Source organism: Cygnus atratus, chromosome 3 (assembly GCF_013377495.2).
Source record: "Cygnus atratus isolate AKBS03 ecotype Queensland, Australia chromosome 3, CAtr_DNAZoo_HiC_assembly, whole genome shotgun sequence".
NCBI classification, from domain to species: Eukaryota; Metazoa; Chordata; class Aves; order Anseriformes; family Anatidae; genus Cygnus; species Cygnus atratus.
The window spans coordinates 71,575,547-71,647,635 of record NC_066364.1 but is presented as its reverse complement, the minus strand read 5'-3'; positions in this window follow the sequence as shown (position 1 = coordinate 71,647,635).

The window sequence follows — 72,089 nt, the reverse complement described above, 5'->3', positions numbered from 1 at the left end:
CAGGAGGTGTCTGCCACTGGGCCTTGTTTACATGCAAGTGCTGCCAGATTAATCCAAATGGCAGTGTGTGTGTACAGTTCTTGTATTGCTTCATCGCTAAAGCCTTGGCCTTAGGAAGCTATTGCTTGGGCTGGAACTGCTCTGAAAATTACCCACATGTGTTGTAGAGGGGAACTAATGGGCCCTCACTATCAATGTCACAAAAAATGAAGGCCAGTGGGTATATTACAGAGCAGGACAAGCAAGATCTCCATCCTCAACTTGAGGCATTTTCAGCTGGGACTCTGGCTATAAATGGTTTTCCTGTTAGCCACTGAACTGATTTCAGGAAAAAAAACAGTGTTTTGTTTTCCTCCTCCTCAGTGAAACGAGACTTTGTGCCTTCTCCCCATGAATTATTTTGGGATGAATGAAGAAGGGTGAGATGACAGCACCATTCATGCAAGAAGGGAGGAGGTGGGTGCTGCAGCTTCATCTCTGCTCTCTGGGTAGGCAGTTAGGATGGTCCTCAAAAATGTAGGAGAGCAGCACTGAATTCTTCCTCTGCTGAAGTGGGCCTGAATGTCCATCTCCCACCACAGTGCCTGGCCATTCCATTTTGGAGGTGATGAATTCTTAGTTCCTGCAGACAAAATTACTGCAATGTCCATTAGCAGAGACAGTCACACAGATATGACCCTCTCCAGCCCATGCCTGAGCTAGTCACCTAAAAAGGAGGCTCTGGATTTCCAAAAAACACTGCAGGCAGTATCCTGACTGCTTGAGGGGAGCCACCTGCCCACGCACACCATGGTTTCATTCCACTGATTTAGCTCCATATCTCCTTTCTATCTTCAATCGCTTGGTGACATTGGATGAATTGGCAAGACGTTTTGAATCAGTCAACACCCTGTATTCAGTAAATAAGTTATTTGCTTCCCCAAGTCTTGCCCAGAGCATTTTCCAGCTCCATGAAACTATTTTCTATTGGCTTGAAAGAGGAGCAGGAAACAAGTTCAGTTGTTGACTCAGTCAGAGAATGTTTAGCAGCAGCTAAACAAGAACTCTGGTTTACTGATTTTCATCATGATCAAATTTAGACTTCATCATCTACAGATATTTAGGCTGCAGAGTGGATTTTTTCTTCTCTCCCCCACCCCCCCAAATAATTTACAATGAATTAGTTCATCTCATGTCAGAATGGCTATCTTGGTGGCAGTTGGCAGTGACATTAGGTTTACGCTAACTTGAGCGCAAAGTTATATAAAGCACTGAGTAGGAATCAGCAATGTGAAAAAAACAAGGGAAAAAGGAAAAGAAACTCCCTGTAACACTACAGATCAAAAAGAAAGCACTATTGGAAGGTCACAGCATCCGTATTTGGTGTTAATTTTTGCAGGGAAAAACAGAGACTATAGGCCAAAATTGAAATAAGTTTTTGTTTATTTGTTTTTTAAAGTAACAACCTCATCTTCTCTTGGAGAGATGATTGGGGTTTGCCCTTCACCTTGACCAGGAAAGAAAATGCAATGGAAGAGGCAGAGAAAAGAGAGATCCTCTGTTTTGTTTTTTTGTACTAATTACCATGATATTCTTGACAGTGGTGAGAAACTTGTAGAAATTTACTGGAAAAAAAAAACAATGATTTAAGAAGTCAGATAAAAAGGATACTACTGGGAAACTACAAAAGAAAATAACAATATTCATAGAAAGGCAATTGTTTGGTCATCTATTACTAATAATTTTTGGTGGTAGATTCAAAGCTGCTCACGGAAGTTAGTATCACCATCATCCACCCAAAACAACCCATCCACCTCCACCATCAACCATCCCCTTGACACCATATCTGTCAAGTTTTCAGCTTACAGTTAAGAATTATCCAGAATGCCTCAGCCTTACTAACGTTAATCTCTAAGAAAGATACAGCAAATAAAAGGTCACACCAATGCCCAAACCAGTGCCTTTCCGTAGGAAGGGTGCAGGATGACTGCAACCATTTTGGTGAAGCTTTGCAGATACAGCAGAGCTGCCCTTCCATGGCAGCTTTCAGGGTTGAAGGGTTGAGTTTTGTTTAGTGCTGGAATTAAAGTAGAAATTTTAGCATGTTCTCTTTGAATTTAAATTGTGTCCAGATAACCATTTACATATCTCAGCCTCTTTGAAGATGTACAGGACTTCGGTATCCAGTTGGTTTTGTTGTCTGATGTACAGCAGTCCAGATTCAAAGAGCCACCTTTTTCTGTTTTACAGCTGTTTTGCATCTCACATCACCATGAATCAGGTGGAGCAAAGCAGTTGGATGAATCCACCAAGCAGATGGCTATTAAGAAATTATCTACATAGGGAGGAGCACTTGCAGCAGGAGATAGTATTTATTTCCATAAGAACAAAATCATCCTTTTTACGTCACTTTCTTTGCCATGTGCCAGAATAGAGAAGGGAATAGACAGTGGTAATCCCTGGCTGCTTCTTGCACTCTCTAGAACTGTGTGGATGATGCTGTGCAAGTTCAAAAATCAAGTTTTGAACAAAAAACTTTTTTCTTTTCCCCAGGAACTCATTATTATTGTTCATGGTGTGCTGTCAACTCAAATACATGGAAAAAACAAGTGCTGTCAAGCCTAGGGTTGCCCAGAAAGGTTGTATAGTCCTTGGAGATCTTCAGAAGCCGTCTGGACATGGTCCTGGGCAGCCTGCTCCAGGTGTCCCTGCTTGAGCAGGGGGTTGGACCAGATGACCTCCAGAGGTCCCTGCCAACCTCAGCCACTCTGTGATTTCACAATGCCATGCTTCATCCATCATTCAAGGTGGCCAAAAATAGAGACAAAGTTGTCTGTAGAAGTGTTCTTGTCAGCAGGACAAGGTCTGTCACTGCAAGTATCCCAACATGGTACAGAATGGAAGTGGTGCCTGATACAGGTGGCAAATAATCACGTGGTACAGATGAAAAAATAGTGTGATGTAGGAAACAATGAGAAGATTGCCTAAAATGTATATTCTGTTGTATGAAACCATTGCTTCATATATTGTCTTTGCAAAATGTTTTGGTTTGCTGAGGGCCACATGATTTTTTTTAATTCAAATTTGTCACGTCACCTTTGTTCTCTGAACTTGGTTTTGAGTTTCAAGCTTTGTGTGGATCCCATTTATAACAAACAATCAATAAACTTTGTTTGGTTTTGAACTAATCCAAGCAACACATTGCTAGTTTTGCTTGCTTGCAATTCAAAATTAAGGTGGCCAAGAAAATTTCCTCAAGCTAGAGGAATTTTTGATAAAACATGTTCAGGAAACAAGTGAATTTGGAATGTCAGTTTGTAGAGATCAAAATTCTGAATGAGTACTTTTGAAAAAACGTCTTATTTGTATATAGTTGGAGAAAGCATAAACATCTTGAGAAATGTTTTGTATTTTTGCATTGGGAACTGAAAGAGACCTTGGGGGCCCCAACCAACATGACTCCAGTCTGTGAACGTCTGATGGATAATGCTGGATTGCAACAGCTATGAGCAGATGGGCTGTGTGCTCTTCTTTCACTAGAATTTAACAGATAAACGTTAAGAAAGTTAATTTGGGAAAAAATAAAATCTGCCTAAACAAGTACCGCTGGGGCTATGGTAGTGTCTAGAAGGTCGCTGCCAGAACCTTTGGCCTAAGATGAAATTTATATCAAAATAAGACTCTGTGTAAGTAGGGCCCGGAGACCATTGGCTTTGCATAGGGCAGACGATTCTGTCTGCTTGTGTTCCCTAAGGCACAGCCATAAATATCACTGTAGTAATGAGAGCTCACAGAAAAATCTCAGACAGTTCTTGCTCTGAGGGATGTTGCTGCAGAAGAATTTTGAATAGCACTGTGTTCTCCGTTAATGAGATCTTGTGCATCTTACTCGTCTGAGATTGCCTAGCTAATATATTGGCTACGTCTGAGATATTTTTGCACATATGGACAAAAATTCAGATCCAGTGCCTAGACAGTTGTGTATGAATATATTCCCAAGAGGTGAATGGGTGATGCTGGCAAAATACTGCTACATTGCATGCAAGTAAATACTCTTATTCTGAAGATATCTGTAATTACAGCTATAGTAAAACTAACCGTGTGTTTGGATGTAATCAATCATGCCATGGCCAGGTTTATGCAGGAATTAATATGAAATGGATGATCATGGCGTCTCTTTGTGTTTTAAAACCAGTAAATTTCATATATTTTCATTTCCTTTCTCAATTCCCACTTCATTGGCTTTACACTTCTTGTCTTTTTTCCCTGATGAGAATTTGAGTCCTCTCTCCCTTCTGAAGCTGAGGGCTTTGATCCAGTCCTTGCCTCCCTCTTATTAATTTGCGTAATCCCGCAGAGTAGTAGGATGCCTGTGGCTCGTTGGAGCCTCTGTGCTGAGGTGGATGGAACAACTGGATTTTGCAAGATTGACTAATCCCATATGATACATGAGCTCCTCAGAGTAGACGCAAGCTCTGTTCTCAAAACAGCGAAAACTAATCTCCATTTAAATCACACTGATGTAATATATATTTTTTTCCAGTTGAATAAGGCATTTGGATATGAAACTCTCATGGGAAAATAAAAGAGCCATGCTATAATGTGGGCAGGGGATTCAGGTTGCCAAGAAGATGGTGTACATTTGGTGAGCAGTGATTTTTTCTGGGAAAAAAATGATTAAGGTGTTTCATGAGCCAGTTTCATGTTCCTATGCTTTGCTTTATTTAACTGAGCTGCCAAAGGCATGTCCTGTATGGTCTCTTACACATTGCATGGACACGAACACCCGCTAAGGATGAGATTTTTCTTGATGCTGATCTATGAACCTGCTCCAGTTTTCTGACATGTCTTTGTGGTCGTCAGCCCGGTACTTTGGGCTCTCCTTGTCCTGCCTTCCTCAGTACTCTGTGCGGAGGGTGAAAGCATCCACTAGTGTTGCTTCATACTCCCCTGTTTACCTACCACAGTGTCCCATCAGTTCTCCAGAGAATCTCAGGCTGTTGTTTTCTGGAGAAAGGACATTAAGAATAGGGAGAGCACAGAAGTAGTTCTTTGTGATCATGGCATAACTTCAGAAAAGGCTGCAATGAGAAGCCTGAAGTGAAAAGCGGACCCTTTGAAACTACAGACAATGCCAAGGAAAAAGCTCCATAGCAGCAGAGGGATGGGCGGCATGTTTTTTCTTCTCTATGGTGAGTTAAGTGTATTGCTACTTGGAGAGGAGGTGTATCCCATGAAAACATGGTCCTCCTTTCACTGCAGGGCATGGAGCCTGCTCTGCAAGGAGGCAGGACGGAGCTCTTGTCGTGTGCCGTACAGATTTTAAACCAAGCCTTTTCTTTGGGCCTATAGGGAAGTCAGAGGTGCTGCTGTTCCAGCTGATGACTGTATAGAAGTCCGCGGAGGAGAGGCGTCCTGCTCTCATGCAAGGCGGGCTCCATCCTGAGAGACGTCTTCTGCAGACCTGGGAGGGCGTCCTTGCAGCAGGTGACTTTTCTCACTGGTCCCTGGGAATAAATCTGCCCTCTTATGTGTGGCTGTGCCATCCATTTTGTAGCCTTTCAGGCTACTTTCTCCCCCAGCTTCTGTTGACGTGGTAATCATTAAATCAGGATAGCCCTGGCCAGCTGTGTCCTTTAAGAAAAATACTTGTTGTTAAATTATCTTTTTGGCCAACGTTTTCTCAGGGACTACACAGCTTTTCTTTGATAAACAGGAAAAAAAATGCAAAAACCAAAGAAATAAATCAAAGAAATGAATCAAAGTGGAAAGCTAGCAAGTGTAAACCTAAATCCCTGCAAAGACATGGTTTTCAGTAACAAGCATTGTGTGAAGAGCTGAAATTCCTTTTTTTTTTTTATATATATAGTAGCAAGAAAGTCAACTGACTAATCCAAACTGAAAAGGAAATAAAATCACACTCCCATCCGAATTGCCAAGTGAACGCACAATAGATGCATTTATTTTATTAGCCTTCTGACCTTTCCCTTCTCTGGTGAGGTTTCTTTTTCCTATTAGCATTATTAGTATGTCTACTGAGATGGCAACAAAACAAACACTGTTATTGTTGGCTAATTCCCCTTCTCTCGTTGCACAGGGAACGCAGACACAGCAGCCATGAGCAGACACTGGCCTTGCACCTCCAGCTCGCACCCCACGTCCGTGACACCAGGTACCAGGAGGAACACCACCACATGGAGGACACTGCATCTGTTCTCTCAAGGCACCTCAAGTCATGCTCGACTTGGAGCCTGAGACTTGACTTCTTTGCCTCCAGCAGAGGAGTGTTATTTGGTTTGATACCATTCGTGTATTTTTTTGCACAGATAAGGTCTTTTTTTGCAGCTGCCCCAAAACACCGCTTCCTCTGGAGATGATTAACTCTAGACCTTGTGGGGATGGCTTGATATTTCCTGTTCCCATTATTTCTGGTCTGCTACAAAGCACTGTGGCTACTGGAGAGATGGTGTGATGATTGTGGCAGCACTTGCCCAAAGTCCTATGTGGGTTTTGTGTCCTTAATTTACTGATCAGTGCGACCGACTGCTCGGCATCAGTGGAGCTGGGTGTTTCAAAACTCTTTACCAAGAAGTAGGGGCCGGCTGTCATGCTGCCATGGAGCAGGACTATGGAATTTTTGGACTTATATGGAAGTCTGAGGAAACTTCAGAAATAATTCTGGAATGTGCCCAGCAGACTGCATGGTAACAGAGGAGCTGGCTGAGGAATTTATAGCTGTGGAGAGAAAATAATCATCTTTTTTTCTAAAGAAATTTTGATCTAGGGAAGGGAAAAAACAACTCAGAAGGCTAGCAGAAAATCTGTTGATTATTTTTGCCTTGGTGGGTAACTTGTCTGGGACCTATATCCATAAATCACAGTAATAACACAGACACAGATGAAACTACCAGCAGCATTTAAGCTGAATTTGGGGTGAGGATCTCACCAGCTTTCCAGAATGCCAGGGCTGAAGTGCCATGTTGTTCTAATATCAGTCACTTCCAGCAGATAAGCTTGCATATAACTCACAATCTGCGGTTTCAGGAGGGCCAAGCCAACCCATTTAGGAATGGCTAAATTGCTAGTTCTCGAGCTTAAGTGGCAAGACGATAAATATGACCTGTTTGCTGTTAACTTTAGGAAAGTGCAGCCAATTTTTCTTTAGTTTAGACTAAGGGAAAAAACACATTAAATCTTTGCATGCTGGCATTCAGAGTCTGAAAAGAACAATGACACACCATTTTAGAATTTAAGGGGGATGGCTGAATCAGTTGCTCCTATACATTTACTCCATGTAATTACTTTGTTCTATTAATTAATTTCCCCATATTATTTTACCACTCGGAAACCTTAGTTACTTGCCATGATCCACAGTATTAGACAGTTTAAACACATACCACCCTCAAAGAAATACACCTTGCTCTCTTTCTGTGGCTATCTGGGTGCTGGGAAAAATGTTTGCAGCAGCTGTACATGTTGAGCACACGAGGTGCTTTTCAGGTGTTGTGTCTGCATGGCAAAGAGGCAGCTGGAAGCATCCACGACACCCAGACGTGTGCTGTACTTGTCTTTAGAAAGGGAGTGGGAAGTTACTGACTCTGGGGGGAGCAGATGCTCTGCCCATCTTCTGCTCGAGATGTGCAGAACTGCAGAGACCACACTGCTCCTCTGGGCCTGTGGCACAAAGGGTTAAGCCAGGGCTCAGGTGGAAATGGACTTCTTGGTGTTTGTGTTGAGAGGTGCTTTAGGATTGCCTCTCCAGAGCTATTGCTCAGAGGGACACAATAGTTAAGAAATGATGAAGAACATCTTCAGCTGTTTTTCCTTTCTTTTTCATACCCCTGAAGGAGGTGCTCAGTGCAGCATGCCAAGGGGGTGGTTTCCAGCTGTTGTATTTGTCCCATGTCTGTGTAGTGCCAGCCAGGCTGGAGTCCTGGCTCGTTATCAAGGCACACCTCGGTACAAAAATATAGGTGTATTATAAGTAAATATCATCATCTACTTTAAGCCTCCTAAGTGTTACTTCCACAATACTAGGAGCCATGCTTTTCTGTGCACAGATGTTCTTGCAACATCCCAGTTAAAAGACAGAGAAGATTAATGGAACAGATGTTGACCTGTTTCCAAAGCCTAGGTTAGACCCAAGCAATGTCTTTAGCTACATTGATTTGATCGATTTTATCCATGGAGCATGCCAAGAATGTATGTATCATTATGCACTGAGGAGATGTATGCTCCGTAAGCTCTGAAGCCTTGATTGGCTCCCCTAGAAATATTTCTAAATGAGTGTTGCAAAACATCATGTGATTTTTAAAGTGGTCATTGGCCTCTTACTGTTTTTTGAGCAGGAAGAGTCAGGAGAATAACAGAGTCAAAGAAATTCCAACCCGATGGATTCATGGTATCACATTTAATAACAGTGAAGGACGTAGTGCAAATTACTCTAATGATCCCTTCCAGTTTAATAGCTGGGCTACCTCCGTATTTTTCAAATAACTGAGGTTATAAAGTTTTCTGCTGCTTAACAAGATTGTTTTTTGTTGTCAGTTTATGTTACGTTTTATTGGGTCAATGTGGTGGTTTCCTGCCAGTTGCATTTCATGTTTTACAGACAAGTCATCTCTATAGGGTACTGTTATAAAATATTTTATAAAGTCTCATGTCTATTTGCAAACCACAAACAGTCTCTCTGGTAAAACAAAACACGTTCAATTATCTTAGCTTTTACTAATTTCACTTTCCCCTGAAAAACCCCTTCAGATGTGGAGAGCGCAGCTGCGGAGGAGGAAGCCAAGAGCAGCCCAGAGAGAAAACATCGGTGCTGGCAGGGGCCACTGGGGAGGGCCACGCTGGTCCCAAAAACCCTGCCCAAGGGGGGCTGGTGGTGGGGCAGGAGGAGAGCAGGACTCATGGCCCCGGGAGGGCTCTGGCTGTGGCCGAGACCCTCACAGCTCTGTCAGCTCCTGTCCCACAGCACCGAGGCCGCAGGGTGGGTGAAGCTGTCCCACTCGTATGTGACAAGGGCACGTGTGGAGGGTGACAGCAGTGCCCTGGCTGGTAGCTTTGGCACGGCTGATGTGAGTGCTCCCCACAGGCTGCCCGGAGCAGCTAGTACTGAGGGGCGAGTTAGGCAAAGCTGTGCCAACAACAACCCTGCTGCTGTTCCACTTCCCTGTCCTTAACAATGTGGACTGGCACAGCCTAGCTCTTTGGGATCTGCCCAGAAGGCTTTTAGTGCTCTCCTTTCTTGAGAACAAGGGTGGAAGGCAGGGTAGGCCTTGCCCTTGGGGTATGTACTGCTTGTAGGGTCAGGAGGCTGCTGAACATCAAACAACAGACCGAGTTGTTTTCAGTCTGGAGCTCCATTTGGGATACCATTGGTCTTTACCAGCTTCTGCACTCTCCTTTAATAGAAGCCAGCTGCTCTAATAATGTGTTTTGAAGGTTCGAAATTCCCAGTATGTTCTTTGCAATATATTTTCCATATGATTTTGTTTTAAATCCTGACTACGGCCTTGTGGCCAAAAGGCTTTCTCATCTCTGCAAGCATGTGGATGTAAAATAAACCCTGCAAGGTAAAAGCTTTGAGTTGTGCGCAAGGTTGAATCATTATGTTGGAAGCAGGGACAGACAAATGGAAAGAACAATTTTGAGCACATTCTGTCACTGCAAGGTGCAAAGTATGTGCTGGGTACAGTTCCTATTTATACTTGTATCCCAAAACGGTCCAAAATCCAAGCTGAAGCTCGCTCTTCTCAGTGCAGTGGAACAAAGTGGTCATCCCACACTGGGCCCCGATGCCTCGAGGGCTTCTTGTTACTCCAGCAGACTTTCCAAGGAAGAGATGACTCCCCCTTCTCGAAAGTGTGAATCCGAGGCATTGGTGCTGAGTGCCAGTGCTGCAGTATTTTGCCCCCAAAGACAAGAGAGGGGCTTGCTGTCACTCCGGTGGCACATAGGGTCTAGCAATACACCACCTGTGTATATCCTCTCAAAAAGTAATTGCAATTGCTGTCCACAGCAGCTGCAGTTTCGTGGTGACGAGTAAAACATCTCCAAGGAGCTGCATTAACACCCCATGTTAATGTTTAGCTGGTGTAACTGGACAGTGCAGATGTAGGCTGCTGTGGGTTGAGCACTGATTTTTTTAAATCTCTTGAAAAGAAAAAGTTTAAGCAAATCTAAAAGTATGACAATACTGGGTTTTGTGCATGAACTCCAGTTGGCTCCACTTTTTTTTTTTCCTCAGGGGCTGTACCACTCACTCCTTCATTCCCGACTCCTCTATGTCTGCTGCAGTGAACTGGGTCGTGTTTATTCTTTGGGCCCTGGCTGTGTTTAACACCGATGGCTGCTGATGCTGAACAAGCGGGCAGGGTGCTGGGAAGTCCTGGTAGGCTGGAGGCAGCCTGTGTGGTTGTCGCTCCTCCCTTCTCTCTCATTTCAGATGGTGGGGTGGCTTTGTGCAGCCTGAACTCCCTGTTAGCTTGGTTGGTGTGTTTTCCTTTGGGTGAGTGCTGCTTTATTTCAGAAAGACACACAAATGGAAAACAGAAAAGGCAGTGATTGGTAAGAGGATAGCAACAACAAATAGCCACATTGGCTGAACTTGCTACAAAACACACCTACAGGAATATAAGAGCCACCGAGTGGGGCAGGAGAGAGGTTCACCCAGCCCAGCTACCTGTGCCCTGCCATTACTGATACTGGAAGCTGAGGAATGGTGCAAGACTGGGGCAAATGTCAAGGGATGCTTCCACATCTTCCAGCAACTGTGTCTGAGCCAGAAAGGAGTGCCTTTGTATTTATTAGCTCTTGATGTGTTTCTGGTTCGTGAACTGTAGAGTTGTCCCTCAAACCCAGGTAAAATTTTACACCTGCAGCATCTAGTGCCAAGCATATTTGGGGTGTAAAGATAGTAATGCTGGGTTCCTCATGACATGAACAGAAATAAAGCAGTGAGACCCTAAGAGCTATTCAGTCTTCTTGCAGAGCTTTTTTATAACCAGATGTTCCAAATGACCTGAGATGAAATATTTAGTAATTGCAGATAAAATATATGCCAGGCTTCTGATACACAGTGTCTGCAGCTATGTCTGCCTCCTAAGGTCCAAGTATACCCAAAGAGCCATAATTCCTGTTGTAGTGATTCACAGCGTATTTCTGTGTGGTGATTTTCCCATCTGGCCTCCTTTATTCACAGCAGCAGCTCCTCTCTTCCAAGATCCTGTTTCTTTTTGCTTTGTTCTTTTTCCTTTGAGGTTTCTCACCACTTTGGGGAAGATAAATGGACACGGAGATGGTGTTGCACAGCGTGAGAGAGCGCACACCTTCAGAGCAAGCAATCCCTGTCATCAGCTTTTCTGATTTCACTGGGGCTACAGTACGTGTCCTCAGCTGCCTTCAGGCAGTAAAAACCCCGAGAAAGGGCAGGTCCCAGTGCTCACCACTCACAGGGCAGGTGCCATGCCAGCAGCGATGCTGGGCCATGCTCTGTCATCCTGTTACTCAGAATGGGAAGTATCCAGGCACCGGGGGCAAAAAACTTCTTCTTTTTAAATAGACTTTAGCTAGCTGCTGCCACTGTCTGCCTACAGCTCATAAATTAAGGACAATTAAATGCACACGACACTGTGAATCATTGCTTCTTGCTGGCCTGCCTTTTCCCTCTTGCCTTGTGCACTGGAGTTGTGAGCTAGCAGTTCCTATGGGGGGAAAAAAATAATAAAAAAATAAAAGGACACAAACCTAAACCCCAGCTCCCCAAAAGAGAAAGAACAAAACAAAGAAGAAGGGAAGGAAACTGAAACACAGGAAGACAGGTCTTGTGACGCATTAGGTCTTTTGTTTGCAATACAAATCACTCTTATAAATTGAGGATATGATTGGACTCTGCTGAGGAGAGGAGAGGAGATGCAAAAACAATGAAGATGCTCATAATGAGATGAAGGAGAGAGAGACAAGGTGGAGGATGTTGTTGGACTTAAGAATCTTGGAAATAAAAATGCCACCACCATTTTTTGAAGGGAGCTTTTGAAAAATTATGACTAATTTCACAGCAGGTGTAAGAATGTGCAAACAAAAATAGAGCATTAAAAGCCGAAATGGAGCATGTGCCAGCACGTGGGGCACAACTGATGTCTCTCAAAAGGGAGGCTCTCTCCTGACTCCCGTCATCACTCGAGGAGCATGCCGTAAGTCCTGTCTGGGTAGGGCGGACAGAACCACCCACCGAGAATTCACTGCTGGTGAGGGTGTCATGATATCTCCAGACCCAGGTTGGACGGGACCTTTGAAGGTCACCTATTCCAGCCCCACTCTTAATGCAGTGCTAACATTAAGTGAAATCTCCCAAGTCACTGTGTGCAGTTGTCCACTTTTACATCACCTGGCACCAGTGGATCAGCATCACCATCTTCATAGCTCCTTGCTTCTTAGCCCTCAGCTTTCTGCTGATGCTTTCTGTGGTTTAGGCCAGCACCCAGGATCAGCCGGTGGTCAGAGAGGTAATGTTGGAGGGCTGGTGGGGCCACACAGCCACCTGGATTTGTCATTCTCCCCACTGCTGAGCCAGGTGACCTGCTTGAACTAGATGTCTAAGTTACAGGCAGTAAAACTGGATGAAATAGCACCCATGACTTGCCAGGCTTTTATAACCACATGGGTTAGAATCACAAGGCTTTTATATGAAATGAAAGTTGAGATTTTCATCTAATCCAGATGCTTTCAGGAGAGGGGACTTCGTTAAAAACTTTAGTATCAGCAACTCATGATATAATTGCAAAATTTGGCAGCGCTAAATTTCTGTTTGCCAGCATTTTTAGAAGCCAGATTGTACAGTGAACAGTGGCAACAATTGCAAAATTTTCCCCATTTTAGAAATGGTTGTAACTCCCTGTAATATCCATGGGACCCACCTGCTGACATCCTTTGGTAACATTTTCTGATGGATTATTTTATACAAGCACTTAACAGCTCTCTCTGGGTGAGTTCTGTTTTACTAATGACAAATTCAGAGCAGAAAACAGATACCAGTGCCCACAGAAGAAAAACAAAAGCCAGATTGTATGCAATTTACAATAAGATTATATATTTAGCTCTGTTTAACATATGTTAGTGATGAGGGCAGCGGTGCTGTATTTAGTTGGATCCAGAAAAACGATGAGTATTAGTCCCTCTGGAGTTATTCGTGGTGAATCTCCAGGAAGATTCACAAATGTTTTAATAAATTAAAGACAAATGGGGGGGGGGGGGGATGAAGGAAAAAAATAATCAAATTTCTTCTTTTTATCATGCAGATTCCAGTTTCAGCCCCTACAGCCCCACAGGCCCTACAGCCCCACACTCTCTGATGCTGCATTCAAACAGCATCTCCTCTGCACCACCCCAGCTCTGCCCAGCCCACAGCCTCCTTCTGAGGCTGGTGAAGGAAGGCAAGGCACCCTGTTCCTAATTCAAAGCCAAAAAGCTGCTCAAAGCCAGAGGCTGGGGGGGGGGGGACGACAGCCATGGCTCTGGGGCTGGGGGGAGCAGGTTGGAAGGGCTGTGTGCAGGGAGCTAGAGGTGGGCCTGGGAGAGATGCTCTGGCATGGCAAGACCAGCTTCCACACAGACCTTTGGAAAAAGAGGTTGAGTTTCTACACATTAGCAGCCTGCAGCCAGAATATTAACATAGCAGTGGCATATGCAGAGGGTCTGGTGGACATGGCAGTTCAGGGATGCTGGGTCACCACCTGCAAAGTGCCCTGAGAGTGTCAAGTGCTAGAAACAAACTATCTCCTGTGCTTACCTTTAATAGTTAAAGTACCTGCACAGATGGTGCCTGCTTTGTTCAGCTATCAGCTGAGGATCCTAGAGGCTGGAACTTGTACTAAGGTCTCATAAGCTGGCTTCTCTCAAGGATCCCCCAGCAGAGGTGGGTACAGACTTATCTTCTGGTGGGGATGAGGCTGCAGTTACACTGTCTTTGCTGCTGTGAGCTGCTGTGAGCTGCCAGAACCAACAGTAGTACAAAGCAGATTGTCATCCAGAGCATGTATGTGGTCTTGCCTCTGTTGAATTATTAGCCAAACTCCCAGCGCAATGGTTACAGCAGCTCTGTGATTTATGCAAAGTCAAACTGATGCTCCCTGCCCCAAAAGCTCAGGCAGCACAAAATCTAGCACAGGTGAGAGCCGCACAACCAGATGCTACGTGCTTGCATAGGAGTCTATCACTAACTAGGAAGGAGACAGTTAGAAAGGGATTTGAGGATAAGAAACCTCTTTGGACCAGACAAATGCTAAGCACAGCCATAGGAGAGCACCGTCTCCAGAGTGAGGTCCTACCAGGGTCCTGTTGGGGTCCCAGACCCATGTCAGAGATTCTCGGTGTGTTCAAAGCCATTTTTGGCAATCAGGAGAAAGCTGCTTAGCCTGGAGGAAAGCAAAGAAGTAAAATCCATTTCAATGTAACTCTGGAGGCATATACTACATCATCCACACGCTGGCTTTAAACATGACCACTGTGCCATGTACCAGACAGCTGACCTCCACTTACAACTGTTTCACTTCTGCCTTCCAGTCAAATGGATCTGACAAAAGACAAATTTTGTCTGAAAATGTGTCATACAGAAGGAGAAAGAAATCTCCATACAAGAATTTCATGAAGGTTTTAGAGAGCAGAGGTGCATTGGGAGTCTAACTGGAATAGGCAGTAGGGAAAGAAGAGCTTCTTGTAGATCCCGCTCTTGGTGAAAAGAGGCACTTTTGGCTTGAACTGATTGAGCCAAAGGATGTTGAAAAGAGGCAAAATAAGTGGAGACAGCACATGGGGAGGTGTCACTCAAAAGGATCAGCAAAATAGTCTGGCATATACCAACTGGAAAAGGAGTTAAAGAAAGGTGACAAAAGGGAGGAGCGACCAGTGAAGGTTCAAGAGGGGTTATTTCTGGCTGTTTGGTGCAGGTGGGCTTTGGGGCAGAGGAGAAAATGGCTTGTTAGGATGCAAGAACCTAAAGACCATAAGTTTGGAAATGGGCTGGTGAAGGCAGAGATGGGGTGGGGGTCTGCTTTCGGACACTGTACAAATGCCAAGAAGCAGAGTGCCTTCAGCATCCCAGGGAAGAGGCATTTCTCTGCTAAAGCAGAGGTGTTTCTCTGCTATAGACTGAATAACCACTGGATCAAAACATGATACACAATACTGTGTTATGAGAAGCAAAGGAACAAACATCCCTTCTCAAGCTCCTTGCTAAGAAAGGGGAGGTCACTGGGGGGCCAGGCAGTGATGATGGGATCATGGAAGAGGCTTTAAGAAGGAGCAGATGGTGACATATTTTAAAGAGGTTATAAAAGGGGGAATCCTTGGGGCAGATGTTTTCTCAAAGACACCGGAACAAAGCACTGGCAATGACAAGAAAATATGCAGAAAATGTGCGTCTGTTAGGAGATGGCAGCAGCCACATGGTTCAGATTAACTTGGCAATGTCTGCAAGACGAAGTGCAGCAGCAGGTGGGTCAGGCCTCAGCAGAGCTGCAGCTGTGCAGCAAGCCCTGGGCCCTCCATCCTCTTTACAACCGTGGAAACATCTGGAAAGGGAAGGTCAGACCTCACACTCTTCACCTTATGTGTTAAATTCTACAATAAGCTCTGCTTTGATCCCTTAAGATAAACTCAAGCCTGTCTGCAAGAGAACCTGGCTCTGGCTGCATGAGAAAGAGAAGAGAAACTTGCAGTTTGATTTGGCTCGTGGCAGCAGATGCACCTCGGCAGCTTTGACATTTGCCACCCCGTAGAAAGAGCAGGAAGATGTAAGCTTGCCAGAGGCCAGACGAGGGCTGGGACTACACAATGAAGTGTTTCAGTGGAGCATCTGAGACCAGGGCAGATGTCTGAGATCATCCAGCCACCAGGAGAGCAGACGTGGGTTCTGTGGAGGAAGCCAGGAGGAAAGGAGCAGACTCACTGGAGGGGTTGGGAAGAGGCTAAGCTTGAGGATATATTTTTTTGTTTGAAGGGATATGAAGACCAGGAAAAACAATAGACAAGGGAAGAAACTGACCAGAGAATGTACATTAGCAATTTTATAAACAAAGGATATTGGCCTGTAGATGTGGTGTTCTGCAGACAAAGCTATGCAATGGGGACAGCCCCTGGCCCCGTCACAGAAAAGGCAGTGGTGCTGGCTACCAAGAATTTCTGAAGAGATGCAGCCCCTGGGATTACCAGGCTGTCCGTGTAAGCATTCGGGTTTTGCTGAGCCCAGCACCGCCCTGTGGTTTGGGCAGCAGGAGAAGAGTGTTAGACACGTTTAGCTTGGCTCTTCCCAGCAAAATCTGTTTTGTTAGTTTTCCTCTTGGTACAGTACAATTTTATGGTTCATTTTTACTGTATAGGAACTATCTGCACATTTTGGAGAGAATGCTTGCCAAGAAAAATTATTTCTGTTACTTAAGAACATAAGAGTCTTAAAAGAGCCTAAGAGGTTTCTTAGCTCTAATGCTGAAAACGTGGCACTTCCGAACAGATGATGTCCTCTCCAGAAACACGGTGGTGTGGGGATATGAACACTTCGACAAGCAACTTTCAGGGCTTTCTCATTGCAATGCAGTGAACAGGTCCTGCTTTGTCTGGAACATTCTCTATTAACAGAATATGATTCATCATTAACATTTGGCCAGTAACTTTTTTTATAGGGTTGTCAGAAGCCTGGCTAAAAGTTCAGGCAGGCACTGGACTTATGAATGTGTTTCTAGGAAAAAAAAATATTACAGATCTTTAAAAGTGGTCACACTTCAACCTTGGTTTGAAGGTTTAAAAAAAAAAAAAGAATGGTAAATAAGACATTTGAAAACAAATGTATGTCAGTTGCACAACAAACTTGTTTATAACTTAGTGCCAAAATGTTGGGATGAGACATATTTTTTGACTTACCTCAGTGGCTGAAGTGGGAAATCAAAAGCATCAGCACGAACACCAAGAAATCCTGACACAGAAACTCTGAGGACCTGTTATGAGCCTGTTCCACCTGCCTTCCCTCAGAAAAAAGTGCCCATGTGGCTCTTCAAAGTGTAGGCTTTTCAACCACTGCCCACCCTGCAATTTTACTGTATTCAACACGTGCCTTTATTGTACATCTGCTGCCTCTAAAGTATGTTCTCTATATTCCTCTGTATTTATGGCCATGCCTACTAGTGCTTTATAAGGCCCTTTCTGGTAAAATCTCACAGGGTGTTCGTTGGTTCCCAGCAAGGTTTTTCAACTTATTTTTCCTCCACCTCCTTAGCTGCTTAGAGATTTATGCTGCAGCGACCACCAGGGCATTTTCATGTCTCCATCCAGCATCTGCAGGTACCATGTTGATAAATGTTTTCTAGAGGGAATTTTGTTCCCACCTTTTAACAGAGTGATGTCTGAAGATTGGGAACATAAGTATGGAACAGGTTAAAACCATTGCTGATGAACTGGTCTGTACCTTCACCAATTACCTAAGACAGAATGTGAGTTTGTTATGTTTCACTGTTACCAACAACAACCCCTTCCCTGGCTCGCAGAGCAAGCACAAAAGGAGAGAAAGCATTCTGCTGGTTGGTTAGCTGCAGGGAATGGATAACTTAATCAGAAAAACTGAGGTCAGTGCACGGCAATTGGGGCATTTGGGACCATGGCTGGAAGTCTCTGCTGGTTGTATAGTTCAAAGAGTTGGCTGTCATCTAATACCCACTGGGTGTATGGCAGCTTGCAAGAAGAGGCAAAAGCTCTGTTAGTGTGACATACGGGAGCCCAGACCATGGGGAAGGGAAAACGTGAACTCAAAGTAATGGCTTCCAAAATGTTTCTCCATTTTTACCTCTGGCAGGTTTGTGCTCGCTGAAAGTAAACCAGAACAGCTATCAGCTTTTGGCTGGGTCTTGCGCTTGTCACTTGGGCTCCTTTGAGGACACATCAAACTTCTGCCCTCCAAGCAGCCCTTCCACAGGAGGAGGTAGAAGCACGACACCTCTTACGGATATTTCTGTTTATTCCATTAGGGAAAAATTCACCTCTAGACAAATGTATTTTCAGGCTGAAGCTATGGTAATGACTAAGGAAGTTAATGGAATTGGCATATTTATACTGCATGTGGGACCTCTGGATAGTTCAGTATTCTTCCACTGAAGGAGGGAAACCCAGCCAGTCACCTCAATCTACAGGCTGGAAAAATAATGTTCAACATCTTTATAGATAATGTGAACTGAGCCAAGGTCTTTGCATGCTCATCCTTAAACAGCACCCCATGGGAGGCAGCAAGTGCTTTAAGAATAAGGACTGCTCAGTGATGGATTTGCCATACAGAGAGATGTTGTGTATATACACATGTATATGGTTCTGTTTATATGTATTTTTATATAAGTATATAATTCCTGTATAACGAAAGGTATCTGCCCATTTTTATAGCTCTGCACCTGACTAGTTAGTCCTAAAGGGAACTCACTTCAACCCAGCAATATGTCATCCCATCCTGCTCACTGTCATCTCCTGCCCCAAAAACAGGTCTTGGCAAGGACTAATATAAGGTGGAGAGCCAGGAACAAGGCCTTTGGACTCGGGTATCTAGCTTTGTTGCCTGAGTTTGCCACTTGCTCTACAGCTGTGGGACAAGCGTTGTCTGCTGCCTGTCCCCAGGTGCTGCCTTACTGCAGAGCCAGTGAGGAGAAGGAGAGGCGGGTGCTGAAATCACCACCAGGGTACACCAGAGTGAATTTGGAACAAGGAGCTGAGGGCATGGCAAGGCTGACAGCTGCGTCCCTGGGCAGGACGGTGCTGTGTGGTGAGTGCACGGGAGGACACATTGCTGACCCTTGAAGGAAACCAGCTCCTTTTCTGGGCTGTTGGGACAGCATTAGCCTCTTAATGACAGAGGTTTGTATAATGATTTGTGATTGCCTCAGCCAAGCCATTTGCCCCCCTAAACACAAGTATCAGAGCCACTGGTCATTTTGCTCTTAGCAATTGCATGGCCTCCACCACATCCACAAGCACTTCAACCCTGGGTCACGCTTTTCTGAGGGGGCATTTCTTGGCTAACCAGGTGCTCAGGCCCAGAGAGAGAGGAGGCCGGATACAGCCATGGGAATTGCTATTGCCATTCGTGAGCTGCCTGCGTTTGTGCACAAGCTACAGGGTCCCTCACCCATGGATGGGTCCTGCAGACACGCACCTCATCCACTCCCCTTGAGAGAATCATAGCAAAAGCAGAATCACTACAGAGAAAATGTCTGAAAATACCATTTTAGGACACTGTCAGGAGGTGCTACAACTAAGGATATGCTTCCTACTGCAAGTGAAACTATTTAGTCCATCTTGACAGTATCACTTGAAAAGGGATGTTCCTAGCAGCCTCATGCCACACAGTGTGTTTTTCAGATGGACATCTTATAGCACCACCAGCAAACTCTTATTGCTTTACAGGATTTAACAAGAGGTTTTACCTTGTACCAAAATTTGACCCGATAGTGTATTAATTGAATTACCACCTAGAAATTCCCTCCAGAAATTGAAAGCAGTCTTCTAGGTTAGTGGGAGGTAAAGCTGGAAGAGACATTATGACTTGAACTGCAGAACAATGACCATTAATGTTAAATGTTAAACAGCTCTAGGCACCACTGCTTGAATAAAGCTAGTTAGTTCAGGGAATGGTATTTCCTCATGCTAGTATCCAACACTCACATCCTCAGAGCATGGTGGCAAAGGTTTGTTTAGGGGGACCTGCAAAGGGGACAAGACTAGGTTCAGAAGGAAGAAAAGAGCATTTACAGCCATCAAATGTCTGGAAGGATGCTGGCCATTAGAAAAGCAGTTTTCCTGAGCAAGCAGTCTGGAACAAGCCAAGAAGAAAGAAATGAACACACTACCCCAGCCTCTTTCCAAATGCCTGAAGGAATGGACAGGTTTTTCCTCTGTCCGGAGACCACAAACCAAGAGGTAGGAGCTTTTCCTCAGTAATTTTGATGATTGCAAAGATGACAGAGTTGCCCAGGAGGTCTTTGTAGTAACCTTAGTGCAAAACTTGGTAGATCTCAACCAATGCCCTGAACAGCACCCAAAATCTGCCAGGCAGCCAGTCCAGGCCAGCAGGAGAAGCTGCTCTCAGCAGCCTCATCCTCACATTCTGCACTTCTATTTTATGACCATGTTTTTTTCTGAGGCTCAGTCGTGTTTTGGGGAACCTGTAGCAGCCAATAGCCAAGGCCCACCAGCCTCAAGTCAATCCTTGAAGACCAGAACAGTAGAGACAGGTCATTCATCTTGGCATCTCTAAACCTCCCAGTATCTGTAATCTAACCAGCTGAGGAATACTTCCACCTAGCCCAGATATGCTTGAAAGCAGTCCAGAAGAGGTAATGGGAATTCCAGTTTCAGTAGCTTAAATTCCAAATTGGCCTGCCTTTTTTTTTTTTCCTTTGGGTGCTATAGCGCTGTCGTGTTCAGCTTGTAACATCCAGGGTTAGTTAGTTATTTGATTGGTGGGTTGGTCAGTTATTTGTTTGTTTGTTTGTTGGCTTTGGGGCTTTTGTTTTGTTGGTTGATTTTTGCACAGCTTGTTTATTTAGCTTGTTTAATGAAAACTGGTCCCAGATGTATAAGGCACAGGAGATCATAAGGAGTTTGGGACACATATGCCGAAATAACAGTGCTGGGTATTCCTGTGAGATGTAGTCCCTTCCCTCACCACTGCATCAGGCAAACATCCTTTTAGTTAGAGATTTAGTTAGAAGATTGCTATCTTTCAACTGCATGAGGAAAAGCAGTCTGTTGATGAGGTTAAATGCCAAGCTCTGAGGTGAATAAACCTTAGAAGCAGGGCATCTATTGAGATGTAAGAAACTTAACTACTAGCAGGGTCTTCCTTATTTTAGGCAGCAGATCAGTTCTGTCTTGATCTGTGGCACATCTGGAAAGAGACTGTCTTGCAAGTTGTTCCTACAGATCTGTTTCCTCCTCATTGTCTCATCCCAGGTACCCTTAAAATGGCTGACACCATGCAAACTTTTGTCCTTGAATTAAAGATAAGAATCCCATCTAGATCAAGACAAGGAGCATTTGGAACGGCACCTGACATAGGTATGGGCACCAGAACAGACCAAGTCCAATCTTGTCAACTGGGCACCAGCGGTGGTGCCTCAGCTGCTGCTGGCTGGCTGTGCTTCATGTGGTTCTTCATATGGCTGTGTCAAGTCTTATTTAAACAGCTAGGTGAGGGGAAAAAATGGTTGGCTTTGGATTGAATTAGAGTAAAAAGGAAAAGGTTTCACTTCTCTTTCAGTGAAGAAGAACCACTCACGAAGCATTCTTTCTGACTCCAGATTAAATGTTTCATTTCAGGCACTTAGAAGAACAGCGAAGGAAACGAGCAGCAGAAAACAAAACACTGTGGAAGGCAATGAACACCCACTTTTTCCCAGTCTTCAGGATGTGAGAGTTCCAGATTCGTGACCATGTCTGTCCCCAGAGCCATCCAGGTTCATCTTCTGAAAGAGCGCCCAGGTGAGAGACATTTTGCACCTGGAATGCTGCTACACTCTTCTCTGGCAGTGTTCAGTCTATATAAATGTCTTTGTTAAACCCCATCAGCTCCAGCTGCCTCCAAAAATACTGCAGAAAGAAGAATTTGGCCTCAGATGTCCGGACTGATGATCTTACAGTATGTTTAAGTATTACTCATAGCTGTAGGTAAGTGGAAAGATTTTTCAAATAAATCATTACTGTATCATTTTTTCCTGATATTTAGGAAGAGGGAATAATGTCATCATTTTGAAGAAGCTCTATTAACTTTTGAGACCCTTTGGGAGGGGAAGCAATAATAATGGAAAACTAAGACAGAATAAAAGTTAGATTTTTACTCTGAAAGAACAGCTAATGTGTACACATGGACAGAAATGCACACTTTCATCTCTGTACTCATGGATGAGGGTTTTTTTTTTTTTTTTTTTTTTTAGTGAAGAAGTGTTACAGGAGTTGTGTTCCCTCTAGTAAATTTAGCTTTCCTGATTAAAATGAATGAGCTGAAAGGTGGTGGGAAATGTCTTACTGATTCCAGCTTGAAGGAAGGAAGGAAGGAAGGAAGGAAGGGAAGGAAGGAGGGAAGGAAGGAAGGAAGGCAGGCAGGCTACATTTTTCCAAGCATCTATATTAATAAGTAACAGGACTACATTCCTCTGAGAGTTCTGTATGCCGCAGTCATCCCAGTGTGACATGCTGCATATATAAAATATGCTAGGTCAAACTCTGTCTCTGGTGCAGGCCAGGAGCAATTCCCAAGTGCTGGGGTTGGGATCTGTGTGTGGATCTGAGCTTTCCCTGGTGTTGGTGTCTGAGACATGGTGCACTTTTTCTGAACATGGAGTGCTAGCCAGGAAAGAAAGATGAGAATGTGCTGTCACTCTTGCATAGGCAGAAATTGCCACACAGATGTCCAGCAAAGTCATCCAAGTGGGCATTCACCCTGGACCCGGAAAAGAGAGGAGATTGTTTATGATGGTGAGGAGGGAACCAGGGACAAGTTTAGCAGCCTGTTCTGACCCAACACAACCATTCTTTGGTTTAACTCTGCTGTTACTTCATTCAAAATTATCCTCACAACCTCTAGTGAATCAAACCCAGCAACTCTCACAGCAAAACTTTGTGATACAGAGATGTTGTTTTGTTATGTGCCTGTTCTTTCTTCTCTTTTGCTTTGATCATGGACTTGAAAGGGGATGGAGAATCATTCTGTTATGTGTTTGTATAACACCTTACTAAGCTGAGCATTGGTCTGTGCCTAGAATTTCTAGGCACTTCCTTAATATAAATAAATACTAGTAATCTATATTTCTGAGAAAAGCCACAAGCCAGTAAGTTTGACACTCATATAAACAACCTAAGTAAGAAACAACAAAGCTCCAGTCCTCACATCTGTGGGAATATCAGATGTACTATTCAAGAATCACCAACAATAACAGCAAAAACAGTTACAGATTCTGTGATCCAGATTTTAAACACCTCACTGCTTGCTAAGAACATGGCTTTGGAAATCCACTGGCACCAGGTGGGATAAGGGGTGAGATACAGGGGAAGAGGCTGCTGGAACAAAACGTGGACAGCTAAGCAACATCAGCATCTTGCTCTGCACTGACTCATGCTCACATGCAACCCTTACATTGGTGCTGCGTTTACTCCAGCATAACCTGGTGGTGGCTCCTCAGCACAAGGAGAGGCTTTCTCTTATTCCACATCCACAAGACCTTTGTATCATACTCCCTGAGCTCTGAACAGTTTCACTGTATCTCCATGGTGGCACAGTGTTGTGGCCCTTCCTCCACAAAACAGCCTCCTTTAAAAACACTTTACACATACTGGAGGCCAAAATCTCTGCAGGTTCCACTTTTTTTCTTAGAAATGGGCACTCTGGGATGCGGATGACTAAATAAGTGTGTTGAGCTACATAATGCAAGCTGAGATCCACATAAGGTAAATTCCACCCAAGTCAGCAGAAAGGCTCAGGAGTCTCTGAGAAGGCTCAGAGGGGACCTTGAGCTCGGAGGGGAGCTCGGAGGGGACCTTGAGCAGGAACTTGCCAAGGACTGTGTGCTGTCAGAATACACAAGGCAAGAAGATTCTGGTCAATCACAGGATGCCTGGATTTGGTCTTCAGTGTTTTCCCTGTAGCAGAAAGCTAGAGTGTGTCTTATCACAGGATACAGGCAGCTCCTGCTCCATCCTTGCTACCAGAGAAGAAAGGTTGATACCCATTTGATGTTGAAGATTCAGTTGTCTGTGCTATGTTGCCTTCCAAAGACAAGCCTACTTTTAGTGTTCAGGAGACAGAACTGCCACGATCACATGGGGAACTGGAGAATGATCTTTTCCTTCACTATACTGAAAAAAATGTTCAGCGGCTTTCCAGAAAACAAACAAACAAACAGAAACCCCAAATTCCTTTCCTGCAAAACCCAGATGTGCACTACAGATTTTCATCCTTATTTTAAAAATAATGGATGGGAGGGAAGACCCCTTTCCTAAGCAGAACTGAGGAGACGAAGGAAATGTAGTTTTGCTAATGCACTTCACATCTTGTTGCTAGCCTATACCAACATACAGATCTCTTTGTTCAAGGCACAGCCTCTCACATGTGTTAGAGTCCAGTTCAGCATGGATGTGTGCAAGCCAGCAAAAGCAAAATGATATATCTGTTCTTTCTTTTTGTCTCTCCAGTGCTCCTGTCACTTTGCCAGTTTCGCATGAGATGGAAAACAGGTTATCTACTGTGCCTGGTGAGCGTAACAGGCCAGGATGAAGCTACAGAATGAGGCAGACAATGCTTAGAGGATTTAGCTCTGGCAGCCAGTCCTGCAGCAAAGTCACCTTTCTTTCATGCAAGTGCAATTTATCTTGTTGGTAATCACATAAGCCATAACTTTGGCAGCACCTTAGAAGTAATAGTTTTGTAAGTATGAGAAGTTATTCAACAACTTCTTAAACACAAGTACATCTTCAGGCTCAGGTGCTTTGTATGGCACCTTTATCCATGGCTGAGTTAGCACATACTGTGAATAAGTAAACAGTAAAACAGAATTTCTTTTGCTGGAGAGTGCAGGCATGGAAGTGATGGGGTGATCTCAGTCCCACATGGCCAGCAGCAGGGACTGGGCTTAAGTCCAGAAAGGGCCGCGGGACACTTGTTCCTCCTGCCCCACACTTGACATTCATTGACACTACATTGGCCTCACACCCACAACTGTCTCCTGAACTCCCCAGTATTAGCAAACTCCAGACATGTAGTAGATGTCCAGAAGTCACCACAACAAGGTACCAAGGCAGGGAGGTAGGGCACTGGCAGTGGGTCCCCAAGGTGGGGGGTGGCTCCAGTTACAAGTCCCACATTGTGCTATGTGATTTTTCTTTCAGACTCTCTTGTTGCTGGTCCTGAAGCGTACCTGTCTCAAAAGGTGTTTGAAAGATGGCTTCTCCTCATGTTGATATATGTTTCCCTCAAACCATCCCCATAAATGTCACAGCCTGAGTCTCGCCAGGGCCAAAACTGTGACCCAGTGGGAGCTCCTGTCCTCTTAAGTTAAATGCCGGTTGCATTTTTTGGTTTTATCTAAGTATAGATGCACACTCAACAGCACACACAACAAAAAGCCACGCTTCCTTCCCTGGGAATTCATTATCTCTTAAGCTCACACAAAGTCTGTAAGGCTTCTTGGGATTTCATTCTTGGCTGAGCATACTGTCCATATTTTAATATATGGTGATCTCAGGACATTTTGAGATGTTTACATGGAAGGTCGATTTATACATTAACCTCTCCAAGACTGTTACAGTTCTCTGCCAAATTAGAGAAATGGCTGTTGCATGAAGTCCACGCTGTCGGTCACAGAAGAGAGTAACAGTGTGCACCACATGCATGCAGACTCCAAGTGAAGGTCTGACCTTGAACACACACAAGGCTGGAGAAAAAATTAGTGGTTCACTTCATTTAATACCTCTATGAGCTCCAACAAGCATGGATCTCTAGCTGTAGTTACTGACTACAGACTCGTCTCTCACACCCCACTGGTACCCTCTCAAAATCCTACTACCACCATTGCTTTCCAGTGCAGGATTACGAGGCACTTGGCTCCTCTGTGCTTTTTCATGTTGAAAATCCTGAAGCTTCCAGAAGGCACAGGACCAGGCCAGTCCTTCCTGATTAAAACACAGCTGTGCTTCTGACTGTACTTCTCACCCTGGGCTCCCTTTCCACTGCATTTTCCCTGGGGGAGACAGATGCCGCGTGTCCCTGCCCCAGTGCCTGTGCTCCTGGCTGCACTGCAGCGTGGGGAGGCTTCTGCCTGCTGTCACACAGCTTGTGTGCTGCCTTGCACACCAGAGCCTGGGGAGCTAGAAATGAAATTGCCTCTGGACAGGCGTTTCTCTAGCATGGACCGAGTATACCAGGAAGGATTTGTCAATTTAGCTGAGGTTCGGGCTGACAAAGCAGCTTTTGGGACTGCTTAATGAAGACTTGTGACACTGAGGACAGTGAGCAGTGTTAGCAGCTCTGCCTTGCAGACACCTTTATCTCTTCCTAAGCTGACAAAGACCCACAGGAGGTATCATATCAGGGGGGAGGGAACGATAGAGGGCCATCCTCTTCATCACTTTAAAATTACCATAAGCCAGGATCTATGTATCCTGGGCCACTTCCAAATCATATGGAGGCTGGAATCTTGTAATATCTTGTATCAGAGAACCTGAGAGCAAGCCAAGAAGTACCTCAGCAAGCTATGAGGAGCTGTGCGCACACTGGAAGGCTTGGGAGCCCTGGCATTTCCTGGAGAAGTTTTCTGTGATGAGTACATTAGGCAGGAGATTAAGCAGGGCTCCTTGGCTGGTTTCCTTCAGACCCTCCAGAGACTCCTCGTTGGCACTTGGCAGGGATCCACAGACAGTAGAGGTGGATTTGGGCATGGCTCTGATATCAATTCCAAGTCTGAAATCACCCATTGATTTTTTTTTCCTGCGGAAAGGTATTTGTGGAATGCTAGAGCCTGTAGGTCTGGGTCATGCTTCAGATAAATGCCTGCCTCTCCCCAGGACAGTGCCTGTGACAGGGTGGGTGGTTCATGACAGGAACTTTCAGGCCTCCCAACTCACCATTTTTGCAGTTACATTAAAAGTAACAGATTTAATATAACTCTCCAGTCAAAGTGAGTTAATACATTGCAAGAGAGAAGAATGTGGTTTTGAGTATATTTTGGGTATTTTTTAATGTAATGGTCGACTGGTCTTTGACTTTGGCCAGACTTGTATTTTGCTATGTCCTGTGCAATTTAAGAACTTAAACACAAGCTAACTTTTAGACACATCTTATCTTTCTTGTCCTACATGTCACCTGCATCATTCTATCCTGATCTGTTCTGTAGTGCTGTATTTACATGAAACCAGCCCTAAAATTCAAGGCTGGCACTTCCATTTCTATCACACTTAAACGGACACAGTGGATGCTTGCTTGCCTGCTGATTTTAGCAGAGCTAAAGGCTCAGTTCTTTAGTGACCTTATATGAAGGAAAAGAGATGTTCTGCGGCACTGGTTTCTCAAAACTTGCTATTGCTGTCCCTTCAGGGCAAAGTTATTTTTCTTACAGCAAATGTAATGGAGCTGCAGGGGAGGTGTATTCCAACCCCCATGTTAAGTCTTATGAGTTTTATAGATTTAGATAAGCAATGTTTAATATCCTTTATGGTGACCTGCAGGTTACTTCATATGAAATAACAGGGGGCTCCCATTCTTTCTCTAGCAAAATTTGATCCAGCATATCATAGAATTGGCTGGGAGTACGGAAAGCTGGAGATTTATGGATGATAAAAAAATGACATCATGTATCTGGCCTAATCTCTATCTTGTTGCTGCCTGCAAAAAAGTGTGTTTTAGGCAGGGCTGAGATTCTTCACATTTCAGTGCTCTTGCCTGCATGCAAGGAGAGGCTGGATCATGACCAAGCCCAAGCCCTGGGCCACCCCATTCCCCTTGTGTGTGACTCTTCCCTCTGTGCCGGCAGGGGAAGATCACAGAGAAGATCCTTGGGATGCCCCCTCCTCCAGCTGTAAGGTAGCACTGTGTTTGGGTAGGGCATCGGATGTCAAGGCTTACCTGAGACACCTGCTGCAGAGCACTTGAGAAGTTCAGGTGAACCTTCCTACAGCTGGGCATTGCCTTCCTGCTTTGCTGGTGTGATCAATGAGATCAGGAAGGGTATTTTTGGGTGTGGTGGGTGGCACTAGTCTCGTATGCAGGACATGTCTGAATGGATATTTTGGGATGGCGTGTTTGCCTTTGTCCAGCTGAGGGCTCTGAGGTGACTGAGGTGGAAGTAGAAGACACTTCTGCTTTTCTTGGACCACACAGAAATCCTTCCACCAAGCTTCATAGGCAGAATCTCCACCGCAATGCAAGCAAGGTAGGATCAGGCCCAGTGTCCCCAGGGGGAGCACCAGCTTAGTGGCCCACATTGTGCAGGAAACAAGACACTGACTTACACTGTTATGTTCATTTAGCAGTTTTTTTGCTGGTAAATCTCACTAACACTTCCATTAACCACAGGTACCTGGGTAGGGTAGTAGGTTTTAAAAAATGACCAGAGATTCAGGAGCACAAGTCAAGCAAAAAGTCACTTCAGAGACCCACTGGTCAGTACCAGCCCCACCGGTATGTAGGAGAAGGGGGTCCAAGAGCTGTATTTGCTCTAAATAACTCCAAGTGCTGGACTTACAACAGGGGGCACTCGCTGTTTTTGGTCATGGGAAACTCCTCCTGTGGTTGTTGGTATTGTCAGAAATTCTCAGAATTGTCAGTACTGTCAGAAACACCATGTCTGTTCCTCTGACACAGAGGGTTTTTCTGGTGTAAGTAGGAGTGTCATGCCTTATGAAGCCTTGAAGTCAAGGTTAGCTGACGGTCTCTAGGGTTTTCAGGTTCCAGCAAAAAATTGGCACTTCATTCCCATGAACCTTCTTTTCTAAATGAATGACTTATTTGTGTAGACTTCTTGAGTATCTCAGCTTTAGGGAAATTATGACACCATTACCTCACCCTTCTATAGTCCATTCTGATACTTCTCCTCTCCTAGTGTTTTTTTCCTACTGTAATGCTTGCTTTAAAAAATTTATGGTAGCAAAAAAATAAATCTCTCATGGGAAACGCATTTAGAAGCTGGGATTTCACATATATCAAATTCAGACAATTAAACCCTTGGAATGCAGGGCTCCCTAGGAAAAAATGTAGCCTGAGCTATGGAAAATGAGTTTTCTTCCAGCTTTCATAAGGTCTGCAGCAACCTCTGGAAGTCTGCAGGCTGCTCAGTGGATGACCAGCTAACTGCAGAAAGTCCCAAGAAGACTTGCAGTAGAAATTCCAGGCATTTCTGAAAGAACTGAATAAAAAGCATCTGTCTGAGCTAGTGCATAATCTCTTTTGATCTGAGTTCAGATATGAGGTTTTATAGCAGTTTATGTCAATTGGGGTATGAGACTATCATAAAATGTGACAGCAGATAATACTAAATTTATTACATCAAAGTCAATAGCACATAATGACTTTACTCCATGGGACTGCATCAAGAGCTACCCAAATATTTTTAGCACATATTAGGGAAACAGACTTCAGGGTGGATCCTTCCTTTGCTATGTATTTATGTCTGCTTTTATATTTTTGAGGCAAAAGTGATGAACTTTGTCCTCTTGCAGAATAATTATAATACCAATAGGACTATACAAGAAGGCTTAAGTTGGATATCATTGTAACAGAGTGAGATAAATAGCCTCAAATATCAACACCGATCTCAAAAAGCACATACAGAGTTTGTCTTGTAAAATTTTTGATCTCTCTGCATCTGAGCTGCTCTCGAGATGACACAAAGGTGCCAGTCTCTCAGGAGCTATAAATCAGCATTGCTCTATCAGTGTCCCTGGTGCCCTAGAGGGATATCAGGTACCATAGCTCTAGTAGCAGTTGGTCAGCTGTTTCTCCTGGAGATGAGCTATGTTGTATTAACATTTCTTGCCGAGCCTTGGCTGTGGTACATAAATTCTTCCTCGGTTTCTGTCTCCGTCCCTGTGGTGGTGCTGCCTGCGCAGACCTCCCCACAGGGTGGCCCTGCTCCCACTCCCATGTCTGCAGCCAGCATCCCAGGAAATGGTCTGAGTGTGTTAGAGATGAAGTCAGTTGAAATTAGCGTGAGAGGGGAAGACCAGGACAAAACACCTCCCGTTCCACCCGTGTTACAGCCTTCTCTGCAGAGGAAGGCTGGCTTGGGCTGGCTGCAAGCCTCAGTGAGTTCAGACTTGCTGAGAAATGAGGCATAATGAGTGGAGAGCAGCCCCATCCAAACGGTGTCACCCACCTCGATGTGCAGGCTTGGTCACAGGCAAGTGCAAAAGAAAATAGCAACTGATAGATGTCTAAAGGATCAGTGGCTTCATCCCCCATATGAATTTTGTCCACAGAACAGAAGCTGCTGTGCAGTGTGGTATCCTTCCTTTAGGCAGACCCAAAGCAGAACAGGCAATGATGTTTATTGATGTGTCTGTCTGTAAAGTGGGTTATGTTTAAACTGTGCTGATGCACATTGCAGAAGGGCCTTGAAACAGCTTACACTGCTGCAGCTCCTTTCCATAGCATTAGCTCAGAGCAAGACTTGAAGAGTCAATGCTATCAATTGTATTTCAGGGTAAACAACTTACAACATTTCCTTCAGGAGGTACAAATTTTTAGCCTAATTTATCTGGTACTTGTAAAAATTTAATTTGTTTTTCTATTGTTTGCAAGATTTCTTGTTAAGAAGGAAAAGATTGTTATACACACATTCACTTAATTGATTGAAAGCCAAGGGAAGGCACAAGGAATTTACAAGCAACTGTGATACAGTATAATTTTAACGAGCTGCAGGTCTTCCCAGCAGACAATAAAGACCTTTGTGCAGACCAGCAAATTAAATAGATACTGGATGCAAAGCCATATGCTTCAGAGGGTTAGGAAAAGAAGCAAGTTGTACTATAGAAAGTTAATTTTCTGATTGGTCCTGAAGTCAGCTTACCTTTTAGGAAAGGGCATGTAATTATCCATTTCCAAAGATTATATAAAATTCAGGTTTTCAAATGATGCAGCACGTGGGCTGGGAAATACACTTTCTGGGAAAACTGCTTTGTGCATGACTCCTTTGGTAGCTGAATGCCTTTCTTTCTCCAGCAGGAGCCTCCCTCCCAGGTGACCGTAACAGCAATGCTTTCTGACTGCAAATATGCATGAAAGGTATTGTACTTGGCTAGATATGATCGTAGCACATTTATGGTGGTAGATTCAGAGGTGCAAGTCTGCATCAGACTTGCAACAGAGACTGCCCTTTATTGACCTGGCTGCAAATGAATATCTGATCACTTGAGCAGAGGGCTGATTGAGATAGGTACACAGATTTTGTTTGATTGGTTGATTGCTTTTTCTCTCTCTGTCTCTCTGCATACACACTACGTATTATTTGCAGATACTTCTGTAAGTTTATTTTGAAAGAGATGTCCCGGGGCTTTGAACCAATTCCCTCTGCTTAAAATCCTGTTCTGGCTGGTATGGAGAACGTAACAAGACTGGATGTGAAGCTCAGGCTTCTTTGACACTGAGGACCTTTGCCAACACAGCCACACTGGGGGATTTTGACGAAGGAGCACACCCTGTAGCAATATTTTTAGGCAGGCAGAGCCCCATTGCAGACTGCACCAGCAGAGCACCCACCTGGCAGCACAGCGCTCCATCCTAGGAACAAGGTCCTGCTGTCCCAGCAACACGGCTCCTTTGCTGTGTCTCTGTGGAAGGACCTGCTGGGACTGCTCAGCCCCAGTGGGGAAGTCTTTGAGACCAAGAGTTGGCTCCACTACCTCTTGTCTGTATTTGGGGGCCAAAGTCTGATGAAGCTGGTAAGGGTGGGATTCCCCTCCACCTAGTGTTGGCCTTTCAAAATATGTATACTTTAACTGAGCGATTTATGACTCAGGTTTTTCTGTTCTCCAGGCTCTCTTGTCTCAGCCAAGTGAGCTCCAGCTACCAGAGCAAAAGCCAGTTTCCACACAGACCACTGCTCACCCTCACCCCAGGGCTGCCACCCTCCGAGGCCGTGCGGCCACTGAGGGGGCGGTCACACTGCTAAGGGCACTCGGAAGATGTGTCATGGTCCTTGTGACTGGTCGCTGATCTCCTTCATTGCTTCTGAGGAGGAGGTGTGGCACACCTGGCAGCCGATGGCCAGGCCTTCATTTGCCCATGCGCTGAGAGAATCTAAAATGGCTGCATCGATGTGGCAGCTTTGGCCAGCTTTGGAGGATCTGTAGAGTGCAGCGTTTTTTGTGTATTACTTGTGGGTGTGCCAGTTTTATTGGTATGGCTATGTTTGTACCAAAATCACTTCATATCCTTATGTTGGTGAGCATTCCCAGAGGAGGCCTGTTCTGAAATGGCGTTTCTTCATGCTGCTGGAATCATCTGGGACTGGATGGCTGATGAACTCTGATGAGGATGAGTACATGCCTCCTCTGCATGTTCTCCTCTTTCCATTTGCTGTATTTTCTACTACAGCTTCCATTACTGGATAAGACCTAGACAAACTAGAAGAAATACACCTCTGTGATGATGACACCAACAAAATTCAGAGGGCAGCTCAAATAGAAATGCAGACAGCAGTGTCCAGGGAATGTCTGCTCTGGTGGACACAGCAGCAGATCCCTGCTGGTGTTGAGAAAATCTGCATGCTCAGATTTTCTGCATGGTCTGCATGACCATGGCTAGTGTGAACAGAGGCCCACTTAGAGACTAACATGTCCAGGAGCTGCTTCCATTATCAATGTGTACAGCTCATGCTGGTGTTACATAAAATCTAGAACTTCTCCCATACATAGTGTTTATTTTACATTCTTCTTCCTCTGCAACACTGTGGGGAATAGGTTATTCCTGTTTTGATTTTGGCTTGTTCTGAACAAGCAGAGTGTTTTAGGTTTGGAAGGAATACTTTATCTTCTGTTTTCTTTAATTGTTAACATTAAAATTAAGTCTCCAAGCAGGCTGTTCTTTATTAACCCCAGCACTTCCTTCCTTATCTTTCATGTGCGCTGGTGACTCACCCAGAGCAGAGGCACAGTGAAGGTGAGTTGCAGTGTTATTTGTAAAGTGGATTGGAGGATTCCTAAAGACATCCAAACTTTTCTTTCCATTTGCAAATGATCAGCTGAAATGCAGAGCTCTTCCTAATGAAATGAAATAATGAAATGAAATGAAATGAAATGAAATAAATCCCAGATGAGTTTTCAACTTCATTTCTCTCCAAGAAAATCCTTTGAAGAGATACAGTATTCAGGGCTGCCTACACTATTTATTTCAGGCATAGTTACAGCTTGACTTTTTGCTGCATGTTGGCTCTCCTCACATTTTTGCTGTTGATTTTCAGGTATGAGTAGACATTTCTGTACCTTTCTTGTGCCATCCCTTAGATGCCCTTTTAGTTCCCCTCCAACCAGCCAGGCATGTGCATCACTCTTCTCCCACCCTCCCTGTTCCTTCTAAGCATTCTTTTCAGGCAGTCTTCTGTTCTTTGCTCCAGCCAAAAAACAAAGTCACAAGTTTTGGGCTTGGTTTGAAAAACTCCAACACAGCTGTCTTGGGTGGGGTTGGAAGCCAGTGACCTTCACAGTGAAATAAGAGCTGCAGTTCAGAGGTAACATTTTCTGCTGCATCTTAATTGTTCAACCCAAGCAACTCTGTGCTCAAGTTCAAACAGTGCAGGCAGGATATTCCTCTCCTCTCCTCTCCTCTCCTCTCCTCTCCTCTCCTCTCCTCTCCTCTCCTCTCCTCTCCTCTCCTCTCCTCTCCTCTCCTCTCCTCTCCTCTCCTCTCCTCTCCTCTATTTACTTTTTATTTTTATTTTTTTTAAGGGTGACCAAAATTGTGCACAGCATTGCAAATGAGGTGCCATAAGAATTTTATGTAATCTCCTTGATTCATTATTTCTTGTATGTGAAAAATTTGATTCATCTTATTATATCATACCTACCTTTCTTATAGATGTAAGACATTTGTGGCTTGATAAATAATATATTCAAGTCTTTATTCTCAGCTGTTTCACACAAATGACTTCCTGGGCTATAACTGTTAGCCTTCTTTTTAAGCCCTAAGTATATATGTCCCTGTACTTTTAGTTTGTTCCATTTCTACTGCTTCAGATTTCCAGGTCATCCAGGTTTTCCCCAATGATATTGCATTCCTCCTCTCCTGGCAGTTCCTTTCTGTGCTGTGTCAGTAGCAAATTTCATTAACATATGAAAAACTGTAGTAAGTCATACAGTTCGTTCCTAGAAGTGTTACCATAAGATCCAATACTTTCCACTGGATGAACACCACTAATAACCTACCTTCAGCACAAACATGCCCTTTCTGTGGAGCCTGTTCTCCTCTGCTTTTAGCCAGTGTGATGTCACTTGTAATAATTTCCCTAAGTACTACAGTAGAAAATGTTTTACTCAAGGACAAAGGAATAGGTCTACTGCACTTTCCTCTTCCAAAAATCTTGTACCCAGAAATCATATCAACCCCTCCTAAATGTATTTTAGGTTTTATTGCCTTTTCCACTTGTCACATGTCTTGGTTTCAGCTACGACAGAGTTAATTTTCTTCCTAGTAGCTGGTTTGGTGCTGTGGTTTGGGTTTTTGATGAAAATAGTGGTGATAACACTCCAATGTTTCAGCTGTTGCAGAGCCGTGCTCACACAGAGCCCAGGACTCTTCTGCTCCTGGTGCTGCCCTGCCAGAAAGGGGGCTGGGGGTGCTCCAGGAGCTGGGGGGGGACATGGCCAGGACAGCCTGGGCTGGCCAGAGGGATGTCCCACGCCATGGGGCACCGTGCTGAACAATAAATACGTGGGAGGTTGGCCTAGGGGGTGCCAGTGCTCGAGGTCTGGCTGGGCATCGGTCCAGGGGTGTTGAGCAATTGCAATGTGCATCACTCGCTCTGTGTATTCTGTTATTATTATTTTATCCCTTCCTTTTCTGTTTTATTGAACTGTCTTTATCTCAACCCATGGGTTTGTTATTCTTTTACCACAACACACAGTACCTTTATTTGAGTTCATCACTTTCTAGTTCCAAATGCTAGTTTTTCCAGAATTCTGGGAGAAGGAATGTATGTTCCATCTGTATTTCATGCATTATCTTCTTTCAAATTTCCTTACACTGTGGTTTAGGGCAACAGCTCTTTCAATCTAACACTCTTATTAGCCATTGCAACTTTGTTCCTGTGTTCAAGATAACCATCTTTATTTAAAGCTCAGATTTTGATCCTTGTCTAGATTACTCATCATTTCAACCTTCTCCACACTGCTCATCAGACTTACAATTCAGTCCTTGTGCTTTTTCTATATGTGATATAAAACCTTTCTTCTTTTCTTTCTAAATCCTTGCCTTTTTAATTTCTATACCCATACTTCCTGAAATCTTAATCAGAAGCTTCTTTACTGGCCAGTTCTTCTCTCCCATTCCCTCCATACTCTGTGCTTGCTCATAATGCCTTTTTTTTTTTTTTTGGAAACACTACCTTTTGTGCTAGCATTTCATTCAGTTAGATAGATATGCAGTCCTTGTGTGCAAGATTTTTTTCATTATTTGAAGCACCGGCTGCAGATAGTTGTTCTAACTCTGACAAAAGCTCTTCAAATGAGTGCCTAGAGTAGTCTGCATTTGACTTAATTTTTCAAAAGCAAAGCTTCAGCCCCTGTTTGGTTCCTGTTCACGCTGATTTTGACTTGTTTCTTAGAGCAACACTGATAAGCAATTGCAATAAATACCATTTAAGTATAGCTTAATTGAACTGATCTGCTGGCCATGGATAAATAAGGTAACAAGATAAATCTGACTTTATAGAAGGCAATGAGGGTACTGTAAGCATGCAGGTTTCAGCTCACAGTACTTTGCTAGAGAGAGACATAACAGTGCAAGTATTTTGGCAAACACTGTTATTTTTGCTTATTAAAATGATCTAATCCTGAAGTCAGACTGTCTTTGCAAAGTGTTGCATGTGTCTGCTTAGTTTCTGCACAGCTTCTTAGTGCGGTATTTTTTTTCTTCTCCTAGGGAAAGCTTATTAAAAATAAAGTCATTCTGGACTACACGGCCTTGCCAGGTCTGGAAAGCACCTTTGGTGTCCAGCATGAGTGGAGGCAGAGCCCTCTTTGGCATGTCCCCAAGATGTTATTAGAGCTGGCAGCTTCCACATCACCAGGAGGTTCACCAAGAGCTGTGTTGGCACCAGGAGCGTGCAGTGGGGACACCTGGATGGGACCTCCACCAGGGTGGCATTCAGGGTGGCTGGGTGCCTCACTGCAGCCACAGGGTATCTGGGGACACAGAGGCTCCCTCCTTGCCTTTGGGAGGCTGCAGCAGCTTTGCTGGTGGTTGCTTTTGTCTGTATCTCCCATCACTGTGTTTCAGCCTCTGATTTATTCTGTGCATGGCAAGGGGAACAAAGAAATGTCTGCCAGGCAACTGTGTTACCACAAGGATGGGATTTCTGTAAGGAAAGAGCTCAAAATGATCTTGATTTCAGCATATTTACTTCAGGTAATATATGCACGCTTTTTCTCTTTTAAGTCCTCTAACATATGGTACCTCTTAATTTACTTTAGGTCACTCAGGGGACAGCGTGCTTTGAAATACAGGCTGAGTAATACAAAAATAAAGTGGTGGGCTCAGAATAAGAGAACTGCAGGATCCAAAGGCCACAGGAGTGTTTTCACTGAGAGCTGCAGGATGCCCCTTCAGCTTCTGCTGCTGTGGCTCAAAGACTTAAAGGTGTAGAAGAGCACCTGAAGGATGTTGCAGAGCCAAGCAGTGGTTTGATATAAATGCATGTACATTGGTACCAGCCCATAAGACTAAACCTAAGCATAAATTTCCCCTTACAGGCAGAAGAAGTCCAAGGAAGGAGAGAGAGATCCAGCGAAATTCCAGTCCTGCTGAAGTGGATGGGAATTTTGCCACTGATTGTTCAACACAGGAGCCTTCCCTACAGACCTGTAAGGAATTTAATAACCGGATTGTAATTTATGCTGGGGAAGATGATAATACAACAGGGAAAATGTGGTGCTTGGATAAATGAACCATTGATACTGCATCTGCTTACATATTTTCCACCAAAGCCACATCGGGTCATCTTTCCTGCAAGGACAGAGAAGCCTGTGAAAGAAAGGAGCAGAAAGAGCCCTTTTTCTGCCCATTCAGCTGTGTCATATGCTGAGCAGGTCTGAACCCTGCATGAGTGTTTGTGGTTATTCTTCAAAGGCTCTGCTTCAGTTCAGACAATCACAGATGATGAGGACTGCCCCTGACGTGCACTTTTGTTTTCTAACATAGCCTCTTTGGAAACTATGATGTTACAATATTGGCCAGTCAGCCAGTCTGTCATTCTTGGTTGGCCTCTCCTGTTGTAACACGATTATACTTTTTTTTTTTTTTTTTTTTTTTAATTTTCCATCAGCTCTCAGAGAGATCAGGCTACAAAATACTGACTTCCTCCTGAACCTTTGGATCCCATTGGTATCTCCTCTCTACTGGGCCTATTTATCCCACATTTCAGGTTTATTTCCAGGCAGTTCTCAGCATCCTCTTTAGAGCTGCATCCTTGGTTTATTGATAAGCTTTACAGACTGGGAGAAGAACTCACTGAGAGCAGCCCTGTGGAGAAGGACTTGGGGATTCTGGTGGACAGAAGGCTCAACATGAGCCAACGGTGTGCTCTTGCAGCCCAGAAGGCCAACTGCGTCCTGGGCTGCATTGACAGAGGAGTAGCCAGCAGGCAAAGGTGGTGATTGTGCCCCTCTGCTCTGCCCTTGTGAGGCCCCACCTGGAGTGCTGGGGTCCCCAGCACAAGAAGGATGTGGGGCTGTTAGAGCAGGTTCAGAGGAGGACCATGGTGATGATCAGAGGCTGGAGCACCTCTCCTATGAAGAAAGGCTGAGAGAGCTGGGGGTGTTCAGCCTGAAGAAGAGAAGACTCTGAGGAGACATCATTGAGGCCTTTCAGTACTTAAAGGCGTCTTATAAAAAAGATGGAGAAGGACTCTTTACTCAGGTAGATAGTGATAGGACAAGGGGGAATGGTCTTAAACTAAAGGAGAATAGATTTACACTAGACATTAGGTGGAAATTCTTCACTCAGAAGGTGGTGAGGCACTGGCACAGGTTGCCCAGAGAAGCTGTGGATGTCCCATCCCTGGAGGTGTTCAAGGCCAGGCTGGATGGGGCCTTGGCCAACTTGAACTGCTGGGTGACATCCCTGCCTATGGCAGGGGGTTGGAACTAGATGACTTTAAGGTCCTTTCCAAACTGAGCCGTTCTCTGATTCTATGATTTCAGCCTTTGCTGAATATCCGACTTCCTCACAGATATAAACAGTCATTACACAATAACCCTGTTAGACGAGGAAGAATGATCACCTCGACTTAGACCAGAAACATGGGGGCTTTCACAGTGACCACAAACACGCGGTAGCCAAAGACTAAATGATTTTTCAGTGGAGAATACATTGTGTTCTCACCCAGAGGAGCTGAGTGGGGTGGAGATTTCTCCACTGACACAGGGTGCGGCAGAGGGGTGTTGGGGAGCCATCCCTGGAGAAGTGCAGTCACTAATTATGGTGATTGACTAGAAAGGACATTCCCCAAGTTTTGGCCAGCAAACGTAGGGTTAGTTTAATACATTACAAGAATTTTTATTTATTTATTTTATTTTAATTAAAAGAAGGAAGGGGTGTGCTCAGTTTGTAAACACAAATGCAAACACATTTGGTAACTAAGCAGTTTGGCCAGTGTTCTGCTTATAAAGGATGAAGTTTGCTGTTAGGCTTTGGAATAATAGCATATGGCAGTACGCTGAATATTTGTCATGAAGTGATTTCATCTTCTACATTAAAGTAGTCTACCAAGTGTGGAGACTGATGTTTTTAAAAGTCAGATGTGACAGAGGAAAAAGTTAATCCCTCAGAGAAAGAATAACGTACTGATTAGATTCGTTATTTAGGGCTATATAGATATGCATTTAGATCATGCTGGTTTTAATATTTCAAGACCTGGATGCAGTTCTTCACAAATATCAGCTCCTAAGAATGTTAAAAATGCTTTTATTTTTAAAGAAAATAAACATATTCTGTGCTTTTATGACTAACTGCTTTTAATATTATAATTCAAAGATAAAAAACACTGAAATAATTTATGGAAGTTAATACTGTATGTTTACATACTACATTCTTTTTTAGTTTAGATACTGATAATAGATTAGGTGGTCATTGACTTTATTTCCAGAAAATGTCAGCATCAGATTCCTATTAACGCATTGCTACAGCATTGTACAGCTGTGTCTAAAATCAACCTATTCCTCTGAGTTGTAGAACTGAAGGGACACCATCACAGTTTAAAGTATAATATTGCCTCACAGATATAGAGTAAGGACACCCTGCAACAAGAGGAAGAAACTCAGAAATAAGAGAAAGCTCTTTGTATTGTTTTTCTTAACACAACGCTGTTACACTGACATTGTGCTTCTTTTAGTCGCCTATGTGTCGAGGTAAGAGGATGTTTTTGCGTCTGATGCAATTAAAATATTTTCCCCTCTCCTTTTCATACCTTCAAATCCTCCCTTTGCTACTCTAAAACAAAATGAAACCCACTGATTGCTAAATGTTTAAAAGGATTTAGTTAAGAAGTTACTTTGGTTACCAAATGTCTTTATTTAGTCAAGTCTAATTCATGTACTATTTATACTTTCCTATGTTTCTGTTTCTGGGAAAGATTCAAATGGTGCTTTAAACTAAGATTTTCAAAATGACTTAATGGTTCAGAAATATTCTTTATATTGTAAATCTCTTAATCTCTTGATAACGTGTCTTTTCATTAATGGCATATCCTGAAGAGCCTGACTTTGTGGTTCCTGCGTAGCATTTAACAAGGACATTTCTGCGGACTAGGCATGTAAAGAGAGGGCACTAGGATCAAAGACTCATATGATGTAAATTCCCTTAGCTCTGAGAAGGCTTCCTCAAAAGTGGCTATTCTTGATATCTGCATGGGCATATTGGCTCACAGCAGCTGCGAATCTTTCCTATATACTGAAACTTGAGGCTGAACAACTGCTAACATAATGGCCACAGAATCTGCACCAAGGGTGTTTCCAATGCTCATATCAGGCCCAAACATAAATCATATTCTATGAATTTGAGTTTATTTTTGCTATGCAGCAACTGACTCCTTGGCATTTTCTGGAGGCATCAAGGAGCTAGCTTCTGCCCCCAGTTACACTTTTGCAGTGCCGCACCAGGGACGCTGAGTCCAGGGTCCCATCTCATGTCTCCTCTCTTGGGTCTTCTCTGGCTGCTTACCACGTATGGGTGAGTGTAATTTGGTGAGCATTTTTTGATCTGTGGTGGCACTTTAGGACACATCCAAGCAACACAGGAACCCACACTTTGCTAGAAGCAAGAAGCACTTCTAAATCACTTGGGAATTTTTGGAAAATCTTACCCTTGGTCTTGAAGATTTGTTAAATCTCCTTCCAAAAAGCAATGTATTTAGCCACTCCAAACACAGACAGCAGAAGCTTCAAAAACAATAGAAGAGCTCCAGTGTTTTCTAATCTAGTGAGTCTAGTATGTGCCAGCAATCATGTGCTTCAGCAGAGTAATTGACCTCACAGGGACAAATACACTATTGCTGTGAACTCCCTTAGAAAACTTCCCTGCAACCTCCTCCCACATGTGGTATTGCATGGAGGTAACTCAGTCAGAATTAGCTTGGTTGCGTGTGTGCTCAGAAGATTATAAAGAGGACAAACTGGGTTTTACTCATTTCCTCTAATTTAACATTTACTGTATCGGCATTACTTTCATTTAGTATTGCTTAAATTGGTAAAATGTGGGCTTTCGTTGAAGGACTTACTTCTGAACAATGAAAAAACTGATACAAACCAGAGTTCAAGTAGTCTTTTATTTTGCAACAGACTAGCTTTAAATCTAGTTTAATAAGCACACTGGAAGAGAGCACTGATTATTTCTGTATGTAGCATAGATTTGGCCCCATTTTCACAGGGAGCATGGGGGCAGAAAGTTTTATTGTTGTTGCGTTGTAAACTCCCTTTTATGCTCATCTGTCCACCCTGTGCACGTGCAGTGAGGAGGACATGGGCACATGGGCACATGAGCACACGACCACTGAACAAGCTGAGTATGAACGTGCAACAGATCAACTTTCTGATAAGGGATTTAATGATCCTTTCAAGCTTAACAAGAGATTTTCTCTCTGATTCTGTTGGGTTAACTCCCTCAAAAGGCTATTCTGGTGCCTTTAATCCTGCCTGTGACACACGACTGCCCCAGTCCCACAGAAAGGGCAGCATCTGCTACCTCATGTCCAAGCTATCTACAGTGTCAAAGGGCTTTCTGTCGTAATGTGTATCTTCAGGGTAGGGACTGTCTCTGCTATTGTTGCTTCATTCAATATTTTTTTTCCCTCAGTTTTTTGTTGTTTTACACCTTTTATTCACTCTTTTTTCCCCCTTCTTCTATCTGCTCATAATCTCATTTTCTCTTTTTTTTTTTTTCTGTCTGTTTTCACTATTGTAAATTTTTTTTTCTCCACCTTTCTCCTCCCGTGCCTTCTCTCTGATTTCTTTCTTTGGTCTCTATTCTGTTCTTTCTGCCTAGCTCTTCCTACTCATCAATCATATTACGACAGCAGGGAGCAGCTCACAGAAGCAGGACCAGCTGGGATACATCCCAGTAAGAGCACATGCTGTTGAGGACAGGACCCAGAACACAGAGCAGAGATGTCTTGAGACTGTTTTGGTTTTGAGCACATGATACAGATAGTGGGAGAGGGGGGGATTTTTCACTAGCCCTGCTCAATTTGCACACCCCCGTGCAAATGGGCACAGCCAGGGAACATAGCAGCAGGAGGACAAGCTTTGAATGCCTAGTAAAATGAAATCCAGAGAGGTGATATGGCTCTGCAATGAAAGGCAGCAAGCCAAGTAGAAATCTTTGAAAGGAAGACAGAGTTCTGTGCTGTGCACGTCAGGTCCAGCATGATGAGGCTTTTATATATGGGAAGGAAGCAAATGCTGAGCATGGCTCCACTCCCGACCAAACCCTCCGTGCTGGGTGTGTTTTCCAGGAGAAGGCTTCCTGGCTTGCTCCTCACCGTGCTTCTGTCATGGACCTCTCAGGTGGGACAGGGAGCAGGCATCCACTAGACACATGCAGAAGCACTGAGCCGCGTGTGTATTTCAGCAAAGAATCGCAAGTAAAGAAAAATGCATAGAGGTGGAACTGGGGGCTGAATTAAAGGACGGTGTTAATGGAATCATTCACCAGTGCAAGGCTTGTCTGAATTAGTGTCAACATCAACAGCAGTTGTGATAGGCACTGCTGACTTTGGCTGTTTCTGGGTGTCCACAAGCCAACAGCAATGTGATGTGTTTTATGTGCTGCTGGGGTACTTGTATCTGTTCAGAAACTCCTGCTCTGACTTTCTTCTTCCTCTTGCAGATCAATGATGTGGAAGAGGGGGTGAAGGGGGGAAGCCTGAGGTGTTTGCATGTTAGATTACTCGGTGTGGGAAGGGGACAAGAGCTGCTGGGACTTGGCTCCTGGCCTCCGTTGAGCAGGATGGAGCAGTGCAGGGAGGCTGCTGGCGGGAGGCCACTGACAATGCTGCACTCCAGGGAGAGTTTTAGTATGTGTGTGTAAGGGAGAGCGTGGGGATGTCCAGAGATCTGCTGTGCAATGGCATGTTTAGGCTAATCCCACGTTGCTAAGAAGCCCTACACGTTTGGCATTGGCTCTGGTTGCTCTGTAGTCCTTCCTCAGGTGGCCACCCCCTCCTCCCAGCAAAGTCCATCTGTTTGGCCACAAACTCCATGACTTTTGGCTCTGAAGGACACGGCATGTCACGAAACTCCCAAATATGCCTTTTGCAGCCTCGGAGCCCAGCACTCCAGCACCACTGAGTGTCTCCAGCTGTTCCTTGACAGGCAGCTCATGTGTGACTCAGAGCCCTTTGCTGGCTCTGCCCCGCGGGGCATGCTGCCCGTGAGCAGGGAGACGTCTCCGTCTGTGAACTTGTTCTCCAGGGAAGAGCTTTCTGAGATGGCTATAACAGCTCTCTAGGAGGGAACAAGGAGCTTTGTGCTGAGGAGACGCCGAACTGGTGAACACCACAAAGTCAACCAGCACTAGTGAGTACCACTGAGGTTACTCAAATCTCTGGATCTGTTGAAGTGTCCTTTCCACAAAGCAAGCACCTGTCCGCAGGTGTCCTATAGAAAAAGGCACCCTGCAAGAGCTGTCAGCCCATGCAGGTTTGCAGATGAGTCCTGTGCTGCTCCAGCCAGGTAGTACCTGGGCATGTCCAGGGCCAGCTCCATGGTGTGCTGCCTGCCCTGGCGGTGGCAGTACTGGCTCTGTGGCGTCTCTGGCAGTCTGGTTAAAAGGGGAATAAGCTGCCAAGGGCTAGGTTTGTATAAGCAATAGGAAAAGTTAGATATTTGGCCTTTCTAGCTGGGGTTTCCTTCAGGTCTCAGAGGTGGGTGCTCTGAACCGCTGATCCACACAACCATCACCAGAGGTGCTGATGCAGACGCACCCCGCGGAGCTGCTGGCTCAGCCACGGGCAGCAAGCAGCAGACCACAGGACCCTTCTCCTGCTGTGGTGGAGGGAGCTGATCCCTGGTGCTGCCTGCCTGGAAGCTCCTATGCCACAGGCTGTGAGGCTGCTCCAGCCTGGGGAAAGCCCTCTGGAGATCCGGGCTGAGGGACAATGCGGCTTTGCCCCCAGGGAGGCTCAGAGGAAGGAATGCAGGTGCAGCACATGGGGCCTGGGCCTGGCTGTGGGCTGTGCACGTGCCACAGTGCAGAGACAAGGTCTCATTTCTTCATGAGTAGGCGTGGAGCACTCCTGGCCAGGCACTTGCTTTTCCTCATCAGAGCCAGGGTGAACTGCAACGCCTCCCAGGGACATGGCCTGCAGAGGTGGGGGAAAGGCAGTGTAGGACAGCCCTCGTCTTGCTGTGTTCTCAGAGAGGGTGGTCATGGTGGAAGCTACCTCAGCTGAGAAGATGCTCTTCAGTGTCGTGGCAGGAAGGCACTGATAGGCATCTGGGCAGCCTGAGGAGGACTTTGTTCCTGCCCTCAGGGCTCTGCTTCTGACTGCCACAGACTTGCCAAAAGTCCTTACCTGAGACGTCGTGCTTTCCTGGTGGTTTGCCCACCTTATATGTCGCACCTGCCAAATGTGGATGTCAGCCCTTCATTGGGTCTTCTGGACTATGTGCACTTGAAAGCATGTGTGTAGTCGTTACATGTGAACTCTCCTTGAAAACAACATCATACAGATTGCAAGTCAAGAGTTGAGTAGTTAAGAAAAGCTAGGACTAAGGTTTCCTGTGAAATGTCAACCAGCCTTGAGCCTTTGATACCATCTTCTCTCTCTTAGGATTGCTTCATTGACTCCAGCCTCCCATTTCTCTTGTTCCAAGCTTCTACCTCTCTCCTGCTTTGCTGCCAGCTCCAGCCCTTTACTATTCCTGTTGCTGTGGTACTGAGCCTCCATGCAGCTGTTAGCTCCCAGGAACAGCAGCTGCAGGTCCTGCGCCTCCTCCTCAGCCTTGAAACAGAAGTGCCCAGCAAGGATGGGTCCCAGGCTCACAGGCACAAGTGTCTTTGAGTGGAGCATCTCAGCATCTCAGCCATTTCCTTTCATTATGCGAGAGTTATCCTAGTTAGTTGCCTAAAGTTCAGATGAGACCGTCTTCACAGTATGTAAATCTCAGCTGAAGGCTTTAAAGATTGGGAAGCTTCTGAGTAGCTGTAAGAGGCTCTTACAATGGAGATTGTCAAGGAAATATGATATGTGTATGGCACAGCTACTGGCTTAGTTGGCAAGAACTCAATGCAAAGACTTCTTTAGATTACAAGGGCTGTGGATGAGGGTCTTAGAAAAGTGAAGGTATTTCTTACTTAATTCAATGTTTTAATTATGCCTTTCTGGGGATATGAACTCACAGGATGTCACGGCAACAGGTCTGTGATTTTCATGAGGCAGAGCTGCTTTCCAGGTTTTTACCTCTTGCTGGCACAGTAAGTTTTTGTGGACATGCCACAGGATGTGTAATGCTGCAGTGTTTTCAGCTGAAGTCACAGACAGCAAATAGAAAGCACTGTGTTACGATCATACCATGCCATAGCCTGCCCTCCAGGGTGAGGGAGATTGGTTGGTCAGAAGCTGCACAGATGACTTTAAAATATTGCAGAATGAGTATTATGTGGAACAACACTGAGCACCTCTTCTGGCTTTTTGAACAACTGGAAATCTTGGCTCTGAGCTTCGTTTACCAGCCAATAAGGCTGGCACTTCAGGCAATATTTAGAAACCATGTTTATAATCTTAACTTGACCAAGTAAGCAAAACTACTTTGTGTGATTGTATACCATCCCTTTATACTAAAGAAGGAAGAAACAAGCTGTGAGGCAGCTCACTTATATAATTTCAACTCAGTTTTCTGAAGTTCTTATAATCACAGTTCCTGAGTAGTTGTGATGACATCTGAGTAAGCAAGTTTGCTCCAGGATGTGTGGTGCTGACTGAAAACAAAAAAAAGTGCAACTGCAGTATTACTTTGGCCAGACTGCTGCAAAATTAATTTGGTGAGACATGCCAGCTCAGGAAATTAATTGTTGTTTGGACAGATTCATTATTGGTAGGGATGATTTTCCTTTGAATGGCAGAATGACCATCTCCACTTAGGAGAAATATTATAGATGTGGTTGAGAACTACAGAGAGATAACGTTCTTCATACCTGGCTAGCAGCTTGGTGATGTGAGTGGGATGCTCAGATAAGCCATTACATAAAAAACAGCAGGCTTTAGTTTCTAGCAAAACTTATCTTTTCTGAGGGAAATGCTCAGAGAAAGCAGATACTGTCTTCCAGGCGTATTCAGATCTGGGCCAGCTTAGGGTAAAATCTTGTTGAGATCTTCCAGGTTTCCTGCTTCCTGAGCCAAACCTTACCACAGCAGATGTGACTGCAGGTTAGACAGACCCGCTGAGTTTTAATGATGCAGTTCAGAACCAAAACCTGAAGGGAAATCTGGGGTTTAAACCTGCATCTGCATCCCAGAGAAACAGGTATTTTTGGTTTGGTTTTGGCTCAGCATCTATTCAGCTGGCATTCTGCAAGACCACATATGAAGCAGACCAAGTCAGTCAGACTAATCATCATGCCATTTTTGTTGTTGTTGATTTATCAGCAGAGGAGAGCACTGATCACGTTTCACGTACTTGTCTTTTGAAAGTTTCCCGCAATACAGGTAATGTGTTTTATACTTCATATCCTGTATTGTTTAGCAACAGCCTCAGGAGATGCCTTTTCAGGAGTGTATGTCTTTAGTCTACCTCGGAGGTCTCTCACGTGGGTCTTCAGCATTTTCTGCCTCCATTCTTCTCAGCTACTTGAAGCTTTCCTGACAGGAGCTTGGAGGAAGAAACAGGTAACAGGAAACATTCAGGACATGATGGTTCAAAGGAAAACAATCCCCTGCTGTTTATCTCCAGTTTCTCGAGTCTCTGATATACCTGCCTGTACCTTCTTCCTTGCACACTCTCTCTGCCTGTGGTCCTTGGTCACCTCCCGGCTACTCTTCTCCTTCCCACCCCTCAGAGCTCTCTCCTGCTTTTCCTCCACCAGCTTCCCATCACCTGCTGAAAAGACTGAGGCTTCCTTCAAAGTTGCTATGCTTTTTTTGAAGCTAAGTTCCTCACTTGGGATTATGCCAAGTCCTTTGGGAGAAAAGCCTCCATGTACCTAGCAAAGACACGTTTTTCTCCCACATGACAGCTCTTCTTTGTCTCCCATGAGCACCAGAGAGCTGCTTGCACCTCCTGTCTCCTGATCACACCGACTCTCCCTCCCACAGCCCAGTCCAAAAGCAAACTCCCTGGCTGTGTGCGAGGGACTGAGCTGGCCACCGAGGCATCCATGAACCATTCCTAGTGCTGGAACAGCTCAGGCTCTGTTGGCCTGTTGGTAGCGGTCCTCACATGTGTCATTACACAACCCGTATAATGTTGCTCGTTAAATCATTTGTTGACATGAATTTGATTTTCAGCTCATTTAGATTACTGGCAGTGTTGAAAGAAGATTTGATTTAATTATTACTGTAAGTTCTTACCACAAAATATTATGCATTATTTTGAAATGCCTGGCTGTAGATGTTACTTCAACATTTTTGTAAGTCTTCAGTGAAATAGAGTTAGATGTTCCTTATCCTTAGTTTCCATTGTCAAACAAGTCAAATGAACACGTCTCTGCAAATTTTAAGTAACTTTCCCATTAACCTTTTGCATAAAGTTTATAATACACTTACAGTACGACTAAGTTGATCTATTTTTTTGAGAGTTCATAGGCACAACATGTTTTTATTTGTACATCAGGATGTGCCAAAAACAATGAGAGTCAAATGGCTCGGGCAGGTCCCATTTCATTCCTACTCTTGCTGCAGTGTTGGAATCTGGGACCTTTTATCAAACACATCTATAAGATCTGGCAAACACGGGACATCTTCCCAGGGGGATGCAGCTGGACACACGCTCCTCAGCTCATGCTCCCAGCTGAGAGGATCTGGAAGCCGGCTGGCCACATGTGCACCGTGCCCAAGGCTGTATGCCAAAACACAGCAGAAACAGGGATCCTTGGTCAGCTCCTGACCATGCAGCTGTTGCTCTAGAGGCAAATTTCTTAGACCAGCATAGTAAAATGTGAGAGAAGTGGGTTCCTTGCCTGTCTCTCCCTGGCTGTGCAAACACGGGCAGGTTCACACAGCTCTTGTGCATGCCTGCCTTGTTTCTCAGTCCTGTGTCTGGATGGCTGGGTTGTTCAGCTTCACCTGCACAGTAAGCACAGGAGAACAAGCAGGAGCAGGTGATGGATGCTGCCTGTGCTGTGTGTTCCCAGGCAGAGCTCAGGCTGGCTGTGCAGAGGGGCACTGCCACCCCAGGCAGGCCAGCACCACCTGCGCTCACCGCAGCCTCCCCAGAGGGGTTCTGCCTGCAACAAGAGGAGAGGGAAGGCCGGTGCCCCCACGTCACATACTCTGCATTTTGGTAATACAATAATCTTACACCTCCACAGCACTGTTTTTCCTTGAATTAATGATCTCAGGTTCCTGTATGGCAGACCCATTGCTGCAGACCCTAAGCACCTGCGGTCATTAATTTTTTTTTCACCCTGCTGCTATGGCTGGGAGATCTGTTCCTGTTTCACCATTTTCACTAAAACAGAGGAGATGGGCTTTCTGTGGTAGAAATTTTTCTTCCTAGGTACCTTGATTATTGCTACACCTGTATAAGAGAAATGCAAGGTCCCCCACTTCTTTAGAAGGCTCCAACACTACTTACTTCTATGGGAGAGGCAGTGGCAGAGCAGATTAACTCCTGTATCTGCATGGGGTTTCTACATTTGCAGGAAATAAATCCTTGTTCTGTGCCTGCTCTGGGTTGAGAAAAAGCTGTGCAAATACCGTCCTTGCTAACAGACAATTGCTAAAGAGCTACTAACCTCTTTGAAATGACAATTTGCTCTTTGTTTTGTATGTTTTCCAGATGTTACCTGCTGGCTTCAGGCAGAGGGGAAAAAATAATGCGAGGAAACTATTTTAGTAATTTGCCTGGAAAACCAGGTGCCTCTCCAAGCAGCTTGAACCACCTTTAAAATCTTGAGTAGAAAGGGAGCTGGGATTTCACCATGGGCAACTGTAAAACAGAGCAACCAGCTACCAGGCTGTCGTGGGAGGAAGGACTGTTTTGCCCTCAGGCAGAAGCCAAAGCAAGCTGCTCTCCTCTCTGCCCATCAGCTGCCTGCAAGACCAAAGCACCCGAGACCAGGTTGGCCCTCCTTTTTTGTGGCAGTAGGTGCGTGCAGGAGGCCACCAAGCGGGCTTCTTTCTGTCCTTGATTTTGCCTCACACTCAGGTGACCCCAATTCCTAAGCAGGAATAATATGGTGCAAACTGGATATTGTGGTTGGGGTGATAGGGCACTGTTCTCTGCATATTAACTGCCCTCTGGTTTAAGCCCTCTACAGAAAGCAGAGGCTGCTGGTTCATCCCTTAAGGGCTGATGACTTTAAGATGGCAGTTGTGACTTCAGAGTTCACTTTAATGCAACATCTTAGAGCTTGCCTATATTACTTCTTCCATGTGTTTGATTTCTGTCTCCTTTCCCCCAAGCCAAACCAGTTTTGCCATAATCTAGGAGCTCTTTGTCAATGAAGCTAAAAGGGGAAAATGCAATATACTTTAATACACTCAATGTAACAAGCTTTTTATGAGGATGTAACAGATAAAAGGCTTATTGAGTAGAAAAGGGAAAAGCACATAATTAACATTAAATAAAATGTACCTTTAAAGAGCCTGAAACCTTTATAAAACATTGAAATAATACGTCCAAATAATGTGCAGTAGTGTCATAATTTCCTCTATTAACACATTAAAACAGAGCAAAATGATTGCACTACATTTTTGTGTCTGCTTTTAGGAAGGTGAGCCTCATGCTGCTTGATGAGAGGTTGCTAAGCAGTCTCTTATATTCATTAGCTAAGTAAACAAGGATGTAAAATAGCCCCTTTCTTGCTGGTGCCTAAAGAAACAGAGCTTGGTTCCTGGCAACTATAAATTAATCCCACTGCTTTCTGGAAGTCTGTCAGACTGATGAACTTTTTTTTTCTCTCTCTTTTGAGTGGGGAAATATGCTATTTTCAGAGAAGAATATCCTTAAGTTCTTGGCTCCCTTTTCGGCTGGCCTGGAGCACAGAGATTCAAGGCAGGTTTAGGTATTTTTGAGTAAATGCAAAAAAGATTGAAGGGGATATTTTCCTCCTGGGATTAAGGTACATTCACTCCAATCCTGTCCCCAGGCAGTACTGCATTAGACCGTCTTACAGTGGTGCATGAGTTTTAGTGAGAAACCACTGTGAATATGAACTACTAATGCATGTATTTTTACATCTCTTTGGTTGCCTCTTCAAGAAGTAATGCATGAAGCCAATTAAATTTTTTAAATGGAAAAAAATAGTCTGTTTTCTCAGTGTAAATTAGTCCTTTTCTTGAAATCTCAGTGTTCAATTCTTCCAAAGAAACAGCCATATGAAAAATGTAGCCTTGGTTTGTTTGAATTTCAGCAGACAAGGACTTTTCTTCTGATTTTGCCCTTTCTCTACACCATCCCCTCCAGATTTTTTTTTCTTTTTTTTTTTCCTCCTTGCCAACAGAGAGAGAAAGAAAAGGTGGAAAAACAGCAAAATGGGAACCATTCTGAAAATGAAAACATACGGATACAGATTGTAAGCCCCAGTACGTGTTAAATTATCTGCAGGATTTCAAAAAACAAAGAGCAACAACTGGCCCTGCAGGACAGCCAGTCCTATTCTTTTCCGAGACCACACAAAGAAAAGAAATTAAAAACTTCACTATTTTGAATGATTCATTCCACCTATTTTTCATTTGATCTCATAGCTGTCCGTGCTCCTCACTCCTTGATATCTGGCACTGCTGCTGAGGTATTTGGTACAGGCAGCACATTACATGACAAACCACGGGCACGTAGTTATGGCTCATTATATGGTATGTTACTGTGCAGCTGGCAGAACACTTGTCAAAAGGCAGATAAAACCCTGGTTCCTTCTCAGCACAAAGGCATCAATAACCTTCAATAGGAACCTGATAGTAGGAACCAGTAGCATGTAGGAACCAGTAGCATGTAGGAACCTGACCTTTTATCCAGGGGAAAATCCCAACAAAGTAAGGCTGGATAACACCAGAAGAGCCAAAGGCAGTTCAGACTCCACTCGAGCATGTGTTTCTCTGTGCAGTTTTGCCACCATGGCCAATTCTCAGCACACAGTTAGAGCTGACGAAGAAATTAGACTGAGTTTGGGTTTAGATGTTGTGCATAACCAGCCCAGGAACACAAACTGATCGTCTGCTACTGAACCTACTAAATTCACTGCATGCATGACTATTTTCAGTTTCAGACCTAGACTATGATCTAGTTCTGTACATAAGCCCTGGAAAAAAAATCACAGTCCTTGGCAGTTTAACCTTTTGTTTCAGTTCAATAAATATCTCCTTTCAGCACACTGTAGATTTGCAAATACTGATTCACATCCTCTTGCCAGCAATGAGTAATCTGGCAGGCAGCCCTGCTCCTGCCCTTCCTCCCTGACAAAGCAGACCTTAAGCAAAACACTGAAGTGCTGGGCAGAGATCATTTAGAGATTTCTTTATCAACCAGTGATTGCTTTTTCCTGTGAAGCCAAAGCTACATTCTGAGCTATTTTGTAGGGTTTTCAGGAAGCTTGTTATCCAAGTGGAACAAATTCAGTCTGGCCCATTACATTTTTCTGGAGATTTTTGAAATTTTTGTAAACTGAAAAAAAAAAAAAGTCAAGTTTAATAAATTCAGTATTGTTTATTTTATACTTTTTCTGGAATTTATTTCCTTTGTAATTTGTATTCACTCTCTGGTCCTTTACACAAGACGCTTAGGGACATTTTGTAACTCAACGTAGCATAATACTTTGTTTCCTCCTCACAGAGATAATGAACTGCAGCTGAGTGTGCAGAGGGATGATTGCTACCTCCAGGAAGGATGTGATGCTGGGATCTGGTACTGCCACTCAGGCTCTGCACTACACAGCAAGGAGAGGGCAGAGCACACACTTGCCATGATGTGAACTGGCACAGGCAGGGTCACTTCTACTCCCATGTCATGAAGGGAGCCGGAAGGAACTGGTACCTTCAGTTGTCTTATTAGATATTACAGAAGCAGGGAGACTTCTTGTCCTCACTGCACCTCTATGAAGAGCCCTTCAGCACAGGGCTCCTCTAGCACTGAGAAACAAGCTCATGATTCCCCAAGTAAGGGTAGCTACGTCCAGTTAACAATCATTTGAACTTTGTACTTTGGCTCAAGCTGTTCTTTTCCCCTCTCTGTTTTTTACCCTACTACATTTATAGCAAGTCATAATTGTTCTCAGCCTTGCTTTCTTTATTTTCTTTTTTTTCTTTTTTTTTTTTTCTTGGAAAACCAAATTTACCTAGTCTGATGTCTTTAGATGGCCTCCCCATAATCCTGGGATCAGCACCTGCTATGCTTCCACTTAGTGTATCTACCAATGCAAATTTGGCCAAGGAAAGCTGTATGCAGTAAACATGTGAGGTCTCCACAGGGCTGTCTGTGTGCAGTGGGAGCTCTCCTTTCTGTGTCTTTATTGCAAAGCCCTCTCCTTGCATGTCCTGGGGTAGCCTTTTCCCCTCTCTTCTCCTTCCCAAGAGTTCTGGGTCATCCCATGACCTGCACTGACAGGTCTTCTCCCAGTCACATTTTCAGACAGCAGGACTCCTGACAGTTGTGGAAGTTTGGGTAACTTATCACCATGCACAAGAGCTTGGATTTTGTACGTTATTAGTCTTTGTTCTGATTTATTACTTTGGCCCTCTTGGTCATTGGGCTTAACCCATACGGCATCACAGCATGCTGGTAATGCCCCCAGCTTTTTGACATCGATAAATACTACTAGGCGTTCCCATTTTCTCTGCCAGTGATCACACTGAACTGATATTTAACCTCATTCCTGAGAAAGCTGCCCCAGCTCATTAGATTTCTTTGCAGGAGAACCCCTTGTCATCAACTCAGGCATGTCCTCATCTCCTAACCATTTCTGTGCTGATTCCCATTTTCACAGTTTCAGTTAATAATTCCTATGTGACCCTATACAGATGTCCAGACAGATTTGGCTGACTGTGATTCCTCTGTCTAAAAGATAGCCATCTTATCAGAATGATATCATGCTATTCACACACATCCCTGCTGCTTTTTATCCCACTTTCCAGTTATCTTCCTAGCTGAAATAGTCCTCTGTTTTACAAAGACTTTTACAAATCACTTCGCAACTCTCCCCCATAACACTGTAAACTTGCTTGCTATTTCAGATGCCTGTTCCTGGGGTTCTGGGTTTAACAGGAGTCTTTGCAGTGCCACTTCCCTGTTCCCTCATGGGGTTGCTTAATTCCCCCAAATATGAATCTCTGAGTTGTGTCTTTCTATGCCAACCCATTCCTTTCAGCAAGGCCATGAAAGACTGCTGCTGTGTGGAAGAGCCTCCTCTCTTGCAAAGGCTGTGCTGGCATTTCCAGGCTGCTGTGCAAAGGTTGTGCAAGGCTGGGCCTCCTTGCACACCGGCGTGATGCTAAAAGAAGCCACGTTGAGGGACCGGACTCAGAAGAACAGCCACTGCAGACATTTGTGTAGCTCTCAGTGTGCCTGAGAGGGTGTTAGGTGAAATAAAAGCAGCAGTCCTTTGCTGCATCTAGATGCTTAGCTAAGGTGTTTGCTAAGTTGGTGAGAGGTTTCCCAGTGATTATTCTGAACTTTGGGTGAGATCTCTTATATCATTCTTGCAAGAGTAAAGAAGACACAGATCTCCATTGAGGGACATGTATCTAAATATCTGAAGTGTAAACATAAAACATCTTACAATTGCATTGAAAGAGGCTATCTGAGATATCAGACTCAGTATTTGCTTTCCTGGGGAACTGTTTTGCAGGTTTTTGGTCTGCTGAATCTTCTCACAATTTATCTATACATCTTCAAGCTACAACCTCAGTAAGTATAGCGACATAAATGCCAGAATTCATTGACAAGCCTGTAAAAGCAATCTAACATGTTATGCAGACAACACACTGAGGTAAACATGTCAGTGTGAGAGTGTCATTTATATGATACATGCTTTGAGTAGTAATATAAAACAGGCTTTACAGAGTGTTAGCCAGACATATAAGATGTCATTATGCTGTTTTCTTTTACATTAAAACTTTACAGTAAAGTAAGACTTCAAACATAATTTTGACCTCTGTTTTAGTGGAGTTATACTCGCTTCTGGCCTTGGTGTTCTACCTCATCTGTTCAGGTTTCAGGGGTCATGATTTTCAGTTAAGGGCTGAGTTCAAAAGATAATTTCAGAGCTTAAAGTATAGGTCTTGTTGCACATCCTGACTGCTAAAGTTAGAGCTCAGCTTAGGTTTGGGGGAGATTTGTTCTGGAGTCAGCTACACTCCCTTGTATAATACATGCAACCAGTCCTAGGCTGAGAAGGAACTGATTCTTGGTCTCCCATTTCCCAGTTTAACCATGAGGCTATTAGTCCTCCTTTGGCTGCCTCTGAGAAGGAAGCAGCAGCTACAGGTGTGTGCTAGAGGAACGTAGGTCAGCTGGAGCATATTTGGGAGCCTCTTGGAGAATGGTGGAACTGGTCTGAGAGCCTTGAAGAAACAGAGCAGGGAAGTACCTGAGGTCTGAGATGTTCTGGAGTGAGCTGACACTACCATCATGGGGGTGATGAGCACATTGGGTTTCACATTGCAAACACTCTCTTCATGATAAGGTTGGAAAGAAGCCATCTTCCTGGTCAACTCACGAGGGCCATTGAGTAGGAATGAAAGAAACTGGCTATAGAGCAGCTGCATAGGGACAGTAGCCTGAATGAACTATCTGAAAGCATTGAAGGAAAATATTAATTTTTTCACCTGCAGTTTCCTAATTTCACAGAGTTTTCTGATGCATAGAGACTTCATGAAAATTATTTTTCTGTGATCTTCATAACAAAAAAGCATTGGAATGGAAGAACTGTATTTAACAGAAAACATATGTTTTGGCATCTTTTGGTTGCAACAAAGTGTAGTGGGAAAATGCAGTCTGAAAACAGTAATCTGACAGGTAAATGGGTCAAACTTGAATATTTTTAATTTTAATTTTTGCCTTACTGTTTGTAGTAGGTCCATAAGACAAAATACTCTTTGCCTTTCTAAGTTGTCAATTTGATTGAAAGTAGGGATAAAAAGCTGACAGGAATGGAAAAATGTTAACAAACAACATCTACGGTGAACACACCCTTTCAAATATGTACTCAGAGAAATATGCTCTTCATAAACTATACAAAACAGAAAGCTAGATTGTGGAGATTAAATAAAGTATTTAATGCTGGGGTGACCAGATTAAACTTGTACATGACCCCAAAACTTTTCTACCTGAGGAAAATTCAGTGGCTAAACAGACTGATCATGGCATTATTTCTTTCTTAAAAATAGTTGACATAATCATAGAATCATTAAGGTTGGAAAAGACCTCCAAGGTCATCTGGTCCAACCATCCCCTACCACCAATATCACCCACTAAACCGTGTCCCCAAGCACCACGTCCAACCTTTCCTTGAACACCCCCAGGGACGGTGATTCCACCACCTCCCTGGGCAACCCATCCCAATGCCTGACTGCTCTTTCTGAGAAGAAATTTCAAAGTAATTTCCAATCTAAACCTCCCCTGGCACAACTTGAGGCCATTCCTTCTAGTCCTATCACTAGTTACCTGCGAGAAGAGGCCGACCCCCAGCTCCCCACACCTTCCTTTCAGGTAGCTGTAGAGAGCAATAAGGCCCCCCCCCGAGCCTCCTCTTCTCCAGACCAAACAACCCCAGTTCCCTCAGCCGCTCCTCACAGGACTTGTGTGCCAGGCCCTTCACCAGCTTCGTAGCCCTTCCCTGGACACACTCCAGGGCCTCAATGTCCTTCTTGTAGTGAGGGGCCCAAAGCTGAACACAGTACTCGAGGTGCGGCCTCACCAGATCTGAGTATGGGGGGATGATCATCTCCCTGCTCCTGCTGGCAAATGAACTGACACTGAGTCCAATTGGTCTGTTATTATTGATGACAGATCTCCCTGGATGAAAAATGGAAGAAGTTCAGATGAATTTCATATTTCTATGGATATTGCTTCAATCTTTCACAATACTGGTGCCAGATGAAGGTATCACAATATCACCAGGCACCATAAAACTCTTAAAGATTTTGGACAAGGGATCAACAGCACCCAAGAGACTGACAGAAGCCAGTGGGACGGTGTCTCTCCATTAACCTCTGATTTCCAAATATGACCTGATTATGGACCTGGGACAGCTTCTGGAGAATGCTGAGGGCAGAGAGACTTCTTCCCAAAACTCCTAGTCTTCAACCTCCTCATCCAGTAAAATCCCCTTCCTGGGATACTCATGTGCAGCAACCTCACTGAGGAAGAGCAGCCACACATTTAGCACTATCCTAGCTCTAGTAAAAGGGAGATGAGATAGAGGTGGGGGTACCATGAGAACAGACATTGCAAAGTACAACAAAACTGAATTGCAAAAGATGGTATCAACGCTGTGCAGATTAATCTTATTATCATAGATACCATGTAAGTACCAAGAGCAACCAACTTCAGTACTGTGTGTGTGTAGGATCACTGTTCTGTGGTGGCACAAATAGATTGCCCTGTATGACTACAGCTGTAACAACACTTCCTTGTGAAAATAGGCTTGTAAATGACAATTGCTCTCTTGCGTAGCATTCCCCTGGAAACTAACAAACTCCACAAACAAACTAAAAGTAAATAAAATGCAAGGGGATGGATTTGTGTCTTCAGCCAAAAAAAAAAAAAAAAAGTGAGGAAACACTGACTCTTCGTCTCTTTTTAATAGAGAACAAAGCCAAACTCCCACTAGCTCCAAGGGAATTAGATGTCTTTCATGTAAGTCATAGTAATAAATGAGGGAGTATATTAGATTCAATATGCGGTGAAGCTTCATGACGTGGTCTTTAGACTGATAGGGTCAAGGTTTTCCATGGCTAGAGGGAATGCAGCTGTAAGTGGCTGAATGAAACAGACACAGTAAATGGCAGCACTCAGCAGAGACTCCAGCTGTGTGTGGAGCAGAGTGAGGACTATATACTGCAGAAGTCCTGAAAGCCTACCATTGACTTTGCTGGGTCTTAAATCAGAGCTTACCTGCATCATTCATCCTATTTCCCAGAGATACTGCATCTACACCTTTTCCAGCAGAAGCAAATGATATTACTGATGTGCTCACATTTATTTATTTTTTACACACACATATATTTAATTTTAAACAGAATAACCCATGTCTGGGTTAGTCTATTTTCATGACCTCTTTCAGTACTTCCTCTTGGTAGGTAGTTGCAAATTTCTGCTATGGTAGTGGGCAAATCTAATAGACATTATAAATGATTTTCTTTGGATTTTTACAAAATATCTTGGCTTTGATCAGTAGCTACTTGGGGAGGAATACTGTCTCAGTAGAGGTGAACCATTCCACTGTGGCTTTGCTGTCAAATAACCTCCCCAAATACTTGTGTCTCCGCTATGATTTACGATGCTGAACTTTCCAGCCCACAAATGGCAGGTGAGAAAGGTTATCCCAGCTACCAGAAACAAATCCACCCTGCAACAGATGTGAGTTGTTTGCTTAGCAATCACACGGATGTTCAGATTAAATCCACACTCTGCACAGGAACAAGGATGCCAGCTTTTGTCCTCTGGACTGAATTTCATGAGTTCATTTCTGTGATGTGATTGCCAAGGTTGTCTCTGAACAAAGAAAGAATTTGACAAAGAAGCCAAAGCCAAAATTTGTTAAAAAAGAAAAAAACATCCATTTCTGTCTTTTACTATCAATGTGATGGAGCTATCCAAATGTGTCTTCCAACTTGCATTACTTGGAAGTAGGGATTCGGACCAGCCGCCTACATCACATCGCTTCACATCTCATCTCAGCAAGCAAGGGTTCATCTGATATAGCCCGACCTGGATAACAACAGCTGGGGCTTTTTTGTGTAGCAGGGCAAATTGTCCTGCAACAGGAGGCAGATGAGAAATGATAAATCTGTATGTTTCACTGTCTAAAATCCTGAATAGCTTTGCAGCAGTGAACAGCTGGAAGAGGCAAGACCCTCAGCCAAAGGCATGAACTGTATTAGATATTTGTTGATGCCAAGGCAATACTGTCACATTAGCCATACAGAGGATGCAGAACAGTGGATGGGTCCAGGTGAAACCTGCAGCCTGTGTGAGTCCACTGAGATATTTAACACTCTTAAACTGGAGAGCCTCTTCTAGTCCTCTGGTCCTTTGCATTGGTCACATCTACTAGTCCTGTAGTTTGATGCTTGTGAGGCAACTGCATACTTGCTGTGGGGAGCGCAAATATCATACTTTGGGGGGGGCTTTTGAAGAGAACTGTTTAAAAATAGGTTAGTCCCAAGTTTTTTAGCACTTGCTAAAATGGTGAAACACCCATACCCCTCTTTCAATGCTCAGGACCCCCTTTTAATATATGCTACTGTAAACAGAAGATATGCTTCCTCCTAGCTCAAGTCTGATTCTTTACTGTATATTAACAGAAGAATTAAATCAGAGGGAAAAAAATAAAATAACCACACCACTGCAGGGCTTTTTTTGGCCAGGGCAGAAAGAGAAAAGAGAGAGGCCAACAGATGATTAATCTTTTGTTTTTTGATGGTTCAAGTATCCATTTATCTATGAGTCATATGTCTAAATATTCAAGGTCACCAGTGACCTCCTCTTGGCAAGATTTACAAAACGTCTCCCTAGCTGAAGTGTCTAAATGCACTTATTCCTCTTATCTTTCTGGGCTTTCCCAGATCTATGATTTACATTTGATCTTTGGGGACAAGTGATTTGAATGTTATAACAACGTATTTTTTTCCCCCTGTTTATTTTCCATCATCCTTACAATGACCTACCTGTGTATTTCCTAGGTGTTTATGCTGGGTAGCACATAAAATGTATTTTATGTGGAAAACAAAGTACACAAATATTTTCAAGTGCACTCGCAGCATTACCAGGTTTTATAGAAAAAATATTTTGAGCCAAACTGACTGAAATGAAAGCAGTTACAGAACAATATTTATAGAACCAATAGATGGCCAAATGTTATTCCATAAAACAGGAATAAGCAACTATTCACTGGTGAAGGGAGAGCAAGTCCTTAAAGAATTTGATTGGGCAGGAGTCATCTCAGGCAGTACCCACCCAGTGTTCCACATCTCTGGCCTCTGTATATCCAATATCTAGAACACTAATTATGACTACAAGATGGAAAAACTGTAAATCTAAAAAGGGCCTTTCAAAACTCTGCTAAGTAATTTTTTAGGTTGTCACTATCTGTACATCTACACCCTTAACGGATCAGAGCACATATATGTGCTCTAAACTCCATTTGTGCGAGATGGGGGCAAGATTTAGGATCCAGTTCCTACCGATGTTCATGGGGTTATGTGAGGGAACTGCTCATGAATAAAGATATGAATACTAGGGGTAGGGTCAGGAACTAAATTTATTCAAACATTTTCTGATCTTACTCTTCATAAAACAAATGAAAGGTATGAGAAACAAGAGATATAAGAAGTATACATCCGATTCCATGGAGGAATATGAAGAATTATATGCATTTCTGCAGACAACAAAGCTAACGCATAGTGGATATATTAGCTCTCTGCAGTCTAAGTAAACCAGATACTCAGCCTAGGCCTTGGTCCTGACTCTATTCCTTGCTGCTTTTATTACACCATTCCTGCTGCCACACTTACACCATTCATTTCCATGGATTTACATCCAGTTTAGTTCTTGATGTTGTAACAGGTTTAATTAGTACTACAGAACAGGAGATGAAGCTGGTGAAGGGTCTGTAAAGACTGACGATTCTTGAATTAAAAAAAAACCAACAACGAGATGTTGTAAAGAAAGCAGAAAAAACCACAGACAGTTTTGTACTGGCATCTAATAACATGAGTGTTGTGTAATCCACAGGAGGTAATTTTTTAGCTTTGCTCAGTGTGGGTGAGGTCTTTACTGGAGTACTATGTCTGCTCTGGGGCTGTGCACTTGATGAGAGATGGAGACTAATTGGATAGGATCCAGAACAGACCAACAAGGAGAAATTTGGAAAACATGACCTATGAGAAAAGGATCAAGTAACTGCTTTTTTCTTTCTTTCTTTCTTTTAATCTAGAAAAAAAATATAATAATAATAAAAACAAAAAACCATCCTGAGATGGGACATGATGAAAGACTCCCAGTACTTAAAACATCACTGTAAAAGACTATGATGAATTACGCCCCTAAGGATATGGGAAGAATGGGTTTAATTTGCGTTAAAGGTTAGACATCAGGAAACACCTCTTACTGTTAGGAAGATCCAGAATTTCAGAAAAACACCTACAGCAACTTTTTAGTCTTGTGATTGGAGATTTTTAAGGCCAAATCAGACATATATCTGACAGGAGAGCCAAGTGCATGGTGGGAGTAGGTGTTCTCCTGACAACCACTCCAGCCCTGCAATTCTGTGATTTTTGGTCTCAAAGTGACAGAGCTCCGCTGAACCCTTAGATTAAAATCAGCACCTAGACATCAAAGGCTTCATTTGGAAATGGCTGGCTGACTGGCCAAGTACCAAACAGCTTTTGGTCCTCCAAGGAGAAGGTATCTCTCTGGCTGCCACTCAGCTCTCTGAGCTACAACCAACAGCTTGCTGCCTTGCTCATTAATTGAAACGGACCTGCAGCAGCATGGCAAGGAAGCAGGAAGTTTCTGCAAAGGTCCTGCCAACGAAGCTTGAATGAAACCAGGATGCACCAGGAGCTGATTTCCCTTCACACAGTCTTTCTAATCCCTGTTCATGCCGCTGGTCTGATGTTGGAATATCCTTCAGGAACAATGTTCGAGAGGCAGAAAATTGCTCAGGGGCCAGATGTGTAGCTGGAAGATAAAAGCTGAGGCCTTGTCCAAAATGGATGTGGACAATGTGTTGTCCCAGAAAAACAAAACAAGACAAAACAAAAAATAACAAACAAAAAAAAACTGAGCACGCCAAACTTCTCTCGTCTTTCTTTCCTACTGAGTGAAGTCAGCCTGTTCTTCACTATTTTTTTATATGAATTTTGTTATTGGTGATCTGCCTTGTGCTTTTAAGAAGACCGTTCTTTCTGCTGCATGCAGTCTGTTTGGCCTGTCTCTCTGGATACTGCACCGACTGCTGATCTTGGCTTTATGCACAAAATTGTCCCACCCTCATCCACAAGCAAAGGTCCCAGCTGGACCAGTGCTCGGCTGGTGACAGCTGCGAATGTCTGCAAGATCACGGGAGAGTGACAATACAGAAGTTAAGACTGAAAAGGAAGATGACAGATATTAGTTATCTGTAAGAGATGTGCTACCATAATTGTGACAGAGATACCACCATCCTGTGAAATATGCATTAGATAGATGTAATAAGAGGCTGTTTCTAGTTGCTGATTTTTTCCTCAGAATTTCTTTTCTCTTGACACAGGCTTTGACCTGTGCTGCTCTCTGAAATCCCATTTGGCCACTGGAGGGCAATCCAAACTCTTCACCACAAATATTTCCAACTCACAGTTTGTCAAGACGCAGCATCCTACCGCGGCTTAGGGACATCTTGGTTTTGTACTCTCTTTCTCTTTGCTCCCTTCTTACACACACACCACCAACAGGCTTGTATCAGTTAACTTTTGTTGCTACAGAAAGTCTTCCCAAGAAAATGCCAGCTACACTAAACCAAGATCCTCCACTGCTATAGTTTATGGGGATCACCTTGCTGAGGAGTCACCTCCTATTTAGGTCTACGGGGAATGCTTATGCTTAGCAGGTAGGCTCCTTCATCTGTAGGATGTCTGCATGGCTGTCAGCCTTCGGCACTTGCCCAGTGCCAAGCCCAGTAACAACAAACCTATGTGCCTATGGAGTCTGCACCCCTTGGGCTCAGCAGGTCTCGGAGGTGAGAGGAACCAGCTGTGTGAGCTAGAGAGATCTCCTCTAACAGTATAAGCTGGGTTTGTGTGACCAAACGGTATTGCTCACAGGGAAGAAAGTAGAAGGTGGAAACTTCAAATAAATGCAGTCAAACGAAAGCCAGCAGTAAGCTCACCTTTTGTATCTAAGTTAAACATTCCTTTAAATGGGAGCATGAAATGAATACGAGGGGTTAGGGTGCAATGTAAAATGAAGAATAATTAAATGTAGGTGACCACTCAGGAGTTCCTAGCTAGCATGTGTGACCCCTGGGTATTTTCCCTCTGAACCTTGCCCTCCATTTTTTTGTTAACTGCACTCTATGGGCTTGTCTCTGACCTGGCATGTTTGTGTGGCAGAATGTTATGTGACTCTCATTCCGTTTGGAATGGCTGATGGAGAAGTGCAGGCTCTGTGAGAGCATGGAGTGGGGCAACTGTGACATGGACTCATGTGGGGAACACCTTACCTTGGCACCAGGCGATCCCACTCCTGGCAGCACAGGGAGTCAGTGTGTAACAGGCTTGTTCTGAGGGTCTGGAGAACTGCAGAGACAACATAAGCATTTGCCATCCTGAAAAGTTCTTTGCTAAACCAGAGCAAAGCTCTTTGTTGTATGGAGTGGAAGAAATATAAATAATAAAATAAAATAAAATATTACAAAAATTAGAGTCCTCCTTCCAGGTCTCCCAAAAGACTCTCACGTCACTGGTCTTGTGGCTTATTATTACGAAATACAGACAGGTTTGCTTTTCAGACGTCAGCCTTGTCTCCTGTCTTTCCGTGCTACTCGGGGAAGAAAAATGAGGTGGTTTATTTTTGCAAAGCAGCTTGAGTGTCTGTAGCAGTCAGTGGTTCACATTGCAATGCAAGTCATAAGAAGTCCTTGAACTCTTTGTCAGCCCAGAACTTCTCCTCGACTCTTCTGCAATGTTTCTAAAACAACTCCCTGCCCTGTGCTAGAGTGGGGAGCAGAACAGATCATTTCAGTTCTTGGGTCTGTTCCCTTGCGGTTACTGACATCTGCCCCCAGATCTGAGTGCAGAAGGGCTCCTGCAGCATTTGCTTCCTACATCCCATACATCAAAAACAGCTACTGGTAGCTTTTAACGAGCATAATGAATTTATCTTATAAGATCAAAACCCTGAAAAGGTGTACAGTGTACATCAGGAAAAGAGAAGGAGATAAAGCAAAGAGGTTGCCAATATTTTAGGTCTCTAAATGCCAGAAAAAAAAAATCTTAGGAGAAAAGATCATCTTAGGAAACATACCTTATCCCAAAGAAAGCCAGCTCCTGTCTCCTAACCTCTCCTTTTACTCCCCTAATCCCATTCGAGCAAGACAGGCACCAAGGTTTGGAGTTTTTTAGTAGCTAGAAGCACAAACACATCCCAGTAGCTCATCTCCAATACATCACCTAAGGACAAAAACCTCTTTTCTGAAGTTATGTACTAAGAAGTGGGGAAAAAAAAATAAAGAATAGTTCCTGATCCCTACAGACACCATCAAAAGCCCAAAACGTAATTAATATAGCATGAGTTGGCATCAACATATTTTAAGCCCTTCCAGTTTGAAGCCTTAGGTCAGACCTAAGGAACTGAAATGCCCAGCAAGCCCCCTCCAAGCCCCCACAAGCCTCAAGTTTCAGGTGCCTCCTGTGCCTTGTGCTGTGTCTAGCTGCAGGACTGTACTTCCTAATGCATGGGAGAAGGAGTCCATCCCCTCAGGTCCCCGCAGATGCTTCTCTCCAGGCTCACCCCTGTATGCATCATGCAGGCAGCCCACTTTCAGTAAGGCATGTCAGAGTCCCAGCAAGTCACCAGGTCACCCTTTGGGGTGCTGATGGGTTCACTTCTCTTGGCAGGCTGCTGGATGGCTTCCCCTCCTCTTGGCAGCCTGCCCGGTGGTTTCCAGAGAGCTAAGATCCTGCAGTCGCAGGACCCTAAGCTCCCAAACATCCAACTTCTCTCCCAGCTCCTCAGGAGAGGTGAGGCTGGAGCTTCCAGGCTCCCACGTCCCTGTTCCCAGTCAGTCTAGGTAGTGGTGAACTGGGAGACAGTAAGACACTTGACAGCCCAGGTTTCCTCAGCTCCGCTATGGTGGGATAAGCAGGGTCTGGAAGTCCTGAAAATGCAGATGTTGGGCTCCCATGCCAGCTGGCAAGCCACACTAACAGCGTGGGTGCCCACTTTGGGGCAGTTCCGTACGTAGGCACATAGGCCATGGTGTGCACCTTGCCAGGCACCCAGCTCTGCATGCAGTCTGCACAGCACACTTGTGTCATGAACTGGACCCCTTAACCTCCTTTTCTTATGCTAAAAATGATCCTATAGGTAGGACCCTGTATATAGGATATGGTATATATAAAATGATAAAATTTTATAGCCCTTCCTTTAACTTTTTCTTTTGAAATCTTAAGAGTAACTGTTTTTCTATAGGTAAGATATGACATGTAAAATCCCTACGGAAGTAGGAGATTCACAGAAGTACAGACAAAAAAGGGCTCTTCTAAATAAGATTCAGGAAAGGGCTATGGATTTTCCATCAGCCAGGCTTTAAGGGGACTAGGACATAAAACAAAAGTCAAGCCAAATACTGAGAGCAATGTAACCAATGAAACAATTGGAAAGTTATTTAGCAACATACACAGGACTGGAACAGCAACAATGTAAGTTATGCACGCACACCAAATGTATTTTGGACTGCTGCTGCCAGAGCACTCATCTAACCCTCTGAAAACTCCTCAGACACAGCATGTTTACATTTCCCTCTCAACAACATCTTGTGAGGCAATCACTGCAAGGGAATATACACTTATTTGTTTCAAACAGCCACTCATGCAACACAGCTTGGGCTCCGTGATGCTCTCCAGATGCTCTCTAGCAATGCCCCATGCAAGGTGCACTGAACAGCTCCCACGTGCATTCCCAGAGCAGCGCGAGCTGCTCTCCCATTGCTCTGCACTGGGCACTGCCGACTGCTCTGTGCTGTAACCTCATCTTTCTATTGAGCATTGCCTCTCCCAAATTAACAGTACAGGACCATTTCTGCCACACCACAAGAGAAACTTCTTTTTTCTCTCTCTTAGAAATAATGCCCTTGCTTTCTGGTAAAACAAAGCTATTACTGATTTATGTTTCTGCAGCAGATGCATGGGGCTTCCCTTTGACCCAAGACTTTCCCATCACACCAGGCTCCTCCCTGAGCTGAAATCTCCTTGTTAGAATGGCTGTGAGGAGAAGAGGCACCACAAATCTGCTTAAGCCTGTTTGATTCACAGAACTTGCTAGCTCTTGCCTGGGCCTCTGAGGACGGTTTAGTTCAAAGCGTGCCTGTGCTGTTGTAAAACTGGACTCAGGGGTCCCTTTGAAAGCTGAAATCATAAGGAATGGACAAATCTGGGGGGAACAACCAAACTGAAGGCCTTGGGTCCTCTGCCATCACGTGAAGGTGCCTGAAGTAATTTGAGTGAAGTCTAAGAGTAGTGCACATTTCTTCTTGGATTGTTTCCTTGGCAATTCTAGAAGAATTTTTTGTTGTTGTTTTTGAAGGATATACAAGCAGAAGAATACTGATTTTTCTGTCTTTTTCCTCATGTCTAGGAAGAAAAGAGCTTTGGTGTTTTCTTTCCACTTTCCCACAGTGGAGCCTAGCGAAGACTGTCATTCTGGGTTTGGAGAGCAGTGCAATGCACAGCATCATCCCCTGCACAAAACATGCCCAAGGGGCATTTTGCTTCCTTGCAGCCAGGTGGGAATAGCAGGAGCTCCACATTTCCACTGGTAATGAAAAACGATAAAATTAGGATAAAATTCTTCCGCCTTTCCAAGAGAGATTTACCTGCACTTGACACCCAGAGCCTGCTGGCTCCCACAGGCATGTCCTTTGCACAACTTGCTGTTTCTGTTTCAGAAAACAAAGTATTCAAGATGTTTTTTTTTTCCAGAACTGTGAGCTTTTCCTTGCAGGAATGTTCCTAGTGCAGCCACCAAAACTGCTCTCCTCAGCACTTTGGTGAGAAAGTGTGTTATTTAGGTTAATAGATGACATTTTTCCATAGCTAATCACCAGTATGTCTGAGCTGAGAGAAAGGGCAGCAAATGTTTCTGATCGGCTTTGGATTTACATATACAATTTTTTCTGCATCATATTGAGGCTTTGGAATAGGGCGGTCTTGAGTTGAAACATGCCATATGAGAACACTTGTTTGTGAAAGAGAAAAAGGAGGAAAGAAGGTATCTGAAAAATCAAGTAAAAAGATGATTTTTAAAACTTTATCTTCATCCAACCTGAATCTTAGGACAGATTATTGGAGAGCTGTTTTTCTATTTTGTAGCATTTTTCTTTATTCTTTTTATTTTTTTGTGTGTTTTTTTTTGTTTTGTTTTGGTTTGTTTTTTTTTTTTGACAGCTAATATCTCTTCTTGCTGGCACACTATGAAATCAGCTGATGTTTGTGCTGTCAAGAAGGGAAGGGTTTCCTATTATTCCATTGATTTCATTATACTAGATTAAGAAAATCGTGTGGTCGGCTACCATAGACATAAGCCCAGAGTACACTAAGCAATGAATCATGCTGCTGCTGAATCCTGAATCTGCTGGGTAAGATTGTTATTGAATAGACAAATATGGACCACTTTTTTTAAAGTTTTCTGGGCCAAGAGCAAGGTCTTCTTCCAAAGAAGTCCTGATTCTTACTGCAGCTTTGGGGTGCCTTTACAGCATGAGCAAGTCAGGATGACTGAAAAATCCTAACTATTAGGCTGAAATTAGTTCTGCTGAAATAGAAGAAGGGAAGCAGGAATCCTGGACCAGGGTCCCGCCAGATCAGCACACACCTTGGCGTGCATCTACATTTGCTCAGCATTTTGACTCCCATTCTGCACCTCTGGGAACTGTCTAGCTGGCTCTATTTTAAAAGAAACAGGAAAAAGGAATGCACTCCAAGAGTCAGGAAGAGGTGTGAGGAGCCAGCTTGTCCCAGGAGATTGATTTGAGGCATGGAGTCCAAGAAGTTGTGTTTGGACTTAGCTGGGCCCGGTTATACTTGACTGTATTTCAGGATTGGCCTCTGTCATAAACACTGTGGCATTTTAATTGTTTCAGAGGCAGACAGACTGTCTAGGGGCACAGCTAGGCACGCACCATTCTGCCACCACTTGTCATTTACTGGGTCACGCCAAGCAACTTTTACAGAAGATCCCTTTCCTCCCCATCCCTGAACCCTTCTCTGAAACTGAGTTGGAGCTCTGCAGTTTTGGTTTGTGCCTTATTTGCCATTATTCTCACACTTACTTTCTCTAGGGTGTTAACCAAAAACGTGAAAAAAAAAAGATGCAAGAAGAAAATTATTATTATTATGTCTTTCATAGGCTAAGTGTGAACTAGCACAAACTTAACAGACATTGGGAATAGGCGCAGCATGTGTTCTCATGCTGGTATTTGCTTTTGCCCAGTGGCAGCATCAGTTAATTTGTAGGGAGCAGTAAGGCAAATTATGTAAATGTTGGCATTTCAGAGTGTTTGTGCTTGGTACCAGAAGAATGTGCTGTTTCCCTTGTGTCAAGAAGAGCTAATGCTAATCTGAATTATATCTCCGTTTATACCTGTCAAAGTGCCATTAGTCCCTGTTGACAGCATTAAATCAATCAGGGCCATAAAGATAAATCAGATGTTTTCTCTATGCCCTTCACTTCCCAAAAACATTTGAATGACAAATGAAGGGTGAGGTTGTCTCAGGACATGAGACAAATGGGCTCATTGTGGATGATGGCATACAAATCTTTTAAAGATTCTGAGAAAACTGAGATACCTGGAGGAGAGGGACAGGCGAGGCAGTCAAATAGCACAGCAAATACCGTACTCTGAGATGCTTAAGGGCTTTGTAAATTTAGCACAACATAGCAAGGAAAACAACCTGAAAACAGCTCTCCTGTGAACTCCTGCTTGGGGAGAAAATCCAGGGTGGTGAAGAGTGATTTAATCCTGTCGAACAACAGGAACCAAAGGCTGGAGATTGAAGGCAGATAAATTCAAACAAAACACGAGGCCCAAGGGGAGAGGCAGCCACAGGAGAGGTTCTTCCTGTTCCCTCCCCGAAGCCATATCTCCTCAGTGCAGCTGAAGCCAGCGTGGGTAGAAGAGAAAATACCAGGCCCCCAGCAAGTGCTGGGGCCAGAAGTACCTCAGGCAGGTTTGTCCCTCACCCATGGCATTCCCTCTTCACTGCCCTTCCCCACACTGACCAACCTCCCCTTACAACAGAGGAGACTTCACCAATAAGGTACACGCTCCTCTCACCAAAAACCAACCTGGATGGCCCAAAATGAGGAGGCAAAGCCTGAGGTGAGATGGGGACATGTTGTCTCTGTGGAAACGCAGTGAAGTGAGGTGCAGACATGACCAGCTCCATGCTTGAGGCCTCCAAGCGGAGCTATGGACCTCCTATGCCACCTCTGCATCTGGCCTAAGCCCAGTCCCCTGGGTCTGGCCTGGTTCTGCCCCATGGTACTTCCAGGTGTTTGCTCAAAAACAAACCCGAAGCAATCTCAGCCTTGCCCACCAAGCAAGGACCAAGCAAGATTGTTAGCACATCTGCACTTACACTGAGTGCAAATAGCTACCGGCTTGGGTGAGCTGGATATTTTGGTAGGTCCTGCAGGAACCTTGGGCAGTATGGGTGCATCAGCTGCACAACCCTTCATTAATTAGGAATTTTTCTGTACTGTGTTTTTACACATGGATCTACTCTGATGTGCATCTGGCAATTAGTTTACTCCCAAGAATGTGAAGTAATTTTTGGCTTCTGAACCAAAGGCATGAGATTCTGGTGTTCATGCAGCACAGGATGCTGCACAGGCCTGTGAAAGGCAAGAAGCGGTTCCCCCTGTGCTCTATCAATAGCTCACAGATAAGGTTCTGGGACATGTGGGATTGAGTGGCTTACTTGTTACTATTGGAAAGGCTTTTTGCTGTAATGAATTTCAGAACTCAACAAATCACTTTAATGCAAGTCCTTTGTTATTCTTAAGTAGGCAGGACAGCATTCTGGGAAAAGGGTAGACAGGTTTGGCTGTTATATTACTGGCAATGTAGTGGTTATTTCCATTTTGTATTATGTTTTTCATATATTTTCTTAGTAAAGGAATTTTTTATTTCCTCAATCTTTGTTTTTGTTAACTTTGGCTAAAGGACCAGTATCTTAGTGTCATCTAAAATTGCTTTATTACAGATTTATATGTTGAACTCCAAAAAAGTTTTATCAGAAGAAGATAAATGCTTGACATCAAGTTGCATCAGCTTTATTAGTGTAAATCCCATGATCTAACTCTCCCAGAATACGTAGGTTTTTTTCTGTTGCAGAAAAGCTTAAGGTTTAATCAGATGATGTTCACAGGAAATTTTTGGCATCAGAAGGAATATCACGCATCCTTGTCTGTTTGAGATTATATATGTCCATGTATACAGACAGACAGCTGGATGATTTTCCTGTGTGTGTGGAGATAGGAGCAAAGGAGATGAAATGCTGATGAGCAGATGGTTTGGATGTCACTTTTATGTTTCCTTTGCAGCCTTTAAAACAAAGCTGTAAAGAGAAAATGAATGTAATATGGTTTCAGTGGAGCTGATATGTAGTGCAAAAAAATGGGATTATTGCTTTTATTATCATTCACATTAGGCACAAGATAAAATTGGTACACACCGTTACTGATTTGATTCTGAAGTATAAGCTTTGTAAGGAATGAAAAGAGAGTAATGTATGTTCCAGATGCTTGCTGCCGCAAACCATGTGCCATAAGTGACTGAGTATGTTTTTTACTCTGTTCTTCATTTTCCCAAAATGGGATAACTCACTGCTAATGTGTTGTCACCTAACACTTACCTGTAATGTGAAGCAGAGATGCAAAAAGGAAAGCTACCCGTATTTTCAGCACAGGACCGGAGATCAATCTGTCTGTGACTCTTCCCCTTATCCTTGGGAATGACCTTTGTTCTGGGAGAGATGCTGCACAAAAGAATCTGGTACATGGATACGAAAAGGGACTTTCAAATTCTCACTCCTACACAGAAACATGGCAGGGAAAGACAGAAAGGAGCAGCAGAAAGCAGAAGAGCAGTTATTTTCTGCAACCCACCCCTCCACAGCTGTTTCTCCTGTTTCATCATTCTCAATAGAACTCAAAAGGCATAAAATCATGCTATTTTGACAGGGTGGTATCTGTTACTTTTTTAAAGCTTAAGGTGCATGGTGAGGTGCCAGGCGGAGGGGAATCATGCTCTCTTAGTGCTTTATATGACCTGAATCATTTGCTTTCTTTATCTACTTATGTGCTCTAATTCTGAGTTCTGGTCATGTCACGGCTTAGAAAAAGGTGCTGCAGCCCTGATGTGCAGCCATGCTTGAGTGGCTGCTGGAGGTGCCTGCTACCTCTGGGAAGGTTACATGGCACTTCTCTGTTGAGTGAGACAAGATGAGAAAGGGCAAAACACAGTAACCTTCACCTCTGCTGACTGCCAGGTTTTGTTTGACACCAACACAGCTAAAGGACTCTACTCCAAAGCTGACAATCTGATCTAAACTGTTTGAAAGCAACTGACATTAATCTTTTCTTGCCCCCTCTTGTTTTCAGGCTCAGACTGATAAGCAGAGAACTGAAAGGCAGAGAACAAGCTTCTGGCCTCCCTGCATATGACCTAGAAAGAAGCAATGTCCCTGAGCAAGCCCACTTGTTTGAGCAATCTAATGGTTTGTTAGGACACCTGGCTTCTCCCAGGGAAACTGGGAGGGTCCGGCATGAATAAACAAGCTGGATCATCTGCAGCCTCACTGAGAGCAGGCTCCCAGCTCTAGCACGGTCCTGTTCACTGGACAGAGAGGGCTGCTGCACAGAGCTCACGTTTAGCTACTGCTCGTGGGCTGCTTGCCTGCACTGGTGCCTAAGAGGCTCTCGGTGCAGCAGTGCCTTCATGGCTGCACATGCTGGGCTGGTGACTGGAGGTTATGCTCACATGGATGTAACAGAAAATCCTTGATTTGTCAGTCCCCACAGTTCCCACCATATCCCCTGGGCACAAAGCCTGCTGTCTCCACCCCTTCGACTCCAGAAAACTTGATCAGCAGAAGGAGGATTTTCTAGGAATGTCCCCAGGCATGTAGGGTGGATGCAGGTCTCCAAGACCAGCTGCAGCTGATGGCAGAGGCAGGGAAATGGATTTCCACAAGCGCAGGGCTAAGGCCATGGGCACAGCACCCTGACAAGCAAGAAAATGAAGTCTGGAGATCTGTGGTTGCTGGAGGTGGAGCTTTGACAGGAATCCCAGCTTGTATTGCTGCTCCTGAAGGGCTGGCTGCAGGGAAGGAGAAATGCAGGCAGAGGAGACAGTTCCTCTAGCATGCCTGGTCTTCGGGAGTGGGCTGGGGCGGCTGATTGCTCACCTGCTGGTCATCAAGGACTCTCTGGGGTGGAAAGTGATGCAGCTGGAGGTTGTGCATCTGTGTAAATTTTACAAATTCATCTCATGACTCCTACATGTTATCCTTATCCAGTGTCGGAAAGCGAGTTACATTTTGAGTAATCATCTGGGGCCTGACACCAGTGTTGTTATGAAAAATCAGCGTATGGTTCAAAAGCTGACCTCTGTAATAAATGGTTTCCTACTTTTCAGGCCATTAGTAAATGGACTCGGTATGTCCACCAGGCTGAAAAATAAGCCAGAACTGTGTCTGAATTGTACTAAATCATGAAGTACCGGTCACTCCTACTTTGTTGTGGGGGTTGTTTTGTCAACAGCCTGTCCAGCTTTCACCTTGGTAGCAATCCAAGTGTTACAGCTGTGTACCTGTAACTTAGAGATAGCAGGCCTAAAATTTAAGTTGAAAGAAGTTCAGTCTCTTAGCTGTGCATGTTTCAAACACTGCTTGCTCCTCTGCTGTGCTGGTTTTGTTGATCCCTGGACACAAAAGCATGCTGTGATGCATGGGAGGTTCATGGTGACATGTCCCCAGGACGATCTCTATGGAGCTGGGCATTTCAAGGAAGGGAAGGGCTGAGCCAGCAAACCGAGTGACTCCTCACAGCCATGTCAGCACTTTGCACATCTGTGCCGGTTTGTCTCTGAGTCAAGGGTGGTCTTCTGCTCCCCAGTCACACCCGGGTGTCAAGCGGTCGCCTTGGCCCAGGGACAGAAGGAGAGGCGAGAACAAGAAGGCTGAACACAAATACAGCCTTAGAGGGCCTTTGAAACCGGATGCAGTTATTTACTCAGCAGCCGGCAGATTATTCCTGGAATCCCCAGGAACTTGGTGCTGTGATTTTGCCCACCTTTGGACTCCCACGTTTTTTCCATGAGCGCACAAATAACACAGCAAATAACTCCAGAAAGGAAAATTGAATGGTGCAGAACATCAGGTTCCAGGAAAGTACGTGCCTAATCCACATTCATGCAAAGTGTCATGAAAGAAAAGTAATGGTGTATGGTCTTTTTGTGCTGACTAAGCGAAACAAAAAAGGATGTATATTTTTTTCAATTATTTTATTCACTTTGTAGCATTTCCCACACAAGAATCACTGCTGTTCATTGACCAGTTTTACCAAATTTGGAAACAAATCACACTTATGTGTGTATTAGAGGGACATTACTTTGGACCGCCTGCCATCCATGCACACTCATTAGGAACCCTCCCAGAAAACCTGCGAACTTGCTGCTGTAAGTGGTTGTGATTATGAACAGTGTGTGGGCTTTCATGGGGCTGGCCTTAGTCATAAAGCACATCAGGTGTGAGTGC